The sequence below is a fragment of the Pinus tabuliformis genome, chromosome 9 (assembly GCF_031772625.1).
Source record: "Pinus tabuliformis cultivar Carrire ecotype Pingquan chromosome 9, CPIR1, whole genome shotgun sequence".
NCBI lineage: Eukaryota > Viridiplantae > Streptophyta > Pinopsida > Pinales > Pinaceae > Pinus > Pinus tabuliformis.
This window is the reverse complement of record NC_142307.1, coordinates 412,427,389-412,499,477: the sequence shown is the minus strand read 5'-3', so window position 1 is coordinate 412,499,477 and position 72,089 is coordinate 412,427,389. Positions and strand designations below refer to the sequence as shown.

General features: G+C 38.2%; 1 protein-coding gene across 5 annotated transcripts; it reads left to right on the top strand.

The window, feature by feature from the left end:
* The first annotated feature begins 35,158 nt into the window (after nt 1-35,158).
* LOC149148906 (cell differentiation protein rcd1-like) lies at nt 35,159-44,396 on the top strand. Of its 5 annotated transcripts, none has more exons than XM_089441342.1 (11): nt 35,159-35,487; nt 35,733-35,887; nt 40,877-40,960; nt 41,062-41,151; nt 41,564-41,606; nt 42,550-42,614; nt 42,778-42,873; nt 42,975-43,085; nt 43,202-43,290; nt 43,506-43,575; nt 43,764-44,395. In XM_089441342.1, exons 1-11 carry the CDS (start codon nt 35,343-35,345, stop codon nt 43,995-43,997), a joined length of 1,182 nt encoding a protein of 393 aa, XP_089297468.1. In that variant the 5' UTR covers nt 35,159-35,342; the 3' UTR covers nt 43,998-44,395. The 5 variants fall into 5 exon arrangements, with proteins under 5 accessions (XP_089297468.1, XP_089297470.1, XP_089297469.1 ...); XM_089441341.1 differs by having other exon boundaries at nt 35,164-35,487; nt 42,550-42,656; nt 43,764-44,391; XM_089441344.1 differs by lacking the exon at nt 42,975-43,085 and having other exon boundaries at nt 43,764-44,396.
* Nucleotides 44,397-72,089: the final 27,693 nt, after the last annotated feature.

Below are 72,089 nucleotides of genomic sequence, written 5' to 3'. Positions count from 1 at the left end.
CTATGGTGGATATTATAGGTGGGGTGGTAGTGAATGAGGTTGTATTTGCAGTTTCTGAAGGTACTGTAGAGTGTTCAGAGGTAGCAACAGTTAGGATAACTAATTCAACTGACTGTTGAAAATAGGCTTCATCTATGTGCCTTATCAAAGTTGAGGTTAATGCTTCAAGTTTGTCAAAAGTGTCTAGAACATGTTGGTCTAAATCAGGATGTATAGTATTCTTCTTTGATTCAACAAATTGAATAAAAGTAGGGTCTATTACAGTATCATAGACTGAATTTTCAGATTTGGTACGAAATAAAGAATGCTCAAATGATAAATCAAATTGAATATCCTCTAAGTTTGACAACTCTTTAGGAAGTGAATTTTCTTTGATTAACTGACTAATACTTCCTTGACTTTCTACTTTTCTATTTTTTCTTAAGATTTTGTTCGGATTATCAACAATTATAGCAGGGTTTGGATCTAGATGTGCCCTAGTATAGTATGTTCTTTTGGAAGCCAGAATTTTAAATTTTTTATTTTTTTAATGAAACTTTTTGACAACCCTAAAATGGCCTTAAGGTGAAAAGATGAGATTTAGGATTTCCTTTAAGGTTTATTAAACTGAGGATTGATTTCCCCAGTATGGTCGCCACTATGTTATCACTCCAAAATTTCCTCTAGGGTTGTTATGTTGTGTTTAAAGAAATAATAGAGGTAACCACAAACCTACTTTTGAGATCACGATCTAGCCTTCCTAATGCTCAGAGAGGGCTCTCTCTTAATAATTTAACTTTGTTGAATTAATTGATTTTAGGCTAGTTATGTAAGCTTGATTTGGTTTTGATTTGATTTGTTGTTGGAATTACTGACTTGGATGGATAGAAGACTGTCTATTTTCCATTGGGCTATGGAATCAATGTGTCAAGAAAACAGGATTGAATCAAGTTCTAAAGGAAGTATCCACAGGGAAAGGTAGCTGAGCAACAATAGATCTTTTAGGGTTGAGATGGTGAAATGAGTTTCAATCGGGATCAAGGAGCAGTTAAGGATTCCTTAAACTAGATAATGAAGGAAATGATAGAGGTCAATCGAAATTAGGAAGAAATGAAGAATTCCCTACTCCGGATATCAAAAGAAAACATCAAAATGAATAACAGCTCAAGACAGAGTGTAATTAAACATATTATGCAATAATATTCCTGTTATAGCATTTAAATTTGGAAAACACACAAGTTTATGGAATACTTATGAAAAAAACAATTTTAATAATTGAAAGATACTTAACTGAAGTTGCTCAACACAAGAATCTTGTAATGCAATGCTTTATTACTTTTCCAGTTTGTTGACTTGAAAATGGTACAATAAACCATAGTTTTAAAATTCGGCCGATTCGAAACGGAAACAGCCCAGTTGATCCATTTCATTGCCCAAAATTGTGACTCGGTGGAGGAAACGGTTCAGTAGGCCGAGTCATGGCTGACTCGGCCAACTCGGCCGTTTCTGTATTGACTCGGCCGAGTCATAACCAGTGGCCTGTTACCCCATCAAAACAGCGATTTGACATTTTTTAATGACATTTTGAAGTGTTTTTTGATTGGTTTGAACTCCAAAGTGTTTTATGAATTAGTTAAATGTTATTTGGGGTCCATTTTCCCCTCTCAAACCCTATTTAACAAACTCAAATGCTTTCTACTATTGACATTCTCCTTAATCTTCATTTTCATCCTTTTACTTAAATTTTTAACATTACCATGAAATGATCGGGATGTTTGTGAGTGGTTTCGGCCTCATTGGATTTCATATGGAGAAAGTAGAATTTTAGATTTCATTCAAAATCCAGCAGACTTATCAGTTTTTCAGGATTTCAGGATTGGAGGATTGCAATGTTTCCATTGAATTTTGTCATGTATTAGGCTATGGAACTCGTATTTAATCAAGAGCACCAATCCCTCTATGTACCTTGATGTTAGTGACATTGGTTGTCGAAATCCTCTGGGATTCGCTCCCAAACCAAGAGCTTCTGAAAATGTCACTCCCGCTCCCGTTTTCGCTCCTGCTCCCAAGTAACACAAAGAAGAGAAACCGTTTGGATCAAAAACGGTTAAATGATCTAGTTTATGTCCAATACAACCTCCGGCTCAGATAAACCCATTTGTTGAACAAAATACTTGATTCAGAACCCATTGTGTTGGAAGACATTGATCCAACATCAGATTGGGTAGTGGAGAGTCGTCCAGCAGAGTTTGATCCTGATGAGGATCTTGATTTAGATTTAGATATTAAGACATCAGTTGAACTTGAACATGCTATTCAGTTGAATACTGATCCCAATCCACCAGCCTCAGTCTCACAGCGAGCAAGGACTCCAGTTGTAGGTGCTTCCTTTGCTCAACCACGACAGAAGCGCAACTGCATATCTACTCTATCTCAGCTTGCATCTGCTGTAGTTGCACAGCCTGCTAGTGGTACCACTTCTACAGCTGCAGTTGGAGATGATGATGATGAGGAGGAGCCATGGGGCCCCCTATCTGACTCTGATGATGATTCAGAGATTGATCGACATGATCTTGGCTCCTCTGGCAGTAGCTACTAGCTAGTAGCTGTAGTACTAGTACTGGAGTCTGGTCACAGTTTACTTTTGTTGTAGAGGCCATTTCTAGCCTCCTTGGTTATGTGTTTTTTGTTTTGAGTCTTTGATCATGTATGACAGTTGACTATGTATTGCCATTGGGTACCATTTTGATATAATGGATTGGTTCATGAGCCTACTTTGATCATTTGTTGTCTTCCATCTATATTATAATGTTGTGTGTTTGGAAACATGAATGAAAATCTTTAAAATTATGTTTAAAATCTTTAAAATTATGTTTTTTTACAAAAATAAATAAATATTTAATGTATTTTTTACAACGACCGAGTCATTGAAATCGAGCCGGCCAAGTCATTACCATTTCGGAGTCGGAGTCGGAGTCGATCCTCAGCCGAGTCGGAGTCGGAGTTTTAAAACTATGCAATAAACCCTCAGGTTGTAAATGAGTTCCCCTATAGAAATGTTAAGAAATCCACCATTAATACTTCAAATTGTGAAGTATTTATATAAAAACTATTACAAAATATCTTAAAACTGATTTAGAAATTATTCAAGGAAAATGAAATATCTTCATCCAAGAATATAGAGACAACTATCTAACTAATGCAAGTTGTCCCTGTTTATTTGGCTTTGTTGTTTGCTTTCATTGATATTTTGTTTCTTTATCACTTTCATTGTTTTTCTTTATGTTGGTTGTCCCTTTAAGCTTCCTTTGACTTTTAAACTCTATCTTTCATTTGATACTCTTTAACTTAACTGATCTGTCACTCTTTACTATTTTACCTTGACTGCTCTGTTTTCACTGTTTTATCTTTCATTTTCACATTAAATCATTCAGCCTTTCCCAAGACTCTGCATCTGGTAATTTAATATTTACCATTCTTCTAAAAATTTCATCAGCCTCTGTGTATTTTTCAAATGTAGGTTTGTTGATAAAGAGATATTTTACCTCATGGTAGAGGTAAAAGAGATTCTCAAAAGTCTGATAGAGCACTTTTCCTATTGGAATTCCTTTCATGGCTGAATTGTTTGCTTGTCCCTTTGCCACTTCTCTGATTTTCTTATCATAGTCTTCATGCCTCATCAACCTGTCACTAATGACCAATGGATTAGGCAGACCTTTCTACCTCAAAACATCAAATTTGGCCATAAACCTGGTTATTGCAAGCTCCATGTGTTTGACACTTGTCTTCAATCTATATCATCAAATTCCTTTTGGTGATTACTCTCTTTAGTTCTAGAATTGTTTCAGTCCTGTCACATATCCCAATCTCTTCCAATTCCTATTTGTTCTTGGAATTAAGAAACTTAATGATTTCATTGGCCTCCTCTGGTTTGCTACCAAGTTCTTCCTTAACATTTTGAATAGCTTCAGTTGCTTCCTTGATTAAATCCTTCTGCTCAAAGATGACTTGGATGGATGGCCAAATATCATTAACAGAGTTAATGATATTGGCCCACAGTTGTTGCTTTGCTTGGGCAAGTGGTTCTTTCAATGTCAATTCTTTCTCTAACTTCTGTATTCTCCCATTCAATCTATTTGAATTTTGTGTTTCATTTTTATGCATGATTTGTGCCAACTTCTTTTCATCTTCTAGACTTTTTATTTGATCTTTAAGTCTATTTATTTCATTTGTTTGGATGGACATATCCTGCATAGCTTTGATTAATTTACCTGCTTCATCACTAGGATGAGCTGCTACTATAGATGATTCTGTAACTGATGTAGTTGTTGATGTAGAGGGAAGTGATGTAGCTTCTAGAACTATTGTGGTTGTTGAAGCTGCTAAAGTAGAAGGAACTGTTGTAGTAACTGTAGGAATAGTAGTGACAGTAACTGCTTCCATGCTGGCCTTTTTCTCCTGCACTAACTTATCCATCTCATTTTCCATTTCTGTTAATTGAGAAGTTAACTGAAGAATGAGGTCCATCATCTCATATTTTTGGTTTTGATTCTCTAGAACTTCCTTGGTCTGTGGATGTTCAGTAGGAGGCAATTTTAGCTTCTTCTTCAATGCAACAATGTCTGCATTCTTTTTCTTAATGAGTTCTTCTGCACCTTTGACATTCTTTGGATCATATCCCACTTCAATAACCAAATATTCAAGCGATTTAATTCTATTATCTTTAGCTTGTGAAGATGCCTTCTCTAGTTTTAACTGTGCTTTGATATTCTCTAAAGAATTTTGTAGTTTTTGTACACTCATAGCTTTGTCGGTCATAGTTGAGTATAACATTTCTCCAGCTTGGCTATGAAATTCTATTTGGTCTATAGGATGAAAATCTTTGGCAGGAATCTCATAATCTTTCTTTCTGTAATCTGATGATGAATTAGGATGTTGCACTGTGGGCTACAAAATGGTCATCTGCATTTTTCCTGTCTTATAATCAAATGTAGAAAGTAATATGTTCTGGACGCCAGGGGTCTACTTCAAGTACTGTGAATATATTTCAACTTTTATTTCTTCATTTTTGGCCTTAATATATTTGTATCTTTCTTTGATGTCTATCTCTCTATCGACTGGTTCACTTGAAGAAGAGACTTCAACACTATGCTGCATCATGATGATATGAGCACTAGAAGTTGAAGGCTGATGAGTTTCCTTTGAAACTGATGGAAGTGGATTTTCTTTAATTATAGTGTCTGTATCAATGATCTCAATTGTATCAACTACTTCTTCTTTCTCATTTACTAGATTCAGCTTTGTTCTTTTACTATACATTATTTCAAATTTGTTATATGTTGTGTATTTGTTTGAGCAAGAACCTTCTTCTCTTGTCCTTTTTTCATTTATGTCCTGTAGGGTTGGAGTATGTAGAATGTAACTAGTATCCACCTGCTCCTCAATATCCAGTAAGGTGTTTTCCAACCACTTTGACTGGTTGGAATATCTTTCAATCTCTGGCTTGGACTCATGCATAAAAGGGCTCAATTTAAACTTGAGTCTCGGTTTGTTTACAACACCCAAAGGATCATATTTCCATTTGAAATGATCACTAAACTTCATTTCTTGTAAACATATTTCTGCTTCTTCTCCAACCTCCCTATTATTGCAAATAAAAGGACCAAGCTAGTACTTGATTTTAAACTGTGTTTTCTTCCTAGCTGATAGAAAATTAACATCCTCTGAATTTATGATCTGCCTGATATATTCTAGTGCAAATATCCTCATGGGGAAATATTTGGGCATCTTATATGGAGTGAGTTGACATCCATACACCCTAATTTCAGTGTAGTTCTGGTGTAAATATCGGTCTCCTGTTCTATTGTGTTTTGCCAACTGTAAAAATTTCTTTATTTCATCATTGATCCTGGGTTGATTGCTACTGCTTAGCATGTTAACCACTGGGTGAATAAATGAATCAATGAAATCCTTGTAGCTGAAAACAGTGGAGTATTTTTTGATTAAGGGTGTCCAAAAGATAACAGATCTAGGATTGCCCTTAGTGTCCAATATTTGGATGTTAACTATAAACATTTATGATTGGAAATATAGAAACATATCGAACAATACTGAAGAGTATTTGAATACTCTTTCATCTGGAAATATGATCAATTGATCATGGATTCTGTTTGCTAAAAATTGGGCAAAACTAAAAACTGCAGCTAGAGGCTTGCCTGGGAAAAAAATAGAAAGGAAACCAAGTATAGGTTCATCTACATTCTCATTAGTAGTATATCCTAGAATACATGACAACATGGTTACAATTTATCTGGCTCTCTTAGATAAAATGGTGGCAGAATATGGAGGGTTGTCTATAGGAACTTGAGCTTTTTCTAGGAGGAAATTCTGAAGAATCTGGGATCTCTTGGGAAGGTCCAACTTTAGGTATAGATAAATTAGGTTTTCAATAGAAAATGAGGTTTCATTAGGCTTTGGCTGGATCTGCAACATTTCATTTATTGATCCTACAGTGATTGTGAACAAAATTTGCTGGTTAGGAGAGACTATGGCTCTTTGACTTGGGATATAGAAAAGTTGGCATAAGTGGATGATTTCAGGGAACTGGTATACCTGTGGGAACAAGTATTTGGGTAAATTTGACTCCCATGGTTGAATATCATCATTCTGATTGAGGAATTTATCTTTGCTCCAGCAGTGGAGTTTTAACAGATTTCTAGGGGAGGTCGTGTCTTTGATCTGGAAATAGCTATCGGCCAATGGGAGGTGGCCAATATCTAGGTGAGGAGTTTGTAGGGGTTTTTCATCCAGAATGCTTTGGGAAGCCATAGATTTGTTTATTTTATTCAATTTATCACTATTTGGCTTAAGAAGTAGGCTTAGGACCTCTGAACAGTGTGAAAAGCTTAACAGAGTCTGCAGAAAGGGTTTTGGATGCAACAGTGGCTTTCTTTAAGTTGGCAAGGTTTTTAATTGGTTCAATTGATTAACATATTAGAAATGTTGTGCAAATCTTTAAGTACAGGCCTTTAGCACTTCAGGAATACCTAGAAAATGAAGCTTTGGTATGCATAAGGGTTCTCTTGGGGCAGCGGAGGCTTTCTGAGGCTTCAATGGTCTTTATAGTGCTTCAATTCGGAGTCGGAAGTGTCTTCTGGTAGTAAAGTTTGAATTGTGGTTGTAAAATGGCTCAAAATATTTCAGGAGACCTTTTGGTGCTTTGGAATAGGTCAGCAGAGGTCCTTTTCTGAAATTACTAACAGAATAATAGTGAAAAGATTGAAAAGGGCAGCTTCTTTCATTTTTAACCAACAATGGTTAATCTTTGGGTATGGGGTTAAACTTTAAATGGCAGGGCGGTTTCATCTGACGTGAGGAGGCGGTAAGGTGGTTTATCGCACTACTTTTGAGTGGTAGGGTGGTATTATTTTGGAGGACGCAATATAACGTGGGGCTGCCATGTAGAAAAAAGGCGAGCAAGGAAAATCGCTAATCTCGCATGCTTTTGTGATGTTAAGAGTCGGACATCAGAGCGTGCGATATGGAATGCAGGCCGTTGGATCTGGAGGTGGGTGATCGGAGGGTTATCAGGTGGCGGAGTTGTGAGGGATGAGTTGGGGTGTGGGGTCAGGTTATAGAAAGGCGGAGGTTTTAATGATGGCGGGAGCTTAAATGAAGTGGGACCCGAGGACATTGTATGCAGAGGGGTATAATACATATTGCGAAGGTTTAATATAGTGGGGGTTAGGATTATATGGTGGGGAATAAATATATCAAAACTATAGGTTAAAATAATATAAAGGGGTCTTGGGGAAACATGAGAGCGAGTATTCGAAACACATTAGGGATGAATTAAATAATATCAGGGAGGATTTTCACATGGGGCCTGATTACCTTAAGGGAAAGGTTTTAATGATGGGAATGGGTTTTTAAGCTCGGGAAAGGGTTTTAGGAAAGGGAAAGGGTTAGAGTAAGGGGAAATCTGGAAGGGGAATGTGTTAGAACAAGGGAAAATGAATAGGGAAGGGGTTTTATTACAAGGGAAAATGAGTCTGGAAGGAAGTTAGTAATATAAAATGAGCCAATTGATGCTCTCCATGCTTTGTGAAAACCGCTTTTGCCTACCCATCATTTACCCTAACATTTTTTCTTCATTTATTGGGTGAATTTGAGCTTGCTGACCCTTTATTTCTTCTTCTTTTGTAAGAAAACTATCTAATTCTAACCTTATGACTTTCCAGTGGCTCAGATTAAACTATTGAGCTCATTATTCTTCTCTACCTAACTAGTGATCTACCAATATTAAACAGTTTGGCTAGATCTTTATTCTCTATCTATCAACATGAAATTTAAAGCATGGATGAATCAAGATTAAAATATTTGACCATCATGGATTGTGGCATTTTTGACAATCTACACACAATCTTATTTTGCAAAGTAATGTAAAAAGTAGTGGCATTTGAATTTGCATCACTTTCAGAATCTATTTTTATCTCTTTTTGGTGGGGTTCATATTTTATCTTCTTTTTTTCTCCTTTTATTTTAGTCCTTTGATTTTTCTTTTAGGACTTACCCTCTTTACATTTTTTTTAATATGGGAAAACATTTTGCAGAAAGCAAAAGTATGTCCAATATTACAAGACTAATCATAGTCAATTCAAAATTATGAATCCTATTATTATAGGACCCTAACAGTAGGTATTTGTGGTCATAAGCCAAGGTCTTCCTAAAATCAAAGGATATCCACCGGTTGGGGATTGAGTATGTAAAACCAAAAGATCGATAGGGTATTTCCATGAGTCTACTAAAATAGTTATATCTTCCATCTTCCCTACTAGTCTTACAGTAGACCGATTTTCCAATTCTAGGATGGTGGGAGTTGGTTTAAGGTTTATTAAACCCAAGGTAATCACAGTTGCAGAGGTTATAATGTTAATTGCTCCCCCAAATCTACTAGTACATTTGGGATATCAACCCCATTAATCTGTATTGTTAGAATTAGGTTCCCTGGATCCCCGTATTTAATAGGTATAGGCTTCCCCAGCATTATGTCTGATAATTTTCCCATAACGTGAATAGTGAGTGGATCCTTTGGTTTTCTACCAAGTTTCTTAGAGCAATATTCTTTAATTGTTTTGGCATAAATCAATACGTCCTTCATAGCCTAAAGTAATGGGATTTTTACAAATAAATTTTGTAGTTCCCCTAAAAAGTCAAATTCAGGACGAGGACTTTGTTTTCTCAATGATAATCTCTCAGGATAAGGTGGACTAGTCTGACATCCTCTAGTAACAATTGTTTGTGAAGGGGTTTGTTGTTTCATAGGAATTTGTATTGACTCATCCCTAGTTGTTCTAGTAGAATCTCTAGGTTCTGGTTTAGAGACTTAATCATAGGTATGTTCAATAATTATTGGTGAAGTCTAAGTATTCACCACTTGATCAGATCGAAGATTCAATTCGTTACATTCTGCGGTGGAAATACTATATGCAGGGAGGTTGAGTGTCTCAACCTGTTGAGCCCCTCTATTGTTTGGATTTGGATTGGATTGAACAGGTAGTTGTGGACGAAGAGGAGGATTACTAGTGGACGCATTAGAAGGCAGTTGTAGCTGTTGTTGTGGCATAGGTTGGGAGAATTGTCCTGAAGGAGGAGGAGGAGGTCCACGCCAATTCTGGGACCATGAAGGGTTTGGACCAGATTGAGGGTACCATGGTTGCCAGGGCATTGGATATTGATAAGACTGTGGCCATGAGGGTGAAAAAGGTATAGAATGAGGCCCAAAATTCAGATTATTAAAATACTAAGAAGGGTCTTGAGGCATACCTTGATTCATGTTCTGTGGTTGTGGTTTCCATGGTTTCTTTGATCCCATAAAATACAACTGATCTATTTCTTCATTTGTTCCCTGAAAAACTGCCTTCAACCCAGGAAGAGATGGACAGGTGCTAGTGGAATGACTTTGTTCACATATCGCACAAGTCTCGATGGAATTCAATGGGCACTCTCATCAGATGCTTCTTCCTGCATTGAGGACAAAAAATGGACATAGCCTTCTTTGCTTCTATCTACTTCTGTTTCGCCTGTAACACGTCTAGTTGTGATGATAGTGTGCTCAGGATATCAGTTCTCAAATTATGTAGCAAGTTCCCAATCTCTGCTTTTGTAACTCCACCACTGGATGTCTTGAGAGTTTGGATCCCCTGCTTATGCCTCGCAACCCCTCGTGAACACTTGATGCATAATTTGTAGATGGCATCAAATTCCTCTTATGATATGTCTCCTTTCCCTACTATATTCAATACTTCCAAAGATTCCTCCCTCATTGCCCAAAGAAAGATTATTTTCAAAATATTATTATCCAGATCACGATGGCCTGATCTCTACAAACTATATTGAAAACGCTCCACAAAGTCCTCCATGTTCTCATCCTCTTTCTGCATAATCTTAAAGATTTCTTCCTTCACATCTCGGGATTTGCAGTAGTCTTGATATTTCTTGAGGAAAATTGTCTTCATATCGTCCCATGTAGTAATATATTTTCCCCTAAACCCATAAACCATCTTAAATACGTGCCCTTCAAAGTAGTGGGGAATATCTTCAATTTCTGAGCATCAGAAATATAATCATACCCCCGACAAACAACGTCGAATTCAAAAATGAATGTGTCTGGATCCTTAGAAGAAAGACCATGGAAATTAGGTAATGTTGTCAAAGGAATAGGCTTCATAGGTGCATCACCTCTGATATCTCCAATTGAAATTTCAATCGAAGAATTTGCAGGAGCCATGAATATCTACCAATATTCACTTGGAATCTCAACAGGTTCTACCTCTGGTTGTTCTATAATATGTGGTTGAGGTTTTTTAACAACACTTCCTTGATCAAATGGTGCAGATAATTCTCTCAAATATTCTTCCTCTGAACTTGCAGTGTGCAGTTCCTCAGATCCTCTACTTGCTACTTCTTCTTCCCTGAATTTCACTTCTGTTATTGGGGAGGGTTCTGGTTGTGAAATTGATTGCCCTCCATATCTCATATGAGATCTCACCCTAACAATAGCTTTTGACGATGCTTCTAACTCAACTCTTGAAACAATCTCTTGGATGTAGGTATTTCTTCCTAGATCTCTCCCTCTTCTTTTCGGGGGTGTTCCTCTACCCCTTTTATTTGTATCTCTGTTCATGCAATCAAGAAATGAAAGGAAATCATTCAAGAAGATCGAAATCTTGGGACCTGGAGAAGGGTACGAAATTCCCTCCATAGGACGAGAGAGTGACCCCTAAAAAGAAAGCAAAGGAAGAAAATAAATCAATCACAAAATTAAGCTTAGGACCTGAAACAGGGTGACATAAAAACTTCCCTTCCTAGGATGAGAGAGTGGTTCCTATGAAAAAGAAAAAAATACAATCAAAGCAACAAAAATGATCTAATGCTTAAGACCTGGCTGAAAAATTCACTCCCGAGGATGAGAGATTAGTCTTATGGTCAATATTGGTCGTACTTTCGTGCCTTTGATAGCCTCCCCAACAATGGTGCCAAAATGTTGGTGTTCAGATATGAATCATGAAATTAACCCAATTCCACATTAATTGTCAACCCAGGTCTCTATGAGTTATTTCAAAGCTATCACGCAAAGTATATGCATGCCACAGTTTCCCTACCCAATACTGAACAATCAATTATAAACTTAGCAATGTGCAACAACAAATGATAATTGTAACAACAAATAAGAGTAACAAAAAGTAATGATTGTAACAACAATAAGAGTACCGACAAAGAAGACTCACAACAACACATTGATAATCATTCACAAAAATAAATAAATTAACTTAAATAAACCTATGCACACATCTATCCAACAACACTTGGTCAGGAGAGTGGGCTCAACTCCCTGATCAGGGCTGTGGCAAGATCAAGAAGTCACGAAATGCTCAGAAGATCAGAATTTCATTAATCAAAAGGATATTACAATGTATGTTGTTACAGACTCAAGTTAACGTAATTCTCTGTGATCTTAACTGTCGACTTTCACAACCCCGTAACTCTACTTATACAATTTGTTAACACTAACAGCTCCTAGAATTATGGTAGTTTTCTACCTACAACTACATAATGGTTTCTTAAGCAAAATAGAAAATAAATATAACAGTGCATTAATTGAAAGGTTGATCCACCGTTGTAGCTAATGTCTCAAGATAGCATTGTTAGCTTGATGGTCACCGTTTGTTGAACCATGGTCTTGATCAGACTCCCTCCAAATCTGCAAGAATAATCAAATTAGAAAACCACTTTGTTATAGACATTTTTGTGCCTCGCAGCATGGAGCATGAAATGTCGATAATTACAGGGATCCAAAGTCCCTAAACATGTTGTTCTTACCCCTAGAGGAACAAGGTCAGCAAACCACAGCACTTCCTATCAGTTCTCCACCTGAAAACACTCAAAAACAGGCTATTTTTGGATCATGTCAGCTGCTCCACTGAGCATCTGCGCTGAATGTCAACTGCTCCTCCTTGTACCTACGCTGAAAGTCAAAACTAATGAAGGCTACCTGCGCTGGGCGAGATTGGCCAAGTGGCACAGTCATTCTGCAAGGTGTCAACTACCCAGGAAGCTTCCAAACTGACACTTGGTTTAAGGGATTCGCCCTATGATGAGTAAGAAGGTCTTGATCTCCAAGTGGAAGCAAGATTCTCCAAGTGGACTCAAGAACTGAAGATTAACTAAAGTGGGAGAGGACACTAGTCAGCTTTATGCCAGCCTCAAGCTGACTCATCCTTTCTCCAAATCTCCTATATATAGAGCTCTTCTATGAGGTCTAAGGAGGCTGGAATTTTGTGCAAAGTAAGGAAGTGCTGTTGGTTTACAGTTAGAGCTATTGGGTGATTGCTTTTATAGAGGGGAAGAGGAGATTTCTTGCTGCTGGGGAGGTGCTGCTGGATTGGAGCCATTTATGGTTGTAACCTTCTCAGAACCTTTTTCTTCTATCAATAAAGCTTTGATGTTCTCCTATATACTTGTATTGCAATGATGTATTGTTTTCATCTGTATATTTGATTCATCCTAATCCATGCATCAGTTATGAGTACATGTTTCTTGTAGTTTCCCTCTCTTGTTTTTGCAGGATCTTTGTGTAGCTGGGCCGGCAAAGGGAGCAAGGAGCTGGGAACAAGAGGCAAAGATAGAAGACAGGATCGACAAAAGCGAAAGACATCGGTTGGTCAATCTTTTCTTCCTTCTCTGTACTTTCATAAAGGAAAAATATCAAAGCTTTACTTTCAGTTGTTGCTAAGGAACTATCACCCTTAGAGTAGGGATAGGGTCATTCTGAGTCGGATACTTTTCCCCACAACACACTTACGTAATAGTCCCCTATGACTATGTTTCATTGATTAATGATTCATAACGACATGACAAGAGGTATACCTGTGTGGTTTACAATGTAAATTGACCAACAATGGTGTAAAATGGATACAGGGAATAGGGTACAAAGGTGGGTAAAAACATGCAAATTCAGCCACCAACACTATGGAGGGCTCTGTTGTAGCTGTATGGAACATAGGGGAGACTTTCATCCCATGTGTATGGATTCTTGGAGTTGTAAATGTACAACATATGCACAATCATCATGTTGATGACCTTTGTCTAGTCATTAGGTTGGGGGTGGAAGGGAGTGGATTTGGTTAGCTTGGTGTCCAACAGTGACTATAGACTAGATTAGAAAGTGCTTAGGAACCTACTATCCCGACTTGGTATGATAGTCTATGGTATCCCAAAATTTACCCAGGCCTGTTTAAAGAAGAGGTTGGTAGTGGTCTCTATTGTTATATTCTTCATGTAGGTTGTTAGAATGGCCATCTTAGAAAATTGATCAACAACCATGAAGACACATTCATTTCCCTATTTGGTTGAAGGAAGACTAGACATGTAGTCCATTGATATGGATTCCCAAGGCCCATCAACAGTAGGAAGAGGGGTGTACAAGCCTTGCTTCTTAATGGCTAATTTGGCAATGACGTAGGCAATGCAAGACCTGCTATACTTATTGACATCCTATCAAATTTTTGGCCAATATAAATATTTTTGTAGTATGACCACAGTATTTTCCACACCAAAGTGTCCTGCTATCCAATTGTAGTGAGCTTCCTAAATCAACTTTGCACGCTTGCTTGAAGGAACACAAAGGTGGCCCAGATGGCATAACAGTCCATCGTGAAGATGAAAGTCATTGATGGTTGTGCTTAAGCTGAACATTTGGTAGGTGGTAGCCAATTCATGATCACTCTCATAGTATTGGGGCCGTCAGAGGTCTCATGTCCATAGGAGTAGAGCATCATGGTTAGTGCTACAACTAGAGGTCGGCTGAGGCAGTCAACAATATGATTAGTGCTCCTTGTATTATATTTGATATTGAGCTGAAATTGCTACAAGAATGTGGACCACTTTCGATGGTGGTCGTTTTGAAGTTTTCCATATGTCTGCATTAAATGCAAAGGATTGTGATTAGTGTGGATTATTGTCTTCTTCCTGAGAATGTAATGCTTTCATTAGTGGCAGGCTTTTATAATGGAATACATTTCTTTGTTATAGGTGGAGTATTTATGGATGACATCTCATAGTGTCTCACTATGGTAGGCCACTCGATGACTATGATGAGTGAGAGTTACACTCACAACATAGTCTGAAGCATATGTATCAATCTCAAAAGGTTGTTCATGATTAGGTAAGGAGAGCACTAGTGCTTAGCACATGCAATGTTTTAGGTCATTAAAAGCTTTTTTTGTGAGTTTCCCCACACATATTTTTCTTTTCCACCACCCTTGATCACTTATCTAAGGGCTTATACAATATGGGATATTCCCAACACAAACCTACGATAGAAGTTGGTAAGGAATAAGAAACTTTGAAGCTTAGTTAATGTAGTTGGGAATGGCAGTCACGAATGACTTGAATCTTGGCTAGATCCACATACACACCATGCTCATCAATAATGTAGGCTAGGGATTGGACCATATTCATGCCGAAAGAGGATTTTTCCAAGTTAACATATATCGTGTGTTATCGTAGAGTGTGAATGGCATGTTAAATATGCTACAAGTGTTCTACCCAAGTATTGTTGAAGATAAGGGTATTATCTTGGCATACCACCAAAAAATAATTGATGAAAGGCCGCAAGATATCATCCATCAACCTCATGAAAGTTGTTGGGGCATTTGTCAAACCAAAGGGCATGACTAGCCATTCAAAAAAACCTTCTTTAGACCCGGAAGTAGCCTTCCATAAATCAATTTGTTCTATTGGAACCTGGTGCTAGCCAACTTCTGATCAATTGAAGTAATTGGACCCCTTGAGTTGGTCAAGTAGGTAATCAATTTGGGGAATTGGGTACCGATTCTTGATTGTGATTTTTCGGGGCCTTGTAATTAATGAAGAATCATCAGGTCTCATCTTTCTTCTGCACGAGTGTAATTGGGCTTCCGTAGGGTGAGGAGCTCAGTCGGATGTGCCATTTTTGGAGAATCTCTTATATTTGGTGCTTGGTTTCCTCATTTTCCATAAGAGAGTGGCGATAGAATGACCCATTGGGTAGAGGTGTGTGAGGGTCAAATCAATTGAATCCCTGACCTGACAGTGCAGAGGTACCCCAGTAAGTGAGGATAAGACGTCTTTGTATTCTTCCACGACCTTTTCCACTTGCTTTCATTGTGTGGAGAGTCCCTGTATGGAGGCCATGGATGTGGTCATTACCTTCTACTCATTTTGAGAGTGAATTACAAAGAAGACAATTTTTTTTATGGGAGATGACCTTCTTGCATTTCTTAGTAGAGATAAAATAAATAGCGGTAGGAAGACCTACCTCTAGTATCCTACATAGTTGTCTACTTAACATTACAAGGTCTAGACTCATATACAACATGAAACTTCCACAAGTATGGTTTTCCTAAAAGAAAATCACAAACTTCAAGGGGGGAAATATCACACAATACCTCATCCTTTAAGGGCTTGATGTTGTAGGATAGAAGACACTATTGGCTGATGAGGGAGCCACCTAATCGTGTGTGGTGTTGTCAACAGGTCAAATTGCTTGAAAACCTCTTCTAAGATGAGATTATTTTGACTATCGCTATTGACAATGAAGTGTAGTGGATCACCCTTTACCCACATCTACAAGTGAAAAATTTTCTCACCTTCCTCCAAATATTTGGGTTCATTTGGCTAGACCTTGGTGGTAGCAACAGTGGCATTGGATTTTGTGCCAATGATTTGCTTCCTCTTATCTAGATCTGATTCGGATTTGGAACCTACATTTGACTCTGAGGCTTTTAGCTTGGCCACCAACAACTGCTTTGAGCAATATTCATTGGTGTTATGCCAAGGGAACTTATGGAACTTGCACCACTTTCCCATGTCTTTCATTATCTTTCCATTACCCTTCTTTGTTTTTGGCTTAGATGGGTTGTCCTAGGGTGGTCCATCCTAGCTCTATCCTTTGTTCTATGGGTTGGGGCTACCTTTTCCCTACTTCTTCTATGAGGAATTCATAGATCCAAACTCTCACTTCTTTTGTTTAAAATTTTGCTTGATTTTGATAGCATAACGATACATCACACCCAATGAGGAGACGTCCAGAAACTCCATCTCTGTCTAGATGTATTTGTGAAAATAATCGTGGTACTTGAATCCCAAATGTCACTCATAGTCTTTGATACACAACTTGGTGCAAAAGATATGGAAGATATTTGTGAACTCTAGCAATGTTTGGTCCCTCTCCTATCGTAGTGTGGTCCATCTCATGTACTGCTTATTGTAGCTTCCAAGAGGGTAATATTGTTACTTAATAACATCCTTGAAAGCTCCTCAAGGGGGTACAACCACAAACATTATGGATTACTTTGTGGTATTTTTTTCACAATAAATCTCTCACAAATTGTTGACATGGGGGCAACCTTAAGGAGCACAAAGGTAATATTTTCTTCGTTGAAAAAATTGTAGACAAAAAAATACTCTTCTAGAAAATTTAACCATTTATCTAGAGCATCCACATCTATCCGGCCTTGAAATTTAGGAATATCAAAACTAACTTGTACCTTGAAGGGGAAAATTCCTCCAAATTGTCCACTTCACGAAAATGTGTTAACTGTTGGTAGTTGTCGAAGAATCTGGGAAAAATTATCCATCATCTCATTCCTTTGTTGTGTGAAGGATTTCCTTGAGCAATAATTTAATAAGATCTCCTTCTCCCTCATCTTTCTTTTCTTTCACAATGGGAGGTCATTGAGGTCAGCGAGGATAGTCTTAGAAAGGCTCAAATAGTTCAAGTCACTTTCAAAGTAGCTTGATAGGCAACTTCCACTATTCTTGGAGACAAGATACCAATATCATCCTAAATTTAATACCTCAACCCATTGATATACCTAAAAAAATTTCAACATCTTATTCTATATGAACAACTCTAATGTATAATATATAAAATTCCTTAATATACTCCTTCATTGACATAGATTTTTGTCTAAAATTCTGTAATTTCTTAAAAGGATCCAACTGGTAGTATTTAGACATGAACTTACTTTTAAAATTAGCAACCATTCTGTCCCAACTCTTGATCTTGGACTTGCCTTTTTTTGTCTACTTGCACTTGATCCCACCATAGGGCCACATGCCCTTTCAAACTTGTCACTGCATAGTTCACTCTCTTTTCTTCATCCTTATCTTCATAATCAAAATGTTTTGCCATAACATTAATCCAATCCATCAACTTCTCAACATTTAAATTATCCTCATACATGGGTAACTCCTTTTTTGGTCTAACACTTACTTTGGAAATCATTCTCAACATTCACTCATCTATTGTTTCCTCACCTCGTCCTTCTTCATAAGAAGTTTCTTCTTTTTCACTAACATCTATCATGTCAACTCCTCTCTGCTCTAAGCATTCTCAATAGCCTCTAACCTCATTTAGATGTGCCTAATCTCATCTAGCAACACTACATTTTGCTATAGGCCTCCCTCAACCTATTCTTGCTCCTCTCTGTTTGTGTGCCATTACTTCTTAAAATAACATGCTTGCTTTGATACCAAACTGATGATGAATTTGGATTATTTTTCACTCTTCGTGATAATTCTCAAGTTCAACTATCAGATCTCTCTTGGTCGCAACATTGTCAATCCAACACTTAAACTGCAGTGTTGTGTTGTCGAGTGCATAATTCCCACTCCACGTTATCGAGCAATTAACTTTATAAAATCACGATAAAAACCAAGTTTTAAAACCATTAGCACCTAAGCATTATACTGGCTCTAGTGCACATGACCACACTATAGAACCTAGCACTTACCAAGATATCAAAGAATTAGAATTTTTAATACAAAGCACTTTTATATCATCCTAGTATGATGGAATTCCAACAGATGAATAGCCCTGGGTCACTTAACATCACCTGAGGGTCAGTCCCATGGGTTATTGAGTGATCAATGATACTAGGGGATTGATTTCATAAAGCTTTGATATGATTCGGTCTAGTAGACAGGAAACGCTCAACGGTAATATATCTATCTTGACTTCCATTGATTAACAATTGTGACCTCAAAATATATGCTATTGGGCAAAATTGAAATACAAAAAAAATATTGACGAAACATTAAGGCCCGGGGTGGAATCACAATACTGAGAGGTTGGGGTCCAATAGAATGACCAATAGTTGACGACAATATTTCCATTACCAATCTCTGTTAGTTGAAAAAAGCGCCACCAGAACTTAGGAAAATCATGGGTTTTATGTTTTATGGGTTTTCCCGATATGTGAAAGAAATCCACACTTGAACCTTTTTCCAAAGGAACTTTGCCACCGAAGGGATAGGCTCAAGGGTTGGAACCTCACCTTAGAACCATGATTGGTTAATATAGTCACCAAGTGTGGAAGGATGAAATTTGATTTCTCGGTACAATAACATAGAATTCATACACACATAGGAATCATTTCATCAACCCACAAAATAATACAAAGAACTTTGATAATTTATTCAATATTGAAATAGAGAATGGATAATTACAGATAGGAAAATGAAATTTCACTACCACTCTCTTGATTGTCTTGGATCTCTTCACACACTTTCTCACACTATCTAATTGGATTACATTGAAAAATTCATACAAAAACACTCTCAAACCAAAATACCAACAAACTCAACCTCTTCCTAATTAATTTAACAATTTCCTTAATTTAACCAAGTTTGTTCTAGTACTTGGAAACTAAATGACACTCTTCAAAGCCTCCTAACCATAGATATACCTTCTAGATATATTACAACTGAAAAAATACTAAATATCACAATTTAAATGAATATTGAGGAAACCAACTTCCTTTAGTAAATCTTTTGACCTATAAATGTCAATCACAAGTTTGATTAGTAAGATGCTCCTGCATCTGGTAGGGATGCATTCCTTTATGGTCAAGGATAGTTGTATTATTTGACATTGTTCCAACATCAATCAAAGCCAATGTATGTGATTTATCCATTAAACCATGTATCATCTAGTGAATAAGTTTTCTAACTCACAGTAAACAGATTCTGCATTGTAATACAATTCCTATAGGAAACTAAAAAAACAACATAACTATGAACCTACCAAAATATCTTTGTAAGAAATGAGAGAATCTATAATGGCATGTTTTAGAAAATAATGAACATAATTCAATAAATGAATGTTAAAACCTTACACTACTTTTATTAATTCTAAACATGAAAAAATATGCTAAAGGAAAATACCCCCGCATTGCTAGTTGCTAGACTCAAGATTCAATGAAGAATATGCACCTTTGTCCTCTCTTATAGAGTTTAGAAGGGCATATTAGGGTTTACAAAAATAGATTTGCTTGTGAATCAAACTTAGAAATAGAATTTGTCTTATCCTAGGTCAAACTAAAAAATAGAACAAAACTGAATTTTATCTTTACCTTTGACTCCTAGTCTATCTCTAACTGGTGGTACATGCCTTATCTAAAGTCTAGATTGTAGGCATGTGCATGCACACACCCTCTCCATCTACAACTCAAGAGTGTTGCATCTCCTCCTTGAGAACTATGATTTTCTCTCACTAGCTTCTACAAGACATAATATAATGAACGTGTGCCTAGATCTACTATGATAGAAGATCATCTAAGGTACTTTCACTAACATCCAATTGTCTAAATGTGTTGTTATGGTTTTATAAATGCAACATTTGAATTATTTAATCACTAACATCGAGAGGAAAATAGGGGGATTCTTTAATCCAAACGACATGACTCTGCAAGCAAGTCATTTGAACTCCATTACAAATAGGATTTTTGATCTTCCTTTACAATAACTTACTGGGTTGTACCTTGAAATCCTATCAATGAATGAGTAGCATTCATAACATGCTACTTTATTAATAATTTAATCTACAATGGAATCGAGAATGTGTTAGTAAGTTTTAATTTATTTAATCCCTTGAAATCAGTGTAGATCCTTATTTTCTTTGGTAATACAACCATGGAGTTAACCCACTTTGGCTCATTTGTAGGATAGATGATACCCATCGTCATCATGTTTTTGATTTCCTTGTACTTATTGTTGACACCTAATCATCAGGTTTGGGTGAATAAATAAAATCAATGTAAATAAATACTAAGAGACATGAAAAGTCATTGGGAGATGAAGTGAACAGTCTCCCTCATGTATATAATGAAGACCAACCTGAAGGAATAATACATACGAATCAATTTTGGTTGAGGAGTTACTGCCTGGTCTAAGATGGTATCAGAGCCAGCTCCCAAAATAGTTGTAACTCCCTTTTGCCTATTGTTCTCTATCCACACTCTCTGTCCCCTCCACAGTCGCTGCCACTCTGTAGTCACAACCATCTGTTGAAGAACCATGCGTGAATCAGGTTCCTTGGCTGGGCTCTGTGCGTATCAAAAATTTTTGAACTGTACGTTGTACGCTGGTGTCAAAAGTTTTTGAACTGCACGCTGTATGCTAGTTCGTTGAAAGGGGGATTCAAAACCCATCAAGGCAAGACAAACCTACGGTCCAAAGGGCCACCGCCGCATCAGTCTGCTGGTTTTTGAGGATTCTACAGTTGGCTACTTGGAGGCAGACCGTTTACACAAGGATTTCTCGAAAGAAGGAAGAGGTCGAGCTGATTGGGAACAACGAGGAACGCTGCTCCAGTTATTGTGTTGGTATATACCTCTGCTTTATGCATTGAACTGTTTTGAACGCTGGTGGCCTATGTTAAATGGCATATATTAAATGGTATGCATTGAATATTGAAATCTGATGAAGCGCTGTCTTTTTATATTCCGATTTGAACGTTGTTCATGACATATATTAGATGGTATGAGCATTGATTTCCTTTTTAAATATGTGCTAGCATATGCATTGAGGCCTAAAGTTTGAATGCAATATGATTCACGCTACCTGTAATATGATTTACACTTCTTGTGTGTAATATGATGTGGAATCTTCTTTATGGAGTGGAGTACGCACAGTTGTACACAAAATTTCAATTCTTTCTGTTTTGGTACTAAGTGAAACTCTGAACACAGGTTTTCAAATATTTTGTGTCATTGAGGAAAAGTGAAATTCTGCGCTATATCATGCGCTACACAGGAACCATTAAAAAAACAAAACAAAACAAAACAAAAAACAAAAAAAAACAAAAAACAAAAAAAAACAAAAACAAAAACAAAAACAAAAAATAAAATAAATTGATGAGGAAGAGATTTGAAATTTTTTTGAGAGCGCATACCTGATCTGAATATTTCTTTGGGAAACGTTTTATATTTTATTTAAAGACAAAGATAGTACAAAGCCCTATATGGAGAGATTGCCCATTTGAATTGTAATTTTTTAAAAATTACCACCAGAAGTAAATTTTACTGTATATTGGCAGAAGTATTTTTCTATCAACAAAAGTATTTTTTTACAGTATGCATTCAATCATATCTATTGTGGGAATAGTTCTCACTGGCAAAGAGAACTATCCTGAGTGGTCCCGGATGATAAAACACACGCTCATTTTCAATGAGTTGTGGAAAGGAGTGTGTGTTGTAAATGGAGACAAAGAGCCAAAACAACCTACCTCAGACAAAGAGCTCGTCATTTGGGAAAACAAGAACAACAAAGCTTATGCATTTGTTAAACACACATGGGCAGCAAGAACAATATGAAAGATAATCAGGGGAGTACAATTTTTATTAACAAGAGATATACATTTATAGTACATTGTTGTGACCGTTGGGTTCCACATCCCAAGGTCTTTTGGACTACTTTGTCTATCCGGCTTCCACACTAACCCATTGAGGATTAGGTGTCCAACATTCCCCCCCTTAATCCGAAGGGTTATGTATGAGTCCAAGAAGAGAGCTGTAATACAAACTGTGCAAAAATGTGTGGCAGCACTAGGCTGAATGTGCTCTCTGAAATGTTGGTATAAAGGGCGGTGGTTTAAGGATGACCACCAACACTAGAACGCTTAGTGCAGTTCCCGGAACTCTTCCAAAATTGGCAAGAAGCTGAAGTCTTCTGCTAGAGGAAGTGCTCCTATTGTTTTGAAGAGGGAAACCTTCAACCAATAAAGGGAGGTCTCACCCTGCATAAAAGGGAGAACTTCAACTTGAAAAGGGAAGTCTCAACCTATGATGGTTTAAGGATTACCAACAACACTGGAATGCTTAATGCAATTCCTGGAACTCTTCCAAAACTGGCAAGAAGATGGAGTCTTCTGTTAGAGGAAGTGTTCTCAATTTTGTTCCTGGAATTCTTCCGAAACTAGTAAGAAGCTGAAGTCTTCTGCTAGAGGAAGTGTCCCAGATTGCCAACTGAAGGCATGTTCACGGGCATCTTTGTTTCTGGCTACAACTCTGAAACTGGTGTGGCAGGTTGTGGCTCAGGCTCGCTTGATGTGGCTTTGAAGCTTGTAGATGACCATCATTTCCCCCCTTGTCAGATACAAGGTGAGATGATGGAGAAAACTCAACTGCAAGACTGTTCAATACTCTAGAACAAGTTCTGACATGTGTTTGGAATATCTTCTTGGCTGTTGATGCCCATTACCAAGAAGCGATCCATCCAAGATGAATCTTTGTTCTTGCAGGACGTTTGTTTCTAAAGCATCTGTGTGAAGAATGACTGGTTTTATGACAGTGCTTACATGGATGAAGATCAAAACAGTGATATTTCAAATGGCCAACTCGGTTACAGTGTTGGCATTTCACAATCTGTTGTTGTTGTTGTTGCGGTGGAAGAGGAGTAGAATCTGGAACAGCTAGAGGTGAACTGTCATGAGGAGCAGGTGAACTGTCATGAATAAATCCAGCACTCTGAAACTGAATGGGCTTTGAGTAGTCTGGAATATGAAAGGACAAGTCCTTGTCATATCCAAGACCAGTTCTGTGCTTGTTGTGGACAAGTTGTTCCCAAGGTCTGATGATGGGTTTGGGAAGTGCAGACTGAGTTTCTGCATCTGCATGTACAATTGCTGCTTTATTTGAATGAACTGTAACATTATTGACTTGCTGCTGATGGGTGGTTGTCTCAATGTTCTGAACAAAAACAGGTTCAAAATGATGTCTATTTTGATGTTGCTCTTCTTGCTGTAGCTGTGATTCAAGCTGCAAAAAATCAATCTTTTCCTGTGCATTTTGTAGACATGTCTGAATTTCTGAGAGAAATCCTTTGCTGATTTGTAATGTGTCATCAACAGTAGATTGTATAAGAGTTTTCATGAACTCTAATACTTCACTGATTCTGGCCATTTTCCTTCAAAACTGCATATGTTGACCCTTACTTTCGTCTTTAAGAGTCTTGGAGCAGTTGTTTTGCTTTTCACCAATCTGTTTATGCTCGGGGCTCTTGAGCAATGCCTTCCACATGAAGCTTCAATTCAATGCACATATGTTTGTTCCATTACATGGAAATTTCACTATTTTACAAATAACTCTTCTGCCCACAAATACTCTTGTTATGAACTTTTGTAATTAAAATATGTCTCTGTCGTTAACACCCGGGGACGACCTTTGAGACTGTTGCAACAATTAATTTGTGAAATGAAGCCCTTATGACTACTTTTCTTCGGATATAAATAAAACATAAAGAAGAGAGTCCAAAGGTGCAATAAGTTTATGGTTCTGGGAATATAATAAATTCAAACTATTCCGAGTAGCTCCTTCCAGTGTATGTTTTTGACAAAAATCAGTTGGCTTTATATTCTCAGCTTCATGAAATATGTACTTTTTTCCAAAGCCAGGCCCTTAAAATTATTGGAAAAATTACTAATATTAGAAACAATGCCCCAAGTTGAGGATTTGAAATGCCGATCTTTCTGGAAGATGAACCAGAAAGATGAATACTGTGGCAAATTTTCCAAGAAACCTACAACCAAATACCCCAAGTTTTGACAAAGCCATAAACAGGTAAAAGAAACCAAAAAAACGAGTCATGCACTAACATAATTCTACCAAAGGAGGCTCAGCACGACGGTCACAATTTGGTTGAGTGTCCAATAATCCCAGGCAAAGAAGAGTTTCTCTGAAAAGTTGGTCAGTGCAGCCCTCACACCCATAACCCAAGTTCATTCACAAGGTTCCTGGAATCCACCTGTGAGAGGGATCACATGCTAATCATTAGAACCATCTGCAGACCATGGATTGATCGAATTAGCAAGTCGAAGTGAACTTCGGTAATTCAGTATCCTCACTTGATGACCAAGCCATCGCCTTAAACCGTGTCAAACTTGTGCTTTACGGATACTGTCGAACAGGCTACAAAGGAGTATGCCGATCGATATAAAAGGTTTGTGATACCACCACAATATTACATCAAACATGAGGGAAATCATCGTTCGAAGATGGAGAACGTGATTGCCCAAATTTGGTCATTGATTGGTCTTTATAATGTCTGCAATAGCTCCACTCAACGACAACAAACAACAATATCCTTACTGGCATATGTCGACCCCACAGCCACACAATTTCTGGAAGAGTCTATTCGCAGAACTTTAACACAAAATAGATTCTATAGTTCTTTGCATGAATGGGTGGATGGGCTTCACTACTAAGAACCCGTCTCCATGTGTTGCCTGTAGAAAACGCAAGTCTCAGGAGTTTCCGGGCAGGCTTTTCAGCGTCATCCCCGGATTTAGTGTCCTTGTATCGTGTTGAACATCCCTAGTGCTTACTGACGTTCCGCCCTTGAATCAATAGACAGCGTTCAACGCTGCGCCATTAACTGAACACTAATTCAAAAACAGCGCTGGTAACCAAATAAACTGAAATCACAACGACCACATAAACGAGGTATCTTGTGCTCGCAAACTTCTTCACTGTTCTACAGATGGTAGGATCGGCTTTTACATAAGGTGCGAGGAGAATTATAGCACAAGAAAATGATTACAGTCAAGCCAGCGTTAAAAAATCTCGGCTCAAAAACGCTTGCATTCAGGCCAGCGTTAAAAATTTGTTTGATTTCGACACCACGAGAAATACACCAAGACAAGACACACAGGGGAGATGCGTGCGCAAGTAGCTAACCGTCAGAAAGTGTAATGCTTGTCTTTTTTCATGAGATTTTAATTTTTTTCGGTCTTCAACCTGAATCTATCACAACGGCAATCATCATCTCTGCAACTTTGTCATTATTTTGAACCCTGTACATCCGGATTTGGTTCAAATTTGCTTTCAAGCACGATTTCCCATTGCAATCAAGCGTAATACGGATTCAATTGTAATAAAAAACAATACAAATTGCAGTAAGAAATGTTTTTCTAACTTCCGCTCTGGACAGAGGCGTTCTTCAGCAGCTTTACTTCATTCAAGTGATCGAATCCCTCAGATTGTATGACAGCTTCAGTCGCCCAGGACCAGGTGTCTTTGTTTTATTCCCTCCTGCTGCACTAAGCTTAATACCATGTCAGAACGTGCAAGAGCACGAAGGGCAGACTGTGCTTCAGGACATGCAATGAATTTGAGACAGACAAATCCAACAGCGTTAAAAACGCAGACTTTACAGGATGCAGCATTAAAAATGCAGTTGGGTCAGTCAAAACATTCGAGAGATATTTCAGAGGCGTTGAGGCAAGTAGGACAGCATTCAGGGGACAGTGCTCAGATCAGGACAACACTTAGGAATAGGAATGCATATGACAGACCAGCGTTCAATGTCAGGCCAGCTCAAACGTTTCAAAGTCAGGGCAGCGTTCAATGTCAGGCCAACGCTCAACTATTTACAGTATGGCAGCACAAACGTTTCAAAGCAAGTCAGGATGACAGCGCAACAGAAGAGCAGGGCACAGGTTAAAAGGGATACGGCAGATAGAGGTCAGGTAACGCAGAACTGACATATATATATATAGACCACAAAACAAGTGGCTCAAATTGGAGCAGGACCAGCAATTGCCCGCTCTGATACCATGTTAAACACACATGGGCAGCAAGAACAATATGAAAGATAATCAGGAGAGTACAATTTTTATTAACAAGAGATATACATTTATAGTACATTTTGTGACCGTTGGGTTCCACATCCCAAGGTCTCTTGGACTACTTTGTCTATCCGGCTTCCACACTAACCCATTGAGGATTAGGTGTCCAACAGCATTAATCGCAGGATCTGTAAATGAAGAGGTGAGTCGCCATATTTCACCATTTTCAATTGCCTTTGAAGCCTTGCAAAAGCTAAAAGAACTCTATGACTCACATTCTGCACTTGAAGTTGTTCAACTCATGATTAAACTCTTCACTCTTGAACTGCAAAATAATGATCCTCTTGCTCTTGCATCTGAAGTAAAGTCTATAATGCATGATATCAAATCTACTAAAGTTGAATTAGATATTCCTCTTATCACTTTTCTCAAGGCACTTTATCCTACTTACTCCAATTATATTGAGTCATTGCAAGCAAATGGAAATCTCAAAGATATCACCTTTGACTCTCTTGTGAAAAAGTTTGTTGAAAGAGAGAAAGCTTTTGGAAAGAAAACAACCCCTGAATCTTCTGAAGAGGCTATGTGCCTTGCTCATAAAGAAAAACATCCTACTCAAGAGTCTTCAAGAGGAAGAGGTGGTCGAAGAGGAAGAGGAAGATATTTCAGGGGGGGCGCAGACACTCTCAAGGAGAAAAGGCATATTTGCACTGCATACGCTGCAAAAGAAATGGATCACATGATGCCTCTACATGCAAGTTACCATGGGACAAAATTGAGCAGCAAAGAAACCAAAAGAAAGGTAAAACTGATGATACAGACAAAGGTAAAGCACCTGAATCCGCTCACTATGTTGTGGCACAATGTAATATTGGAGTAAATGAAGATTTATTTAATGCTTCACTTGCTTCTTGGAAAAATGATTGGTTGCTTGATTCAGGAGCAACCTGCAACATGACTCATAGAAAAGATTTTTTTGAAGAATTTACTGACAATGTTGATGGAGCAGTATACTTTGCAGACCAATCAAAAATCAATCCATCAGGGCTTGGCACAATCAGGTTTAAACTGCCTGGTCTTCCAGACTTTCTTCTGCATCATGTTCTATATCTCCCACAGCTCAAGAGAAACTTGTTGTCTTTGGTCCACATCCGCCAGCAAGGTCACTCCATTCATATGTTTGATGGAAAGCTTGAGGTAAGAAAAGCATCTGACCACTCACTTGTCATGAGGGGAATAGAAGAAGAAAGGCTTCTCAAGCTGCAAGGAACCTCTACTCATGCACAACATTTCTCATACAATTCTCATCATGAAGAAGGTACACTTCCATCAAGTTTATTATGGCATGCTAGATTTGGACATTTGAACTATGACAGCCTCCGTTTGTTGAAGAAAAATGGTGTTGTTGGTTTGCCTACAATTCCTAGGAAACTTAAGCAATGTGATGCTTGCATTCTAGGAAAGCATAGAAAACAGTCTTTTCATGATTCACATTCAAGAGAACATAGAAAACTTGAACTCATTCATTCAGATTTATGTGGTCCAATGCCTGTTCCTTCTGCAAATGGAAATAAATATATGATGACATTTATTGATGACTACACCAGAATGTGTTGGGTTTATTTATTGAAGAACAAATCTGATGCTTTTCAAACATTCAAGAACTTTCATAAATGGATTGAAAATGATGCACAATCTCATATTGGGTCTATTTGCACTGATAATGGAAAAGAATACACACCAAATGAATTTGAAAACTATCTTCGCCAACATGGGATCAAACATCAAACAATTGTGCCTTATAATCCCCAACATAATGGTGTAGCTGAAAGAATGAATAGGACAATTTTAAATAATGTACGATCCATGCTCTTCTTAAAAAATGTAAAGATAATGTTTTGGGTTGATGCTGTTCTATGTGCTGCATATATAAAGAATAGATGTCCATCTAATGCTATTAGAAACAAGACTCCATATGAAATGTGGTATGGACATGTTCCTTCGGTAAAGCATCTCAGGGTCTTTGGTTCCACCTATTATGCCTTGATACCAAAGGTACATAGAAACAAACTTGGTGCAAGAAGTCGTAAGTGTATCTTCCTAGGGTATTCAAACACCTCCAAAGCATACCGTCTCTATGATGAAGTAAATAAAAAGTTTGTTGTATCTAGAGATGTAATTTTTCTTGAATCATCCAAAACTGACAATGTTGTTGAGCGGCAACTTGATCGCTTGGATAGATTCACAAAAGCAAAATAATTTCAAGAATTTGATAATTAGATTCCACATCTTGAAGGGGGGATTCCTATACTAGATCAACATGTGGAATCTTCTTCTAAAGAACACTCTCCCCCGCATGAAACTCCAACAATAGATGATGATTTAAGTGATGTGATTGATAGAATTAGGAGACTCAATCTTGATTCAGTCCCAACTCAATCAACGAAGCAGCCTGGACCATCTGACAACGGTCCCCCAAAGTGGCTGACAAAGGCACTTGAAAGTGTTCATCTTGATGAGGTTGGAAAGACAGGAACTAGAAATTCAAACCGGCAAAATGGAGGTGATGTAGATGACTCTAATTCACCTGTTGATATGGATGTTTCTTATGATTGTGAATTGAACATGTCTATAGATTTTGAACCAACTTCCTTCAAACAAGTTGCTTCTCATGATGAATGGAAAGAAGCGATGCAAAAGGAGTATGATGCCCTCATAAAGAACGGCACTTGGAAGCTGGTTGATCCTCCATTAGGAACCAAACCAATTGGTTACAAGTGGGTCTACAAGAACAAGTATAAAGCTGATGGCTCACTTGACAAGCACAAAGCTAGGCTTGTGGCAAAAGGTTTTGCATAGAAGGAAGGGGTCGATTATGAGGAGACTTTTGCCCCCACAACAAAATGGGCTACCATTCGGACACTCTTTGCCCTAGCAGCTCAGAACGGTTGGAAAGTCCATCAAATGGATGTAAAAACTGCTTTCTTGAATGGAGATCTAAAAGAGAATATTTTTATGTCCCAGCCTGAAGGATTTGTTGTGAAAGGACATGAACATAAAGTATGCAAACTTGTGAAGTCCTTGTATGGCCTCAAACAAGCACCGCGAGCCTGGTATGAAAAACTAACTGAGCATCTCCTAAAACTCAATTTCAAACATTATGATCTTGATGATGCAACTTTATTTGTCAAGAAAGTTGGCAAAACAATTGTATATCTTGTGGTATATGTAGATGATCTTTTGATGACAGGGAACAATGAAAGCTACGTTTCATCCATAAAGAAGGAATTGGGGAAAAGTTTTGAAATGACTGATTTGGGCTATGTTCATTACTATCTTGGTATTGAAGTAACCCAACATCCGAAGTCCATATTTCTTTCTCAAAAGAAATACATTGGAGAGCTGTTGAACAGGTTTGGCATGATAGAATGCAATCCTCTTACTACCCCAATGGAACAAAACTTAAAGCTCACATCTATTAAAGGAAAATAATTTGAGGATGCAACAAAGTATAGACAGCTTGTAGGAAGTCTCAACTATCTAACTACTACCAGACCAGACATTTCGTTTGTTGTTGGAATCCTCTCCAGGTTTATGCAAAAGCCTTGTGAGGGACATTGGTCTGCTGCAAAAGGAGTTCTAAGGTACTTGAAGTGAACTCAAGACTTTGGAATCAAGTATACACAGGTGGATGACTTCAGTTTGATTGGATACTCTGATTCAGACTTCGATGGAGACAAAGAAACTGGGGTATCTACTTCAGGATATGCTGTGAGTCTTGGATCAGGAGTTGCCTCTTGGAGATCATGCAAACAATCAGTGCCAGCAGATTCCACAACAGAAGCAGAATACTTGGCAGCAACTGAAGCAACAAAAGAAATTGTGTGGCTCAGGAAAATTCTTGAAGATTTGCAGGTAAAACAAGTACAATCAACTCCACTCATGATTGAAAATACCTCTGCAATAAAGTTGGCCAAAAACCCAAAGTTCCATGATCGAACGAAGCACATCAATACCAAATATCATCTGATTCAACATCATGTTGAGGCAAAAACAATCCATCTCCGTCATTGTTCCACCAATGAGAAAATTGCTGACATCTTCACCAAAGCACTTGGAAGAGAAAAGCTTGAACGATTCAGAATGATGCTTAGACTCACCATCATCCCTTCAAATTAAGGGGGGGAATGTTGACACCTAATCATCAGGATTGGGTGAATATATAAAATCAATGTAAATAAATAATAAGAGACATGAATAGTCATCGGGAGATGAAGTGAACAGTCTCCCTCATGTATATAATGAAGACTAACCTGAAGGAATAATACATACGAATCAATTTTGGTTGAGGAGTTACTGCCTGGTCTGACACTTATGAACTAATTTGTAGGGTCTTTTCTTCTTTGGTTTAACATTTCAAATGATGTCAATTTTCATCTCCCCCGTCCCTTTGACCAAACCAATTAAATATTTATAATCTTGGGCAAAAACATTTTGGTACTCCTTCAGAAGGTCGACTCTTTTTGTTGTCTACTTCTCCAACCAGTAATCTCCAATTTTGGTCATCTTCAATAAACCATCATTTGAGATGTTGACTTCTTGATTTTCAACTCTATATCCATCCATTTTAGCACCTTCAATTCATCTAATTTTCATTTTCCTTCTTTGATTTCATTATTAACTAGAAGGTAATCAATCTTATCCCCTTGATTTTCTAGTGCATTTTTTTTACACTTTTACCATAAATTTTACTATTTTTATAACTTTCGAATGATCGCTTCTCCACTTGAAGCTCTTTCTTAGAAATGTTTTCCAGTTCAATTCTTCTTTCTTTTCAACTATTTTGTTCTTTTTATTGGCATGATATTTTATTACAAGTTGACATCTCTATGTTGACCTTTGAATTGTCTTTATTTTTGGTATTGCTTGTGATTGATTTCTTAATGAACTCTTGAATTTCTTTGACTGCATCTCTTCGTCCATTTCCACTAATAGAAAGGAAAAGTATTTCTAAAGTCTTCTCTTAAATTCTTATATATTCCCTCCAACTTCTTCAATTTTATACCACTTGTATAGTAGGTTTTCCGAAGTGTTAGGAAACATATGTGACTAAATTCTTTCATCCCTATATTCAATCCACCTCCATTCCTTCTTGCACTCCTTAGTGTGTTCCTCTAGGATGAATCTCAACTTTAACTTTATTATGTTTTCTATAATTGTTAGTTTCTTACCTCTAAATCTTTTAATAAAGTACATTGTGGTCCAAATCTACGATCAAGGGGCATCGATACCCCACTAATGCATAACTTGTCTCGTAAATGATTGTATTGATCTTTGTATATGACCTTGATCTCCAACACCTTTTGATACGTAGTTGACATGCACAATAGGGGATCCTCATTCTTTAAATCTCAATGGAGGGAATGCAATTAATTTTATAGTTGTCGACATTATATTAGGGTACTATCTAATTCTTTTTTCAAAAAGAGTCAATACCACCCTAATGGAAAATCAAGTTTTGATATTGTCCCTTAGTATAACTTCAATTGTCCAATAATCTCTCACTCTTGATTTGTAAATCTCCATCTTCCAATTGTATAGTTCTATTTTGAATTTTGACTGACTAACAAACATGGGTGATTTCAAGTGCAATTTTCCTTTGGTATTTGGTTCAATATTGTCTCATTTCCCTATATTACTTGGCAAGGTTCCCTTATGTCATCATCCTCATCACGTGGATTTCACCAAGACTTGCTTTCCTTAGGGTCGAGTGGTAAGATTATCCTCTTGCGATTCCCTTTCAACATGATTCTATCATTTTCCAAGGAGATTGTCACTTCATTTTTCAACTCCATGGTTGAGAAACTAAATCCATGCATGTTGTAATACCCTCAACTAAGTTAATAACTTCAAATTTGAACAAAATTAATATTCCATAGTGGTGATCTCCATTCCCTACAACAAGCCAATAGGTTCAACCAATATTTAATCTACTAATTTTAGAAAATTTCTTGACCTAATGGGGTTAGGTTTGCCCATTTTAACCTATTTTTCCTTTCATAGAATATTCACTTGGGATCTAAAGTATACTACAACTTGAGGGGGGAAAATGCTTCAATATCTAGGACAACTTACATATCATAATTATCGAGAATCATTTTGTCTTGATTCAATTGACACTATTTCTTGAATGCTTTTTGTTCTTTCTTAGAGCTTCTGAGTATGTTCAATAACTCAAGTAGTATAGCCATCAATTCTTCTTCCTTTAGGTGGTTAGGAAATTCATCAAATACAAAATTTGTTCCTTCTTGTTGCTCTTTTTGTTAATATTCTTGCAAGTCTTCTTCTTTGATTGTTTTTTCAAATATGTCTAGTGCTTCATTAAGTGTTTGATTTTCTCTCTGTGAATCTAAATACCAATATTTGTCCTTCCTCCCAATTTTAATCTGAGGGATTCTTTGCAGTAAAGCATATTCTCCCTTCTTCACCCCTAGCCTGGTAATTACATTTAAGTTTTTGAATTAGCACTTCATGCTTTGGCACACTCTATAGGAGGTTGAGATCTCTTATTTTCATTAACTTTTCAAGCATAATCATACAATATTCTAAGGAAAGATCTCCCGCACCCCAGTTAGTACAAAATTTGAGATCAATACTTTCTTTCAAAAGGAAATATTGACTTTAGTGATATTCTTTGTATCATAAAAAGCAATACTTTCTTGCAATCCCTCCTCGGCCGCGATCGTCTCGATATCCATATCAACCTCAACTTCCATAACCACCTCTTATGTGATAACCTCCATCTCCTCTTCCTTGACATTTGCCTCCCTATGCAGCTTGATTTACATCTACAATGTGTGCATGGTATGTAGCATGGTGGTTAGGTTTAGTCCTACCATTAAGTTGGAAATCCAACGTGTTGTGGGTAGTTCCTCACATATCTCACACCACTTTGACATTCTTTAGATTGTGAGGACAATCTCTTGTTGAATGGTTCATCGAGTCATCACAAATACCACAAAAATACTTTGTATTCAATTCTCTGACATCTTGTTGTCTATCATTTAACTCTCTATATTTGCAATTGTCCTTTGTGTGACCTTCATTCATGTACATTATGCACCATAAGTCCAATCTTCTCATGGCCAAGTCATGAATTGATCTTTGCATCATTTCTAGTTTCTCTTCCAATCTTCTAGTTGACAATTAGGTTATACCATCATAACGAGACTCTATTTGTTGTGCTTTTCAAAGGGCCTCTTCCTAATATTTGCTCTTATGCATCTTTAATTGTGTCCTAATTCTTTGGAGCATACCAACAATGGACCATTACAAAAGCAACTCATTATCGAATGTATTAGGGATTTGGACTAGTAAAGCCTTAAACCTTTTATCATAATCGTTGATGGATTTTCCTAGTATTTGCTTGATGTCTTTTAGTTTATGTGCTATCAAATGCTTAACATTTTGGGTTTTGAAGAATGTCAATAAATTGCTCTTAATTTCTAGCTTGGTCTCATTCTCATTGTTGGTAAAGTGCGTAAACCATGTCAAGGATCTTCTTGTAGGTGCTCTTGCAAACTACAATATTTATCCTCATTTGTTACAACCACGACATCCTAGGTCATTTCTAGTAAACATTGTCTCATAGTGTCCTCATCACCCTCATATAAAGGGCATTAAACCACCCCTTTCTTGTTTGAACCTTTTTTTTACAACTTCTCTTTGTACTCAACCACATTATTTCTTCCAAGGCATCTCTTTATCACAACCCTTAGGCGGTGGCATTTGAACTTCTTAGGTAAGTAATTCCAGCAGGAAGTGCCGGGTGGGGGGGGTGCTCCCATTTTCATTTTCAGTAAGTCATTTTCACCTTCTTTTAGTATAATGTTTATTGAGTGGCCTTCTCTTTGCAACATTTGGATCCAAATTCTATTCATGTCTTTTCCTTCATCATTTAGTTGACTCCAAATTAATGCCAGATTAGGTTCAACAAGTAATTGGTGTTGGACGATTTCATTAATATTGACACTTAGTCAAGTCGAATATGGTGTTCCAAGTACCATGATTCTTGACTTGTTGACCTCCATGTTTTTAGTACTTTTGGATAGATGTAGGGCTTTGAAGACTGCCCTCATCAACTGCAAATTCATGTCTAGATTAGGAATTGTTGACACTATTTCCTCTTCCACATCCGATCGATTTTCATCTCTTGGCTCGGATAGGGTGAGCACTCCATTGACTCATTCCTCCATTGGTTATTCTTCTTTTTGATCAATGAGCCCTTGCTTCATCACACATCTTAGATCTTTTTCTTTGCCTCTTATCTCATTCAATATTTTGTAGATCGACTATGGGTTTATATTGCTACATTCTTCTTGTAGTTATTTTCTGTTTCTTCCTCTTGCTACATATTCTCTTTATCTCCATGTTAATGCTTATTTCTTTCCTATATTTAACCTACTTATATTTCCTTTCGTTTATTTCTTCTTCTTTAGTGGGATTTTGCTAAAGTTTTTCTTCTTCTTTGAGGCGACTCACAAGTAATTCCACACTGGACAAGAAAAACACTAGACAATCTTTATCTCCATGTTAATGCTTATTTCTTTCCTATATTTGGCCTACTTATGTTTCCTTTTGTTTATTTATGTTTCCTTTCGTTTATTTTCTTTCCTATGTTTGGCCTACTTATGTTTCCTTTCGTTTATTTCTTCTTCTTTAGTGGGATTTTGCTAAAGTTTTGCCTCTTCTTTGAGGTAACTCATAAGTAATTCCACACTAAACAGGAAGAACACGGGATTTTGCTAAAGTTTTTCTTCTTCTTTGAGGCAACTCATAAGTAATTCCACACTAGACAGGAAGAACACTAGACAATTTTGCAGGGTCGGACTCAGCGTTCAGTGTAACGTCACGGATGAGACCTTGGAATGTCACAATGTCGGAATCGTCCCACCCCAACCAGGTAGCCTATCACAACGTAGTCATGGAAGCGGAAGACCACCCCAATTCCATGGAAGATCGAACTCTCGCGCTGCTTCAAGACTCTAAAGTAGATCAAGGTTCCCTCCCACATCCATTAAGATTTCTTGAGAATCATCCCTATCGTCATACAATTCTCTCTGAGCCATGCTATCTGTTTAATTCTGTTATGGTGATTTCTGTTATTGATTCATACACAGACCCATTTAGAGTTTAACAGCATAAAATTATCTCAGAATAGATTAGATATTTCTAATATTTTCTGGTTTTCTGTAACGAGAATAAGGAAGTGTTTGAATTTTGTTAAACTATGAACTGGATGCAGCGATTGGAGAGCAAAAAGCGAGGAAGAGAGGAGGACGTAAGCATAAGGCGCAGTGGATGAAAAAACCGATGGCCTTATCAGAGGTCATTCTTGAGCTATACGAAGAGAACTTACGAGAAAATGCGCTCAGATGCCTGAGCAATTACCTCAATGACGTATGTTCATTATCCATATTGATTCCGTACAAATTCCTCGTGTTTCTTGATTCAAGAAATCGTTGTAGTAGCAGAAGACTTACAGACAGACATAAGGTTCGGTGGCAAATTCCCTGCGAGCCCATCAATGGATTCCGGAGCATAGGAGAAAATAAATCCACATTCCCAGAGATACAAACAGTCTGGGAGACCACCAAAAGCAAAGAGCACTAAGCAACAGCCCAATTAAACCCAGATCATACAAATTCATCATTCTGAATGCTCTGAAGAAGTGGAAGACGCTGGATTAGGCAACCCTCCCTCAATATCTTTTGACTTTTTAGCTTTAACGCTATAGTGGCAGCCAAATTTGGCAAATCTTGTCAATTATCTCTGACGTATTTCAGAGCCATTTTGGTAATTGGCACTATGTTATGTACTTCTTGGCTCCAGCTAATACCGTTCTTGATTACCCTGTTCTTGCATTAGTATAGAAAAATAACACTTCTGAATGCTCTGAAGAAGTGCAAGACGCTAGATTGGGCAACCCCCCCCCCCCACAATCTCTTTTAATTTTTTAGATTTGAGGCTATAGTGGCAGCCAAATTTGGCAAACCTTGTCAATTATCTCTGACGTGTTTCAGAGCCATTTTTATAATTGGCAGTGGGTTATGTACTTCTTGGCTCCAGCTGATACCGTTCTTGATTACCCTGTTCTTGCATTAGTGTAGAAAAAGAACACTTCTGGATGCTCTGAAGAAGTGGAAGACGCTGGATTAGGCAACCCTCCCTCAATCTCCTTTAATTTTTTAGATTTGAGGCTATAGTGGCAGCCAGATTTGGCAAACGTTGTCAATTATCTCTGATGTGTCTCAAAGCCATTTTGATAAGTGGCAGTGGGTTATGTACTTCTTGGTTCCAGTTGATACCGTTCTTGATTACCCTCTTCTTGCATTAGTATAGACAAAGATCACTTCCGAATGTTCTGAAGAAGTGGAAGACGCCGGATTAGGCAACCCTCCCTCTTCTTTAATTTTTTAGATTTGAGGCTATAGTGGCAGCCACATTTGGCAAACCTTGTCAATTATCTCTGATGTGTTTCAGAGCCATTTTGATAATTGCGAGTGGGTTATGTACTTCTTGGTTCCAGCTGATACCGTTCTTGATTACCCCGTTCTTGCATTAGTATAGAAAAGGAGCACTGCTCTTCATTCGGGTGATTTGTGGGTTCGGTTTCTTTTGACTATTATCTTTGTGATGACTTTTTAATTGCGAGCTTCCTAAAATTAAAATCATACTGGCTAAGTTCCAGAATTGGATGCGTTGACAGATTATTAATTCCGTAGGTGTGGACTTTCGAGGCAAGCTATCATCACTCGATGATGGATTTGCAAAACCCATGTGTATAAATTGTCCTTTGAGATTGTGTCAGCCCCTACCCGGCTTCCAAATTATCTCCATGTACCTGATGTTGTCGGTCTTGGCCCGAGATATGCTTGCCTTCTTGGTTACCTGATTTCAAGAATGCCGTTCCAGCCTAATTAGTAGAAGCATTAGAACTTTCATCTTTTAGCAACATACTAAAAGCATTCCATTGGCAAGAAATATCTAGAATGCGGAACCTACATTGACAGATAACGTACTGACGTTAATAAAAGTAAGAACCGAGTTTTTACTTTAAGGCTGAACTCTTCTCATTCACATTCACTGTGATATCTGAATTTTTATAAAAGCCCTTACCATATTATCATTGTCCGTCTGGGTGCATGTTATTTTCATGTTCACAAAGCACGTTCCTTGCATCACAATTTCCCATCCCAGGAATCCACAGTGATAAAGACCATAACAACCATTGCATATGAACATAACCAAAAAAAAATTCAGCATATGGCCATGCCAATGATGGTAATCACGAGTGTAGCGTCAGAACTGTCATCTTTTAGCAACATACCGAAAACATGGCGTTGGCAAGAAATATCTAGATTGCTGAACTTACATTGACAGGTAACACATGGTACTGACCTTGATAAAAGTAAGAACCCAGTTTTTACTCAAAGGTTGATTTCTTCTCATTCATATTCACAGTGATATCTGAATTTTCATAGAAGCCCTTACCATATTATCATTTTCTGACTAAAAGCGTGTCATTTTCATGTTCACAAAGCACTTTTCTTGCACCACAATTTCCCATCCCAGGAATCCAGAGTGATAAAGACCATAACAACCATCACACATGAACATAACCAAACAAATTTGCAGCATATGGCCATGCCAATGATGGTAATCGCACAGCATGGTATCGATTGTTTGCTCCTAACTCCTGACTCCTGAGCAAGCCTTGTACCTAGATATTTTGAAGCGATATTTTCCAAAAGAGATATTAGTTTTAGGTTCCATTTTATGGAATCTATACTCCAAAGAACATTTGCTTAAAAACCTCATATGATCCCTTCCATTTTCCACCTTCTGTTTTGCTTCACCAATGCTTACAATTCCATATTCTTATTTTAGTTAGAGGCGTATTGTTCTTCCATTTGCAGTCTTTGCACAAGTCTTCACTGAAATTACTGACCATCTGCAGCTTAACTATAGTTTTTCATTAGCTCTTTGTTTAGGTTCGTTTTTAATTTTTTCAATTTGGTATTTCAGTATTCTTCAGACTACAAACTCTGTAATGCCCTTCATATGTTCTCTAATAGCAGGAAGGCAAATGCTTCCTTACTATAGCTGTCCTGTTATTAGAGAATCAACAGATGGACCTGTAGTAAGTAGAAGATCGAAGTCTCCAATTATCTAGGTTTGGGGTATTTAAATAGGATTAATTCTTCCAAGATTTGAAAGATAAATTAACATCAGATCCTCTATTATAAGAGATAAATGAGCTACACTTGTGTTTCCATGCAAGTTTCTGATTAACACGATCTTCCCTGGTATTTTTCCTTGTTAGTGGTTACCAACTTACCAAGGCTCATGTCCAGAAATGTTTGTAATCAACCACTTCACAGATAAGGCTGACCCAATATCATGACAATCTTCATTCCGAATCCTCACTCTTCTCTCTCATACAAAAAATGTCCAACTTATACCATTTTTTTCCTGTCACCTTTGCCTTCTAACCACAAATAATTCTTTAACAACTTTACCTGCAATCCTAAATCATTCTTTCATAGGCTGTAGCAAGATGACTAATACATATGATTGCAAAGAAGACCTTAGGGCAGACTTATAAAATCAATCCAATTCCATCCTATAAACATCATACATATTGTTACACAGGGACACGCTACTGAGTTCCCCGCACCCCAAGACTGCGGCATGCCCTACAAAACATTTCCTGATATCCCCCAATTTGTGAAGCCCAAAGCAAAACGTTTGCCAAGAATGAGGGATGTTTCACATATGGGGGCGCCCAGGTGTCCGCACACGAAAAACGTAAGGCCTCAACCTACTATTATAATGAACTTAACAAATAATCAGCGGCACCTACCATGACATACAAGGCTTAAGCGATAGGGCATCCTTAATAGAACTAAACAGGTAATTTCAATCTTAAACATGTCTAGCGGGCCATGCAAAAGCCTGGAGTATTCAAAAAATTGGAATTGCTTGGTGAAAATAGTGTCAAACCCTTAAAAATGTGTCAAGATCTTGACGGAATCCCAATCAAAGAAGACCCTTTTGCAGGCACCTAGCCTTTCACAAATAAAAAATCACCAATCACATCACTTATTCCCATCCTATTCCACCTACATCATGTGATCTAGACTTGGCTTAGTCTTAAACCAATAACGAACACAGTCCCTCAAAGGTTTGACCCAATAACATCCTAAATCCTCCAACTATGGCCCTTTATCAGTATTTCTATCGGAAGTGTTTTAGTCTTATTTAAACTAACCTTGGCTCTTGAAGCATTAAACACTGCGTAATGTTTGGGTTGCATCAACATGCCATTCCCAAGCTGTGGAAACAGTACTGTATCATCTGAAAAATGATTACTTCCTAACTGCTGTTTTCCAAAGAAATTGGAACCTCCACTACTGAGCTTTGTTACCTAACCTGATAACACAACTAATAGCTTTCATAATTATCACATGTAGGGCCTGAGCAATAGGGAACTCTTTTCTAATGAAGATAACAAGATATATTTTTTTGGATACGTGTACTTAAGGTCATACAATTTTACAGAGTTAAAATTATTTGCATAAAATAGGATCAAACTATCAAAGAAGGCATCAAAATCTTGACCAAATATCCCTCCATTTTGTCATGCCTTCACAAATTCAAACGTTTGCATCAAATCTTTTTTATTAAACCTTGCTCGCTTTTCTTTCCAGAAACATATCAGATCTGCCAAGTCATATCTCCCTTTTACAAGATCATTTTGCTTCTTATTTACTGGAGTATCCAATGAAATAAATTGTCAGCTACAAACATAGGTAATATTTTGTGCGAGACAGTGAATAAATTCATCAGCATTCAATTAGTGAATAATCCTTCATTTCCCACTTTGAAATTATTTGTTATTCCTAACTTAATCTTAAAGCGAAGATTACCTCTCTCTACAACTTCTACAACTTCCTTCAAGGCTGTAAATATATTGCATTCTACTTCATGTCAATTCTTAAACTTACAGTATCCCCTGTAAGCAAGCAGAATAATCTAACAGTTAGATGGTCAACCTACAAATCAAAGCTAAGTTATGAGAATTGTAATCTTAACCTTCAGTTCTCCAACTGATATGTGAACGATCTGGCAAAGTGATTAAATGAGCCTAAAATGAGCTAGTTTCATCCCTGCATCTCTAGAAATCGTCACTCTTCCTAATTTACACTGAATCTTTTACCACCTTGTAGAAGTTATTCCATCACAAAAGTTGCTCATATCTCAAAGAATCCTTTCACCATTTCATGGAAAGCCTTTGTCCTAATTGGCCACTTCATATATGTGATTATTATAAACAAAAAATTTCATTTGATATCATACTTTAATTGAGTCTTTAATTTTTTGCAGAGGAGAGAGCTAGAACCTGAGAAGTACAGCAAAGCAGGATTCTTTGTTTTTCATGCCTGTGGTATCATGGCAATTTTGTTACAGGTACCAGTCATTCAAAACCTCTGTAGGAAAGTACAAATATTATATTCTTCTCAACTTCAATAACTTCTAATGGCAAAAAATTCTTTTAATGGTTTTTGCAGGAAGTACTGAGTGCATATCAGAAAATGGAGACAGGCAATCTGAACATCAGAAGTTCCAAAAGGCTTGCAAATGTCTTGACTTTGTTTCAGGTGATCTTTTCGTTCCCTTTACTACACTTCAAATTCTCCATATATGTGAATAGTAGAGAAATACATATTTAGTTTCATATACGAAGTTATTTGGCTGTTTTTCAATTGTTTGGTCACCCAGCATTGGCCATGTATAAGATGTCCTGTCCATGTTTTAGCTTTTATATGTTTTTCGTCCTAGATTCTTTCACCAATTCTTGTATTTCCAGTGCTATTTGTCAATTTATGTACGGCATATTCTTCCTGTAATGATATCCTTTTCTTTTGACAGCATTTGGTCTTTTTCTTTCTATGGCCTGGCATTAATATAAAAAACTTGCCGTTTATTTTGCACTACTTTATTGTACCGTTTAGTGAAGTTGTCTTCAGCTTTAAAATGGCTGACCATTTATGAGTTGTTGGCTGTTCTCAGAGTATTGCTGCCAACAAAGAAACAAGAGGCAAGCTCGTGGATGGTGAGATTCATGGATTTCCATATTCTGAGGTTTAAGTATTGTCAGTGTTTGATATAATTTTGCAGTGAAACAATTTAAGTACAAAATGAAGTCTTGATATTACCTTAATATCTGTTGCATCCTTAATGAAGTCTTGATATTACCTTTTCGTATGTGGAATGAGGTTCCTTCAAACAAGTCAAAATAAAGATCTACTGGATCAGTATTATCCTTCTTCTAACCTTAGTATTCTGATGTGATGATAATATCGCCGAAAAATCGGCGATATTCGTAAATATCGCGCGATTTTCATCAAGACGAAATTTCGGCTGGCAAAAATCGCGATATTTTCTAATTTCGGAAATCTCGCGAGAAATACGAAATATCGCCGATATTTTTATAAAAATCGCGCGACGATGGTATATATCGCCGGCACAGTTTATAAATAGGTTTTTGTTTAGGGTTTAGGCGTCATTTTATTTTCGAGAGCTGGAGAGTCCGAGTGCGAACAGTGCGGAGGGTTTGAGGTTGATCTTTGGCTGCGAAGGAGGGTTTACAATCTGAAACATTATTTTCATACTTAACGCACAATTTATTGGGGCAACCATTTTTAATTCTATTCAACATAGATTAAAAACAAACCACCTCTCATCTCGCTGGCCTATCCCCATAGCAAACCATTATACATTTTCAGTTGACAAAAATGATTCGTGAGAGATGTTTCCATGAATTTTAAGTCTCTAATTCTCCCCGGCCCACAGTAGTAACGGAGTGTCCATTAACAATATAAATATGCACTGGAAGAAGAAAATAAGGAAAAGCACATCCTCTTCTTGAAAGCATATGCATTCTTTAGCTGTGGGTCGTGTCCAGTTTAAAGTATTTTGCAGTGGTAGTTTTCAGCAATGTCAATTTTGCCCCTGTTTTTAGGTGAAGCTAATCATGTTTCCTTTGTTGGTACCAGCGCATATTCCAAACTACTTGATCCCTTTTATATTGTTTGAGAACATCGAGGATTACATCGAGAATGTGAGAGCTATCTGCCTCTCTGTCTTTGGAATCATCGTTCAGGTTCAATTCTTAGAGCTTATGTTCTTACTACTTAGTAATGTATTTATCAAGTTAATGTTTTGAACTATTAATAATATCAATAATTTGTGACCAACCACAAACAAACATTGTCATGTTGAAGGCTAGAGAGGCGGAAATTATTCAATGGGCTCTCAAAAGCAACATCGTGGATGTTTGTCTGCATGCAATTGAAATTGGGAATGAACTTTCCAAAGTGGTACTTGATATCTAAAACTATTTAGCTTTTTCCTTCCGATTTCAGCTTTTCCCTAAATTTGTGTGTTTCGTTGATTGGATAATATTAAAGTTGTTTGGCAGATCGCGATGCACATCATAGAGTCAATTTTACAAGACAATTGTGGAATTTCTTATGTTTGTGAATCAACCAGATCTGTGCTTGGTAATCTTTTGGAAATTTGCAAGCAATTGGTAAGTTACTTCACGGAGCAGTATCTTTATCAATGGAAGTCAAATTAGGTTCCCTTCTTTCCATTTTAATTTTCCCATGAATTTTACCTCTATGGATATATTGTTTTCATTTGCAGGTTTTGGTTTCAGTTGGTGAACAAGACCTTTCTCCTCGTCTTCTATTTCATATTATCAGATTTTACATTCTGCTTTGTAATAATTCCCGGTAATTTGTTTATGCAATTTGTGTACATATTCCTTATGTTACTTGCTATTTGCAATTTGGACATGAAAACACTGGACAGCCTAAGCATTTATTTATGCAATTTGTAATTTTGTACACATATTCCCCTTAAGTTAAGCGCTATTTGCACTTTTCACATGAAAAAAGCTGGATAGCTTAAGCATTGAGAACCACTTTTGTTGGTTTATGTATGTCAGGGCTTTGGACTTGATAAAGGACAATCTGCCACCACCTCTCCTTGATAACACATTTCATGAGATCACAGAGGTAATTCAAAGTACTATCCATCTGCTCCATCGTCTATAAATATATCATCACAGAGTCACAGGAGGACCAGGTCTATTGCAGGATGTATGTATTCACATAATGGGGACCATAAAATAAGAAAATCAGCTTCTTTGGGGGGGCCATTAATGTCATGTAATTATTGCTGGCTGTTTTATTTGTGGTTGCAGGAGTTTCCTGTTATTAACCAGTTACTTAATCAACTTTTATTGAACGTGGGTAAGGTGGAGGAAGTTGATATCAAGGACAGAACTGCAACTGTATACAGACATGCTTACTGTCAGTCCAAATCCATGTCACTTTGTCCTTCAACTCCCCTGAAACCAATAAATATGAACAGAGAATACTGGTCTTCAGCTGTTTCTCACAGCCCCATCTCAACCTTCAGAGGGAAGGAGAATTAACCTTTTTTGATGCCTCTACACTTTTGCTCCATGCAACATGCGATTTTCTGTTGACATGAGCTTATGTAAAGATCCGTTTGTCTTGTTTAAGACACCATGCATAAAGCCATCTGCTGATTTTAATCTACCAGTGTGTGGCCAAAGAATTTTCTGAAAATGACAATTAAAAGTTCAAAGGCCCTAACAATAAAGATAAGACTATTCAAATATTTCTGTTCTGCTATTTTTTGTCTCCATGCAACATGCAAATTGCTGTTGACATTATATAAGGAATTCATTTGTAATTTGTTTAAGACCTTGGATAAACTCATCTACTGATTGTAATCTACTAATGCTTTTGTACTGCAAAAGAACTTTGTAAAAATGATGTTCAAAGGCCCTTCCAAAAAGGAATGATTCAATTGATTGTTCTTGGTACAATTTCGAAAATTGCAATAAGTAAATAGCTGTTGAATTACAGAAATTGATCTTGAATTGTTAAAGAGATTGTTAATGGTAAACACCAAATTAGCATAAAGGTATCATATATTATGGTTTAGACTTACTGTACTAGGCATTGCAAAAGAATTCTTTCTGCTAATACTCTAAAATGGTTATATGGTGCTAATGATAACTTAAGGGCCATAAGTGGTACCGCACACAAGAAAAATAGATATTTGCAATGTATTCGTTCTCAAATACCAATATCTCTTACAACAATGATGATATTTAGTTGTGTAGCAGTGCCATAAATAGACTAGAGAGGATGGGTAATGATATTCGCAGTGATCATTCTTTACATGTAATATATTATTATTTATTTATTACATAGAATATGTAATCACTAATAATATTTTTTGCTCGGTAAGAAAACTTTCTATGTGCTCAGAGAAAATTTATCAAACTAACTGAATAGAATATAAGAAATCATACATGGAACCAGCGTTAAAAACTAACAGGCTCAACATAATTGTCCATTGGGCTGTGGTCTAGTTGGTGAGACGGGGGTGTTGCCATGTTAATTACCCAAGTTCAAAGCCAGGTGGGCATAGAGCCTTGGATTATAAGTGTGTGAAGTTTGATGGGTGTTATATGTAGCATTAATTCAAAAAAGAAAGAGGCTTAAATTTTTTGTTTATTCTACTACTTATTATTCTCCCATCTGTGCAATGGCATCTTTTGATTTACGTCCACTTGTTTTTCTTGTAGAGATTATCATCGGAATGGGGTTCATGGGATTTAACCTCAATTTGGGTTTTGAAGGTGGGTGCTTTCCTTGTGTGCAGACAATTATTGACTGGCTTTTGGCCAGAAAAGTTCTCAGTATGCTCCAGGGCCCCATCAGCAGGGGATAGATGAAAGTCTAGCTGTAAAGTTGGCATTCAGAGCCTCAACAATCCCCTGCATTGTCCTGCAAGATTTGGTCTTGGACCTCACTTGAAGTCCATTTAGTGGGATGTTTGCCTAGGATTTGTTCTTGTGCTAGTTCTTCTGGATCTTGATATTTAGGAGCCATTGTTGCTATCATCTTTGCAGCTTCAACCCACTTGAGATCACATGGATTAATGTCATCTAGTTCAAACCCACTACACTTGTCCTTGCGATAGCTTTTTTGCTTTTAGGCCTTGTCCTTCCAGAAGCTTTCTTCTTCACGGTTTGCTAACATGTATGGGATTCAGGTTGTGAAGATGGAGGAGCTTGGTTTAAGGGACTCTATTGCAGGATTTTTTGGGCTTCTCTCTGTCATTGATGAGGCATGCCAAGTGACCAGTTTTGAAGCAGATCGTGCAGTTGAAAGGGATATTTACTATTCTAATGGTTTCTTCCAAGTGTAATCTGACAGCTAAAAAATTATTGAGGGTGGCAGCAGTTTGCTGAGTTATAGGTCAATGCCTCAGCTGTTATTTTGGAAACATCAGTAAAGTTCCTGGGGTGTGCATTAGTTGTGTGAAGACTGTGTCATGCCAGAATTCCATAGGGAGCTTATGTGGCTTCACCTTTACAGTGATTGAGGCTCAAGTTTCTTTGAAGGATCAAAGCCCACCAACCAAAGTTTCATAAAAAAGATCTGCCCTTCTCATCATCAAAGGGCCTCCTTCAAACGCTGGCGATTTGTCAACAGGGTTGGAGAAAAGACCAAGAAGTAGCCTCTTGACAACAGTCTGATGGCTCTATCATTTGCAGCTTCCAATTTTACCTGGCTCGACTGGCTATTGTGTCTGTTGAGGACCGAATGCCCATGAATCAACAAGTCAGATCTGAGTGCAGTAGGATTTCAAATTTCAATTAGGCTTGCAAGAGGTTGAGGCTTAACGATGATCACGGGTTGCTGTGACTTCAAAAACTGTGTTTTGCTTGGCGGTCAAGGAAAATTTCCTCCCTCCCTTTTCCTTAGCAAGGGTGGCCAACTGTTCTACTAATGTCTTTGAAGTTTGAATCCATTCAAAAATTCTAAAGGCTCAGGACTGCAAACCCTATCACAACCAAAAATAGACGTGTCACAGACAAAGCACAGAAAATAAAGGAGAAGAACGAGAGTTAGAGACATCGAAAACCTGAAAGTGTCAAAACTCATATCACTCTCCTCTATCAATCTACATGATATATGTAATAATATGATTATTTATTGGTCATGACTCATAGAAAAGGGTCTTGAAATGTGTTAACCTTAAATCAGTACAAAATTGGCTTTTGAACAAACTGGGTCGTTGATGAGGCATAATGTACTCCAAACTTTTGCTTAGATGATCGAGTTTTCTCCTCAGTCCAGCATGATGAAGTCTCTCGCTACAAAGTAGAGGCTTGATGTCTTGGAGTCTGCAATGATGACCACCAGCCTTGAAAGTGATGATCTCATCCATTGGGCACCAAACATGACAATCGAAACCACCAATAGGCACAACGAATAATGGAAGAGCACACTTCATGGTATTTCCAAAGCACGACGTAAATGCTTCATTTCCCAATGCCAGCTCTGTGAACGAATATTTTGAGATCTCAGGGTTCCCGGTTTCTTCAAATTAATGAGTGTCTGTCTGCTAATAGAATCGATCAACATAGTGACTGAATTCTTAAGGCATCGTCATTAGGCTCGCTTGTTAAAGTATAGTTTGAAAGTTGGGTGGTTGTATTTTATAAATTTGACTCTGTGATGGAGTTGAGGTTGAGTCAACAGTTATGGTTAACAGTTGTGATTTTGGGTGTTGGGCAGTGGGCACCCAGTGTTGGGTGATCCATGGTAATAAGCTCATGGTATTACATGTAGTTGAAGCTATTAAAAGGCTAGAGGATTCTCCATTATAGTGAGCCGAGGATTCTCCATTATAGCGAGCCATGGTTGAGCGGTGAAAGCTCAGGTTGTTCTCCATTATAGTGAGCCATGGTTGAGCGGTGAAAGCTCAGGTTGTTGGCAGGCTTGGCTGTGTTAGCAAAAGACAATAATAGATCTATTGTTGGTTGGTTTTTTCCCAATTAAGGTTTTCCAAGTAAATCATGGTGTATTGGTTTGAATATTTGTTTCTTGTTTGTTATATTTATTTTTCTTGAACCTTAACAAGTGGTAGCAGAGCTCTGGTTGGCAAGTGCCTTGGCTGGCCGTTCGAATTGTTCCCATGGACGAAATAGTGGCGCTGGTTGAAGCAATAGTTCGTTGACAAACCAGCGGTGTCCGTTGAGTAATGGTTCGTTGAGGAGCAAGAACAAAATGAAGTATGAAGGCTTTGCCAAGGCCTGGGCATAGAGAATATTTTTTGAAAGTTTAAATTAGATTTTGAGTCCGTGGTGAGGCACGCACGCTAGACTAAAACGCCCCCTGCTAGAGATATCGACGAAGGACCAGGAAAAGTTAGCAAAGACCTGCACCTCAGAATTTAGTGTTGAATAGCAAAGGGTAAGTAAGTCTGACACGAGAATAGAAAAAGAGTTTTGCAGTAAAATTGGGTTGTTGCTAGTTCGAGTTATGGGCGAGGAAAAGCCGTTCCTCGTGATGCCTCTGAGTCGAGTCGTTTGGGGAGTGCTGCCTCATAATGAACAGTGTGGAATCTCCCTTTGGTAGTCTCAGATCTCATAATTTAAACAAATGGCACTAATGAAGGTTCTTCCCATATAAAAATGTTTGTTAAAGGAGCGAGCAGTTCTGTTTTGGAATACAAATCACTGGATATGAAAATGGTATGTCACGTTGCCTACTTCCAGGCTGCATTTGAATCCAATCCATGAGCGGTGGTTTGCTGTTGGGATGAGAATCGCGTCGAAGGTCAAGAGGAGTTGGTGGCTAGAATTGTTCGAGGTGCAGCGGAAGTTGTCGCCAAACGACAGCAGAACGAGGAGTTGTGATAAGGTGACCTGTATCGTTTGTGAGTACTGCAAGAAGCAGAAGTCAGAACGATGGAAAAGCACGGTTCTCCTGCCTCCTGCCGCCATCGTGAAGCCACACCAGCGATTTTGGGTGACGAAAAAACGAAAGGACCAGGACATTAGCATTCTGGAACCGCTGTTCAAAGCCCTGGTCGAGAGAGAGCCGATTGGAAAAGAACCCTGCCCGTCGAGACAGGAAGTCGCATTGTGCCAGAGGAGCTCGTTCCTCCGCCCCGGGAAAACCCAACGGATGAGATCTGGTCGGTGCAGACGGAATCCTGCCGGAAATCACCGCGTGGAAGAAGTACCCTCGGGTCCACGATGGCGAGGAGAGGAGCGTGGACATAGCGATCTGGTCTGCACCATGTTATAGCCCGCCCCGCGCTCTCCTTCTATTTGATTTCCTCAGAACCAAAGAAACAAAGGGTGAGAGAGGGTGGCACGCAGAAGTTTTGAATAGGACCTGCTCAGTCTCTGTCATTGTGGAGTTATAATATTTTTTTTCATATTTTTTTAATAAAATTTAGTTACAAGAGAAAGGTTAAACATTGGGATAGCAGTCTTATAGGATGAAATGCAGCGGTTCAACTTGAGTGGAGTGCAAGTTACATGATATTGATATGACTTAAGGCTAGGACAGTAACAAACCAAAAAATATTTTATTTTATTTTTTTATATATAGAGCTTGGAGGTGAGTGGTGGTGGCTGGCTCACTTAGCTGGTTTGGTTAGATTTGGCCCCAAAAAAAACCAAAGTGAAGTTTAAAGGAAGATTGTTAAATAAATTTGACCATGTGATGGAGTTGAGAGTTGAGAGTTGAGGTTGAGTCATCAGTTGTGGTTTTGGGCACTCCATATTGGTGACCCATGGTATGACATGTAGTTGAAGCCATTAAAAGGCTAGAGGTTTGGTTAGATTTGGCCAAGGAAAACCCAAAGTCAAGTTTAAAGGGGGATTGTTAAATAAATTTGACCCTGTGATGGGGTTGAGGTTGAGTCAACAGTTATGGTTAACAATTGTGGTTTTGGGCACCAATATGTAGTGAGCCATGGTTGAGTGGTGAAAGCTCAGGTTGTTGGTAGTTTTCGCTGTGTTGGTTGGTTTTTCCCCAATTGGAACAGGTAAATCATGGTGTACATGGTTTGAATGTTTGTTTCTTGTTTGTTATATTTATTTCTCTTGAACCCTAACATGTTGGTTGATTTTTCCCCAATTGAGAGATTTTCCAGGTAAATCATGGTGTACACAGTGTAAATGTTTGTTTCTTGTTTGTTATATTTATTTCTCTTGAACCCTAACATGTACAGGTAAATTTTTCCCCAATTGAGAGATGTACAGGTAAATCATGGTGTACATGGTTTGAATGTTTGTTTCTTGTTTGTTATATTTATTTCTCTTGAACCCTAACATGTACAGGTAAATCATGGTGTACATGGTTTGAATGTCTGTTTCTTGTTTGTTATATTTATTTCTCTTGAACCCTAACATGTACAGGTAAATCATGGTGTACATGGTTTGAATGTTTGTTTCTTGTTTGTGATATTTATTTTTCTTGAACCCTAAGATATATTTTCTTCCTTTCAGTACTCTTATTTCCTTGCTTAAAAGATCTAAGATTAAGAGAAATCATGCTAGTCTATAATTTATTTAAGAGATCAAGATTAAAAGATCATGTTAATCTATAATTTATTTAAATTAGTTTTATGATCGAGGATTAAGAGAAATCATACTAATCAATCATATTAATCTATAATTTATTTAAATCAATTTTATATTAATATAAATATTGTATCTCAATTTTTCATTTCAATCTAGGCACATACCTTACCCACCTTACACACCGATCTCATTTACACACAGATCTCATCCACCCTGGGCTGTGAGAGCACCTTGCTACGCTTACTGCAACAATCAATGTAGCCAATCTACAAACGCCAAAGTCACGAGCTATAAGAGCAGCTTGCTTCTCTTGAATAAAATATTCAATATAACCTGCTTATAAACACCAAAGTCACCCAGTACTTACCTAGTCCTAACAGCGTAAAAGAACCTTATGCAAGACAAATCCCCAAGGGGCAAAACATGTCTTTAGGGTGATTTGAAGTTTGGTGGGTCTGAAACACCCCTCTTTACCATCTAACCAAGCCTACATTGGCATGTCTTTGCCATTTGTATCATTATTACAGATATAATTATCTTTACTATTTGGCTTAATTGTCTTCTTTCCACAATAACATAATTTCTTGGATTTGTACACCATACAAAAAAATTCCAACACACCAACGCAAGATCAAATCCAGTCAATATAAAAGCCTATGGATGCCAAGCTAAAGCCAAATAAATGAGCATGGCGGAGATCTTGAATAATTTTCAGCTCACAATCCTAAACTAGATTCCTGGATTTCTCAGTTAGTCTGTGTATTTTAAGAAAAAAGCAATTGAAACAGCATAGCTTAGATACCTTTCAATAAACTACAAGCAAAACGACTGGGAAAGAAAAAAAAAATATCTGCAAAGACACAAACAAGGCAAGCAGGAGCAAAAGGAGAAGATGAGAGATGCAATAGAAACGCTAAAGCAACTATCCAAGGGTTTAGTTTCCGTAATTACCCAATAGACCTTGTCAAAGAGTCACACTTCTTCCCTGGAACTTTTAAAACTTGGCTTTAGTCAAAAAGAATTTTATGTATCCTATGAAATAAATCCAATATCTACCAAACGCACACGATTGTTATTGTATTTTCAAAACAGACACTCGATTACCCTGGGCCTATCACAGGCCCTTCACCTGAGCATTTCATTAAGGACACAGCCTCTGTGAAGAACAAGAAATTCTCCTCTTCAATCTAATGCATATGCGAAAGTCAGTGAAAAACAGATTTCAAACATTCAATCAAATGTGATTTAACATGCCAGACTTCAACTGGAAATGTTAAATATTGACTGTCTAAAACTTTGACCATATTATTTTGAAATTTTCTATGTCGTACAAACCTTGGTAGCCTCTCACTTTGACCTCTACCATGATTTTTTTAACAACTTTAAAAACACCAGGCTTATGTTAGCAAATTTAACGTGGCTGTATGAATATTTCAACAGATTTTGCATGTTTTGTAGAGAAAAACTTAACTCACTCTATCATTCGTAGTGCCTCACCGCTACTTTAGCATTGTATATTTCAGTTTTGCATCCCAGAGTGTTTGAAATTAGTTGTGCATTTCATTAATCTCCCACTGTAGTGCACTCTCATCGTCTCACGCTGTACTGTAGTAAAAGGTGGGCATCTTTCACAGCAACTACCCCATCTCTTCTTGATGCAGACAATTCCTTCATGGATTCCGTCTCTTCAACTCCAAAAGAGTCTTCCGCAGTTTTTGTATTCCCACAAAGTTTAAACCGCTCTCTTGTCTCCACATGCCTTCACTTCTTTGTTCCATATCTCTTTGCAGCCACGCACACATCGCTTCACAATAGTCATCGACTCACTAGGAGGCAATACTCTAATAAAATCCCTTTGCTAACAAAGCACATCCAAACGCTGCATTGTGGGGTGTATAATGCTTGCTCTCTAATACCATGATATAGTCGACAACACGATACAATTGGTCAATACAAGACATTATGACATGCTACAATCCATTGCTTAGATGGGCATTCGGGATGGAATAAATATCAACCACCCTTGGGGATAGGGAGGTATGATATGAAGATCAAGACATTATGACATACAATCCATTGGTTAGTTGTCATTGTCTTTAGATGGGCACTCGGGATAGAATAAATATCATCAACCCTTGAGGATAGCGATGTACGATATGAAGATGTGCTTGATATGGATGCGGAGTCATTTCTTTGATGTGAATGTCTTAAAATGGGCATGAGAGAGGCTTGATATGGATGCGGAGTCATTTCTTTGATGTGAATGTCTTAAAATGGGCATGAGAGAGGAGGATAAGTATCATTCTCCTTAAAACAATGAGGTAGGTGAGGAAGATGTGCTTTATGTGGATGTGGATTCATGCTTTTAGATGGGCATTAGGGAGAGGATAAATATCTTTCAGGTGGGTTAGGAAGATGTGCTTGATGTGGATGTGGATTCATGCTTTTAGATGGGCATAAGGGAGAGGATAAATATATTTCATTTTGGAGGAAAGTGAAGTGTATTACGAGAATATGGTTGACATGGATGTATATTTTTTTAGGGATGCAGTGGGAGCATACGTGGTTGTTGCATATTGTGAGTATTTTGGTTATGGAAGAGTGGTAGGTGTTAAATATTTGATATGGGATTGTTTTTAGGTTTGTGTTCACATTGAGATATAAAAATTGAATTTGGATAGGTTTTTGTAGTTATAGTATAATTCAACTGAATTTGAAAGGGAAAATAATATGTTATTTACAAGGGGAAGTTTAGATAAGGATTTAGGTTGTGTTCACATTGGGATACAAGTACTGAATGATCCAAAAATGGATCTTGGATAAACCTCTAAGTCTAAAAGACTTCATGCAAGAGGTGAAAGGTGCCAAATGGCACAAATCTTTTGTAAATCAGAGGAAAATGAAAATCGCAAGATGCCCTAAGAAATAATCTCATTGCAGAGATCTCCTCATTCTGAATCCAACGCGACTTAAATGGGCGAAAACGGATTTCAGATGAAGAAGCTATCATGAAAAGAAGCTCCCCTTGTTCCTTTGAAAATGAGGCAAATTCTTTGAATAATGGGTCTAAAAACCCTCTAAGTCTTCCAAATCTCCCTAAAGGGCAAGACCACTGAAAAAGGAGAAGTTATGGAGAAGGTGGATACACTATCGGGCCTTAAAAACTTGAAGAAAACCTTAAAAACAAGGCAATCAGAGGCTTTAACAATGGTTGCACAGGGGCTGTCGGATCTGGCCGATCAACGGTCCAAATCCGATCGGCAATCGCAATCGGCGATAGCAGTCAGGGACAGTCGGAGGCATATAGTGCGATGGGCTGATGCAACTTGCGATTGCGATCGCTGATATCAACGGATCACTGTCGGCGATCCCAAAAGGAAAGGCCCCGGGGCAGTGTGACTTGCGATTGCGATCGCCGATATCGGCGGATCGCTGTCGACGATCCCAAAATGGAAGAACCCCAGGCCTAGTGACATGCGATATGTGATGGCCGGACCCGATGGGGGTGATAAGCCCGATTTGATATAATTTCAAATCCGAGAAGCGAGATTTTGCCATGTTTTTAATGTATTTTTAATACAAAGGGGAAAACCTTGGAACAGGCCATTTGCGATATGCGATGCGACTTGCAAGTGGATCCGATAAGAGAAGAAGGTGGATTTCAAGACTTTTGAAGTCCAATATATTGTGTTTTATGCGGATTTCCCATGTTTTCACAGCGTTCTTTGTGTAAACAGAGAACGACTGTTACTAAGGACTCAAGCGTCGATTGCCCTCACCCATTGCAGAAACAAGTGGTCGCTTCCCCTGAGTGCATTATACAATGATTATTGAACGCCAAAGGAGGGATTCGAGCAGACATGGTCGGAAGTTGCAGAGCCTGAAAGGGAGAACCAATAGGTAGCACGTTTTGGCTTTTAAGCCATGAATGCCAAAGAAAGAGGGCTACTGGGTTGTTGAACGGTGGCCAAGTTCTTGTTTGCTGTTGAGTTATTCTTGGTGGCCAAGTTATTGTTTGTTGCTGAATGCTGAAAGTAATAGCAGCATAGAAGCGAAAAGCAGCTGAGGGAGCCTTTGGGGTCACTTGAAGTTCAAGTGAAAAGCCATAGAGCGTGAAGGTTGTAGAAGGCAGAAAGAAGCCAAAGAAGGAGAGCCAAAGAGCCAAGAGTCGAGCCAAGAGCCAGAACCAGAGCCAAAGATCCAGAGTCAGAGCCAAGAGCCAGAACCAAGAGCCAAAGAACCAGAGCCAAGAGCCAAGAGCCAAAATCTAGAGCTTCAAGAGTCAGAAGGGATAAAATGGTATATGAACTCACTGTTTTTGTACAGAACAACAGGAGTTGAGTCAAAGACTTGTAAAAGACTTACACCATAATCCCAGAGAGCCTAGTTGAATTAACTAGAGCTCACAGAGATGTAGCCAAAGAGTTGTGGGTGAACTCCAAATTAATTTGTTGTCTTATGTGTTTGTTGTTACTGCTACTTTATTTATTGTTATATGCATTTATATATCAGTTTAAGCACATTCACATATCAATACAATCAACAGATTTTAAAGCAAATAATCAGCTGAAACAATTACAAACATACACCTATATTTTCAAGCATTTCTTAATTCTGCATTGGTTAATCATTAAGACTTTGGAAAATTCAAGCTTTGGAAGTGGGAGAGGTTCTTGTAAGCTAGACAAGAAGCCTAAGAACCCCATTTTCAGATCAGGTGGAATGAGAGCTTAAGATTGGTTAACCACACCTTTAATAAGGTTATAACAAAATGCTTGATTGACAGAGCAAAGACTGCTTGTCTGAAAGGTGTTTGAACAGCAAGAGGCTAATTGTATGCTTGTTTGCAGATTGACTATTTGCTGAGTTTGCAGAAGGAAGAAGAGCTGAAGGAATTCTTCTATCCCAAGGACCTCAAGGCAATCCAAAGCACAAGAGGTTTCTTAAATAATCTCTTTATTTATCTTGTTGAAGTTTTTTTGTTCATTGGCATAATGACAACTTCTACAAGTGGGTCCTCAAATTTTGCATTCTTCACAAGATTCCTTGATGAAGACATGAGGAAAGAATTGTCCACCATGATGGATATGGTGAGAGAAATGTATGAGGATGGAAGGAAGAGAAGTATGCTTAGAAAGCAACGGAATTCCATGAAGGAAGAGAAGCAGTTGCTTGCTGACAAATTGCAGGAAATGGAGAGGCAACTTCATATTGCAAATATGAACCTAAAAAGGATGCATGAGTTGGAAACACAACTCTTTGTTACCCAAGAAGCCTTAGTCAAGTACTAACTTGAAGAAGAGGTAAGCCATCCCAGTTTGTCTTCAAATTCCTCTGAGAATGCTTATATTGGTTCTTTTGAAAAACATACTAAAGGCATAGGTTTCAAGCTAATGTCCAAGATGGGCTATGAAGGAAAGGGCTTGGGAAAGCATGCACAAGGTATTGTTGAACCAATAATGGTTGAGGAAAGACCTAAATATTTGGGTCTTTGCTATGGATAGTCTTATGGAGAGAATTCCAAAGCTACCATGAAAGACATTGAAACAGTCCCAAGAAGAAGTTTCATTTCATGTCCTCTACCTCAGAAGTGTGAAGGTTGCATCCAAAAGGAATGTAATAGCTTGAAACATCAATTGCAAGATGCAGGTGTTCAGAAGCACACACTTGAACCAGAGAGTTGGGGAGACTCTAACAGCCTTGAAGAGTTTGATGGTGTTCCAAAGGGAGCCACTTCTTCATTTGCTTCACCTCCTCATGAAGGTAATAAAGGTGAAAGAGGCAGGTATAACTCTAGTTCTAAACACATTCCTTTTGATTTTGCAAAGCATGATGAATTTCCACATATGTAAGGGAAAAGAGTCACATGTTCCTTTTGTGGTTTGGATAACCATGATGTTTCTAGATGTTGGAAGAAAATGGCCGCATATAGGAAGCAGAAGAAGGAAAAGAAGCAAAAAACCAAAGGTCCATTGGACAAGGCAAATCATGCTATCAAGGGGATGCACATGCAGTGCACTTATTGCCATAAGCAAGGACATCTTGCTGCAAAGTGTTGGACACTGAATCCAATAATGCTTCCACCAAAGCTGAAGAAAGTGGAAAGAGAAGATGGCAGAAATGGAAGTGAAGATTCCATGAATTATGTGTCTCAAAATGATTCACATGTTGACACTAATGTGCAGGCAAGGGTAGTACTTTTGAAAGGGATTGGTAAGGATCGGTTAGAGTTCTTATCCGATTAAGATTGCATGTCTATTGATGCATTTATATTATATTTCATTTCAGCTTCGAAAGTACAGTGTGCTTAAGTAAAAGTTGAGGGATGAAATGCATGCATTGCATGTGATGCCATGTTGACTTGAAAGAAGTTAACTTGGTCTCCAAATGGAGATAATGATGAAAGTTTCATCTTTTGGAAAAAGAGTCCTAATGGTATTTTTTTACATGCTTGACTTGAAGAGTCATTTGCTTTAAAGGCATGTTTTGTGGGCTTGTTGTCTAGTCCATCCTTTGTATGCAGATGTAAGACGTGGAGGTGTTCACAAGATGTGAAAATCTGTTTTTTTGTTGAAGCAGGGGTTTAGTCCATCCAGTTGTTGTTTGTATGCTAGTTGTTGTTGGCAGCTTGTCAAACAGGTACAAATGAAAGTTTTGTGGAGCAGATGTACTTCACATTTGTTGAGCCACCTTGGATCAATGATCAAGGAAAAGAAGCTCAAACTACCTTCTATGACCATTTTAGTAGAAGTTCTGCAGGAAGGCAAGGAGGAAGACAATTCTTCTCAAGAAGACTAGCCCATCCAAAGGAGGGAAGTGGTCAGAAACTTTGGTTCAGAGGCACTATGCAAAGGCAAGTGTAGGGAGGCTGAAAGAAGAGGGTGAGTCACTCTCATTTACTGTTCAGATCAGTATATCAGTGTTTTGGAGACCAAAAGTTCTTTTAGTGGGAAGGCGTGATCCAAAAATGGATCCTGGATAAACCTCTAAGTCTAAAAGACTTCATGCAAGAGGTGAAATGTGTCAAATGGCACAAATCCTTTGTAAATCATAGGAAAATGAAAATCGCAGGCTTCCCTCAGAAATAATCTCATTGCAGAGATATCCTCATTTTGAATCCAACATGACTTGAATGGGCGAAAATGGATTTCAGATGAAGAAGTTATCAGGAAAAGAAGCTCCCATTGTTCCTTTGAAAATGAGGCAAATTCTTTGAATAATGGGTCTAAAAACTCTCTAAGTCTTCCAAATCTCCCTAAAGGGCAAGACCATCAAAAAATGAGAAGTTATGGAGAAGGCGGATACACTATCGGGCCTTAAAAACTTGAAGAAAACCTTAAAAACAAGGCAATTGGAGGCTTTAACAATGGTTGCACAGCGGCTGTCGGATCTGACTGATCAATGGTCTAGATCCGATCAACAATCGCAATCGATGGCAACAGTCGGAGGCATATAGTGCGATGGGCCGATGCGACTTGCGACCACGATCGCCAATATCAGCATATCATTGTTGGCGATCCCAAAAGGAAAGGCCTTGAGGCGGTGTGACTTGCGATCAAAGAAAAAAACATTTACGTCATCAAATATGAGGAAGAATTGCTTTAGGGTGCACACTACACTTCTATTGCGATTATTTTCATAGTTTTTGTTACTACTCTTAATATGTATCTTGAAGGTATGTTAATATTCACCTTAAATTTCTTTATTTTTTCTTATAGATTAAGCTTCATGGGCACATGGGGGTTTCATTTGTTATAAAGTATTTGTAGCTAATCATTTTGGAGAATATATTAGCACTAATAACTTTACATGCAAGCTAAAGGAGATTGAAACTCGCTATGAGATGAAACAATATGCTTAATATGAAGCAACGCTTTTTAGCCTCTTTTAGAGATGAAAATACTTTGTCTTTTGTGAAACTCATAAAAAACATGATGTTTATGTATTCTAGAGGCCCTTTGTATAAGACACTCAAGATTGAGATTATTTTTGTTTCTTTAAGATTTTGCATTTTATTACCACATCCATATAAATTTGTTTATTGATTATTGACAAATGCAAGACAACTTTCTATATTTTTTCCCAAGAGACAACTTTCTATATTGTTCAAAGGATCACTTCTTTAAGTTCAAGTTGGAGTGGGGTTTGGAACAAAAAATTTTGCAAAACTGAAGGCTCTTTATATCTTATTAAAAATTTCAAAGGAGAAAAGCATTTTGAAATTACATATATTTGGGTACTCTTCCTTTGTTATAAATTGGATGAATGATGGGATGCAACTTCACTGTGTCTTACTAGATGGTCTGGCAGGGCAACTTAAGGAGGTTGTATCTATGTTCAAGTGTATAACTTTCGCTCATATTCAGAGAAAATAACATGTTAGCAGATGCACTCTCAAAGGAAGCTAAATAGTTGACAATGGAATTTAATTGCAAGAATCTATGTATGGATCCTTCACTCAATGATCCTTTGTTTTTTAATGTAATATGTAGTCTTAGGGATGTTAGAAGATCGGAAAGGCAGAAAGATTTTCTTATACTTGATAATTACTTGTGATGTTCTTGACTTCTTATTAAGTTTTCTTTATATTTTCTTTCTTTAATTTATCAAGTAATTAACAAAGCGAAAGCACATAAAACAATGGACACCAGATATATGCATTATGCCAGGGAAAAAACCCCTTGAGGGGAAAACCTAGTCAAAATTCTCTTCCTTTCAATAGTATTCTTTGAGACTCTTCACCCTAGACAAAGAACAAACCTTCCCTCCACACCAAGTCAGCCTCCCAGATCTTCAACCACTCTTCCAGCAACTTTGACTATGTAGCAACTTCCGACATCAACAAAACTTGGAAGACTTCGATCTCCCAAACTAGGGCATGAAATAATGAGAGAGAGGCACCAAAATTTCGTTTTTCTTCTTCTCCTTAAACTCCACCCAAATCACACTTCCCTCCCCTTCTTCTACTTCGCACTTCTTCCAGCTTCAAGAAATATTGAACTTTCTTGTGAGAGTGTGCTCCAAACGAATTCGACTTGCTTCTATTTATAGGCTTCAAGGGAGGTCGAATTGATGTCCTTAGGCCAACTTGATGTGGAGGATACATAAATTACATTTGACTCAATACTTAACCTATTTACATTATTCAATAGCCCAAGAAGGGTCTCTTTAAAAGTAAAATGACTCTATTGACTTAGAATAAATCCTAGAAGTCCTCAATCGGGACTTTGACCTAAAAGATGATGATCCAAGCATGAAACCCATGCTTTAATAAGTCATAATAATAATAACAATAATAATAATTTTCTTTATTCTTTTGACAAGTACATTATAAGATGACTGAAATACATTAAATGAAGATTGAATCTAGTTACATTTTCCAATAAAAGATAATATTATATGATCTTTAATTCTTTTCCAACCTGAAATTTTCAATTAATATGGTATATATATATGATCAATTTTATAAAATATGAAAGTGTTTGAACATTAAAATAAAAATCCATTATGTTTTTTAAATGATCTGTTTTACAAATATATTCAAAACGAAAAGATGAAAAGTTATGTCTCATCTCTTTAAGTACTTATACCGTGAACACATAAAGAATGTAATTTTCATTCTTTCTTATTTTTTTTGAGAGAATTAAATAACAAAAAATATTGATATTTCATGAAATCAAAATCCTTCCAATAGAACATATATTTATCACAAATATAATTTTACCTATTATATTTACACAAGAAATATAGAATTAATAGGCATGTAATAAATATGTCAACAAAATGGATTTTATGAAACATGTCAATATTATGCATCAATGTACCTATTGTCACTATAAAATTTGCCATGGCGGAGAAAAAAAAATTGTCATTCGAAGAAAACAAAACATAATATATAACTAGTCTTATGTAAATATTGCTTAGTGTTATCACCATATATATGTGTGGTTTTGCGCCTTCATGAACTAGATTATATCGATGTGATGATTCTTTATTCTTTTCATGATGACACTTTATTCTTGACCCATTATATTCAATATTATGTTTAAACTTTTATAGTCAATATTATGTTTAAATATTTATATTCAATGTGATTACAAAAATAATGACATGACATAAATTTTGAAAAGAGATTTAAAGAATTTAACAGAGAGAATTTAAAAAATGTAATTATTTAAAAGTTTTATTTTCTAAAATTAATTAGTATAATAATTGAATAATATTATGTTATTGTGTTGAGAGTTACTCTACAATTTAATATAGAGTAGATGTGTATGTGTAATGTGCGTAATGTAAATATGTAAATAGTTATAAATGTTGGCTTAATTAAATAATAATAATAAAAATCAAAATGATCCGAGATGGATGAGTGCAAACAATTAATAACAAAAAGTTAATAACAAAAAGTTAAAGTAATAAAAATAATAAAATTCACTCTGTTATATTTTAATTTTGTTATTAGCTTGTGAAAAGATTTTGTTACAATACCATGGCTTAGTGCAAACATCTAAATGTTGGTTCAATTAATAACAAAAAGTTCAAGTAATAAAAATAATAAAATTCATTTTATTATATTTTGATTTTGTTATTAGCTTGTGAATAGGTTTTGTTACAATACCATGAGCCAATACCATGGCTTATCAATACGGAAAACCCAAAAACCATAACTTATTTCACAACCAAAATATTTTATAACAATATGACAAGATTCTTAACCATAGATATTTACCCCCACTTTACAGTGGATATTATTAACTTGTAAAAATTTGGATTTGTTATAATACCATGACTTATCAATACCACATGCCCAAACAACATAACTTATTTCACAACCAAAATATTTTATAACAATATGACAAGATTCCTAACCATAGATATTCACCCCCACTTTACAGTGGATATTATTAACTTGTAAAAATTTGGCTTTGTTACAATACCATGACTTATCAATACCACATGCCCAAACAACATAAGTTATTTCACAATCAAAATGTTTTATAACAATATGAAAATATTCTTAACCATGGATATTCATCCCCACTTTACCATGGATATTATTCACTTGTAAATAAGCTTTGTTACAATACCATGGGCTAATACGATGGCTTATCAACACCACATGCCCAAAATACATAACTTATTACACAATCAAAATATTTTATAACAATATGATTCTTAATCATGGATATTCACCCCCACTTTGTCATTGATATATCAACTTGTGAATAGGCTTTGTTACAATAGCATGGGCTAATACCATGGCTTATCAATACCACATCCCCAAAAATCATAACATATTTCACAATCAAAATATTTTATAACAATATGACAAGATTCTTAACCATCGATCTTCACCCCCACTTTACCATGGATATTATTAACTTGTAAAATAGGCTTTGTTACAATACCATGGGCCAATACCATGGCTTATCAATACCACATGCCCAAAAATCATAACTTATTTCACAATAAATATATTTTATTTTAATTTAATTTTATAACAAATAATATTAGTAAGAACCAATATTGATGACAAGAAAAGTGAAGGGAAGAGAGAGGGGGGAAGGGAGGGAGATAGTGACATGCTGGAGGGTAGAGAGAGAGAGAAAGAGAGAGAGAGAGAGCGTGTGATGGGGGGAGATGAAGAGAGGGAGGTGGGAGAGAGAGGAAGGGAGAGAGAGAAGAAGAGGTTTGGGGGGGGGCAGAGAGAGGGAGGAAGAACAAAGACATAGGGAGATAGAGGTGGAGGAAGAGAGTGAGTGACAAGGGAGAGATGGAGAGAGAGGGAGGGACATAGATGGAGGGGAGAAAGGGGGGGGGGAGACAGAAGGAGTTGGGAGAGAAAGGACTCAAGAGTGAGAAGCAGAGAGAGATGGAGTTGGAGGGGGAGAGAGAGGGAAGGAAGAAGAAAGAAATAGAGGGAGAAAGGTTGATCCGGATTTAAACAGGAACGCAACAAATTATAGAGATAACCATAAATACAGAGATGAGATAACCATAAATACTGAGATGCAGCGGAAATAATACTTCATTTCATTACTGTAAAATACTGAAATGTGCTTACAAACAGAAATAGAAATAAATCAGCTAGGGCGATGGTAGCTTATCTCTGAGAAGAGATGTGGCGGCTACATGCCTCTGAACTGTTCCGAACTGTGTTACAATGAGGCTCGAAGGCCTATTTATTGTTGAGAAACAATGGAAAACCTTTCACATTCCGAAACCTAACCCTAGAAGATGAAACGCCAAATTGTGGGCCCCATTTGGGTAAATTGGTACATCAATTTCCCGGGGTCGTAACTTTGGCATATGATTTCCGTTTGACGCGTACAATAGCTCGTTAGAAAGATCTATCTGAGCATTACCACTTTGGGAGGAAATAGTTGCTCCAAATTTCCCAAAAAACGCCGTTTAGGGCCTCAAAATGGCTCCGGAAGTTCAGGACCCGAAAAACTGCTAAAAATAGTAAACTGTGCTACAATTTAGGAAACTGAAAAGACTGAAAGAGACAGTTGTGGGGGTCCAAATGGGATAGGTGGGTGGCCACCAACATCCACCTGGATCATTCCTCCCCCCTTAGGAAGCAATGGTCCCCATTGCGTTGAGTTCCTCCATCTGCTGAACTTGTCCTGCAATCTCTGACGTGTCCAGTAATGGTGGGAAGCATGGTCGACGATGGTCCATATTGAACACTTGGTGCAGGAAAAAGAACGGAGGAATGATGTGCTCCAAAGAATTGTTCCCCACAGCCTTGGTACTGTTGTAAGGACCATGTCGGAGTGGTCTGAGCTTCTGATGGGTTCTAGTAAGGCGTTCTCTCTGCAGATGCAACCAGACTTTGTTGCCCACCTGAAACTTGTGTGGTATCTTTGTGGGTGAGGAGAAGTTGTTCCTGTGTTCTGTCATGACCGTATCCCTTTGCTGCTGCTGCTGCATGGAGGAACCCTTTGCAGGGGTCATGGATGTAGCAACGATCTTCCCCTTACTTTGGGAGTGAACCAGATAGATAAATTTCCTGGTCTGGGAGATGAGCTTGCTGCCTTTCTTAGCAGTGATCAAAGATGTGGCAGTAGGTGGGGCTACCTCTGGTATCCTGTATAATGAATTATTCAAAGAAATAATGACAGCACGAGGCCTTGAATCATACACAGCATGTCTCCTCCACAAGTATGGTTGGCCTGGTAATACATCACAAACATCCAGAGGTGTAACATCACATAATACCTCGTCTGTGAAGGGCTTGATGCCGTAGGGAAGGTGGCACTGCTGGCGAACTTTGAGATCTCGTCCTTCATGAAGCCATCCGATACTGTATGGCTGGGGGTGTGGTGTAGTCGGTAGGCCCAACCGCTTCACGACCTCTGCTGAAATAAGGTTCTTTTGGCTGCCACTGTCGACAATGAATTGCAGCGGCGAACCCTTCACCCACATCTGTGAGTGGAAAAGACGCTCCCCTTCCTCTGGATTTTCAGGCTCATTTTTCTGGATCTTGGCGGTGGCAACAGTGGCGCTGGGATCCGCATCAATGATTTGCTTCCCTTTTCCATTCCCCTTGTCGGGTTCTGGCTCAGGGTCGGAACATGCATCTGATTTAGAAGCCATCAACTTGGCCACCAGCAACTGCTTGGTCCGACACTCACTTGTGTTATGAGTGGGACTCTTGTGGAACTCACACCACTTCCCTGTGTCCTTCTTCGACTTCATGGTGTTGTTCTTTTCTTGCGGCTTCGACGGGTTGTCTTGGGTCACCCCGCCTTGGCTTTGTCCTTTGGGCTTCGGATTTGCAAATCCAAAGTCTCGCTTCTTCTGTTTGAACTTTTGCTCGATTTTGATAGCGTATCGGTATGCTGTGCCGAGTGAGGAGATGTTCAAGAACACCATCTCTTCCTGGATGTATTTGTGCAGGCAGCCACAGTATTTGAGTACCAAATGCAGCTCAGAATCTTTGATACCCAACTGTGTGCGAAGGGTATGAAAAATGTTTGTGAACTCCGGCACATCTTGGTCTCGTCCCTGCCGCAGTATGGTCCATTTGATGTATTTGTCCTCATAGCTTCCGACAGGGTAGTACTGCTCCTTGATGGCATCCCGGAAGTCATTCCAAGTGGGTGCGGCTGAAAATAGTGAGCCTGTACTTTCATCCTTCTGCTCACAGTAGGTTTCCCACTAGTCCTTGACGTGGGGGGTTGCTTTGAGAAGAGTGAAAACAATCTTTTCCCGACTTGAAAATTCGTGAACAGAAAAATACCCCTCTAGCAGATTTAACCATTTATCTACGGCATCTGCGTCTATTTGACCCTCAAAGATGGGGATTTAAAAATTAACTTGTACCTTAAACGGTGTGGCGTTTCCAGAGTAGTTGTTGGAAGCCGATGCGTCGCCTCTGGGTAGCCGTTGAAGGATCTGCGCAAAGCTATCCATCATCGCGTTCCTTTGCCGCTCGAGCGCTTCTTCGAGTAAGATTTTGATAGGATCTCCTACCCCCTCGTCTTTCTTCTCATCCGCCATGGGAGGGCATCGGGATTTGCGAGGCTGGTCTTGCAAAGGTTTGACCAGTTCGAGCCCTAACTCCTTATCCCGACCTCGTTGGGGACATGCAAAGAAAAACAGAGAAAAAGCAGACCGCTCTGATACCACTGATCCGGATTTAAACAGGAACGCAACAAATTACAGAGATAACCATAAATACAGAGATGAGATAACCATAAACACTGAGATGTAGCGGAAATAATACTTCATTTCGTTACTGTAAAATACTGAAATGTGCTTACAAACAGAAATAGAAATAAATCAGCTAGGGCGATGGTAGCTTATCTCTGAGAAGAGATGTGGCGGCTACATGCCTCTGAACTGTTCCGAACTGTGTTACAATGAGCCCCGAAGGCCTATTTATTGTTGAGAAACAATGGAAAACCTTTCACATTCCGAAACCTAACCCTAAAAGATGAAACGCCAAATTGTGGGCCCCGTTTGGGTAAATTGGTACATCAATTTCCCGGGGTCGTAACTTTGGCATATGATCTCCGTTTGACGCGTACAATATCTCGTTAGAAAGATCTATCCGAGCACTACCAGATTTCCCAAAAAACGTTGTTTAGGGCCTCAAAATGGCTCTGGAAGTTCAGGACCCGAAAAACTGCTAAAAATAGTAAACTGTGCTACAATTTAGGAAACTGAAAAGACTGAAAGAGACAGTTGTGGGGGTCCAAATGGGATAGGTGGCTGGCCACCAACATCCACCTGGATCAAAGGTAGAGAGAGAGAGGGAGTGACAAGGGAGTGATGGAGAGAGAGTGAGTAAGAGAGGAGAGTGGGATGGAAGAGAGAGAAGCAGAGAAGAAGAGGGAGGGAAAGAGAGATATATATATGGAGAGAGTGTGTGTGTATGTTTGGGGGGTGAGATAGAGAGAGGGAAGAAGAAAGAGACATAGATATAGATATAGATATTATATAGTATTATATAACCAACCTAGGTCCATTTTAACTTGGATCTATCAAGCGTCGAGAGGCATCAAATCTCTCGAGGTGCAAATTTTTCCTCAATTTTTACACTCAAAAAAGAGGTTTGTGTAGAAAATCCTGTAGATTCACAATCTCATGCAATGTACTAAAACACAGGACAAGAATCTACTTCTACTTTCAACCAGCGGAATGCAATAGATTGATGAAAACAATATAAACAAGAAGAAGATAATCAATGGCACATAACACAAGATGTATATGGAGAAAGCCACTGATCAAAACCCCACTATATGTATTGCATATATCAGAAATATGAGTGAAGATACAAAGCTTGTTCTCACTAGAACAATTCTGCACAAGTATGCTCAACTCTGTCAGCTCAAAAGCTAGCTCTTGGCCAACACTTAGCCAATTCTGCAACTCTCCAAGCCTCTAATCTCTTGCATAATTCCTAGGATGAATAGCTTGTATTTAAAGGGGATTCATGCTTCCAAAACTGCTCAATCCAAACATAGGATCAATCTCTGATGCATGCATGATATTTACAACTCAATAAATCACACAACTAATAGTACATTGTCCCTGCACTCCAGTCTCAATTGGGTCTTTCTTAGAATTGACATGCATGCGTTTCTGATGAGGGAATCTTCAGTTAACTAGAGTGACACTTGTGGATGCACTAGTGCACCAATTAACTGTTAACTCTCTATTAGTTCCAAAAACAATTTGGAACTAATTTAACTGAATATAACTCAGTAAATTGAGTGATCTAATTACAACTCACAATTAAACTCATCCTGGACCCCTAAAACTTAGGGAGAACATATACATGACTTCAAAAAGACTTCCAAATTGAAATTCCTAAGCTAATTAAGTTAATTAAACTTTAACTATTTACAAGTTGCTATGCGAATAGAATTCGATTTTAATTCACAATTTAAATTCAAGGACAAATTTAAACTGGAATTTCTTGTTTTCCTTTCTCAACACTCTCTCTCAACAAGAAAGGGATTATCAGCTACCCCGATCCTGTCTCTATGAAACTCGAATTTACATCTTGAAAATTCCTTATTTAAAATGTTAGCATCTTGCTCCTCCATGGGAATGTACTCTAACAACATAATCCACTTCAATACACAATCTCTGAGATGATGATATCAGATATCAATATGCTTGGACCGATCATGAAAAATTGGATTTTCAAAGAGTTTGATACAACTTCGATTATCGCAGTAAATCGCAGTTGGATCCATCTGTTGACCAAACAAACCAACCAAGATCTTCCTCATCCAGATGGCCTCACATGCTGCCTGACTCGCAACCATGTACTCTACCTCTACCAAATTGAGTGCAACTGATCTTTGTTTCCAGTTGTACCAAGAAATTTTTGCTCACCCATTACCGAAGATCCCTCATGATGTGCTCTTCTTATCGAATGGACTCCCTACCTAATTTGCATCAGTGAAGCCTTGAATATTCACTCCCTTTGTCCGTTTGTACCATAATCCATACTGAGAAGTTCCCCTAAAGTATCTCAACACATGATTTTTTGCCCTCCAATATAGCTTAGTAAGCCTAACCATTGCTTGACTAAGATGGTTAACTGCATAGCACATATCCAGCCGCGTGTTCACCAAGTACATGAGAGAACCCACAAGCTTCCTGTAAATAGTAGCTTCCACTACTTCCCCTAAAGTAGCATCCTCCTTCCTCCAGTTACCTATTAGATGAGTCTCCATGGGTTCGCTGCTCTCCATGTGGAATCTCCTAAGTATCTCATTGGCATACTTGACCTGAGACACAAACACTCCCCATCTCCCTGCCATACGTCCATTCTAAGAAAGTAATGCATGAGCCCCATGTCCTTCATCTCAAACTCTCTTGCAAGGTCCTCCTTGAAAGACTTGATCAACTGATCATCACATGTCAGTATGAGATCATCAACATAAAGTACAATGATCAATAGTTTACCTTCCACCACTATGTGGTACAGGTTCTCATCCATTTTACTCTTTGTGAAACCCAACTCAATGAAGTAGTTATCTATCCTGGTGTACTAAGCATGGGGTGCTTGCTTCAACCCATACAGTGTTCTCTTACGCTGGCACACATGCGACTCATAGTCAAAACCTTTAGGCTGCTCTATGTACACCTATTCCTCAATCATGCCACTAAGGAAGGTTGTTTTCACATCCATATGATGTATCTTCCAACCCATTTATGCTGATAGTTCCAATATACATCTGATTGACGAGTACCTTGCAATAGGAGCAAAGTTCTCATCATATTCAATCCCCTCTACTTGTGAAAAGACATGGGCCACAAATCTAGCCTTATGCTTCTCCACACTACCATCTGCAGCTTGATTTACCTTGTAAGGTCAACGAGAGCTCACCACTGACTTGTCCTCCAGTCTTAGGACCACATCCCAAACATTATTACAAACTATGGAGTCATACTCCTCCAACATGGCATTAACCCAAATCGGCTGCTACACTACTTCCATAAAGGAAGATGGCTCTGTTAGGGTCCAACCCTAACCCCTTTATTTATGTAATAAAACCAATAGGGTCGAGTCATGGTCATAGTTAGTTAAGGAGTCAATAAAGCCCGTACTAATAATTGTAAGTGGTTGACCTACATCTAAGAAAGGGACCACAATTAGTTGCAACGGGCCATAATTAATAAAAAAAGTGGTTAACCCTTGTTATGCAAAGGACCACTAGTCGTTAGGTTGTTGAAGGTCATTTAGCTATAAATAGTTGTAGTTAGAAGGGAAAGATCATTGAGTGTTATTTTGTAATCGAACTCTGCTCTGCTGGAGGTTGCCCCCTTGAAGAGGCAAGTGAACATTGCTTTATCTCTGAATAATAAAATACTTTCTATTTTTCTCATTTTATTCTGTGTTCTGGGTTGTATTTCTTCGCATATTTGGTATTTTGTAATTTCTCACAGGTCAAGAGTATAACAGATGGTATTAGAGCACCTTCCATGGCCGGTGGTACCTCCATTTTTCGCAGAATTTTTTTTAGGCTAGAGACGTGTTCTAACATCTTTAAACCATGGGATCTATCGTTGAGCGCATAAACCTGCGGATTTGGGGAGGCATGCATGCAGGAAATACAAGATGTGGTCACGCTTATTGGACTCCCTTGTAACCCCTGTGGGTACCCTTCGAGTAGTAGCACATTAGATAGAACCACGCATGGACTGCCTTCCACGTACCCTCTAGGTATATTGGAAGCCCCCTAGGCCCACTTGAAACCTCACCTTAGATAAGTCGTCGGTCATCTTGCTGCTACAATACACTGAGAAAAGCATTCGGGGAGATTACTCGCGTGTACGATAGGGTAGTCAGGTAGTATGACTAAGGGTATGGTCGATCCTCCTTAGTTAGTGCCTTGAAATATTGGGTCAAGTACTATTATTAGACCATTATGTATATTTCGATCTATAGCACCTGACACTCTTTTGTGACCATAGTTCCCTCGACTCTCTGAAGATCGCCCATTATCTTATTTGCAAGATCAGATCCACCAGTTGGGGTTCTACCGCCGCAGTACAATTCATATCTAGCAGTTGGGGTTCTGTCACTGCCGCCACAATCAGATCCACTAGTTGGGGTTCTACCACCACAGTATCATTCAGATCTAGCAGTTCAGGTTATGTCACCACCGCACCAATCAGATCCACTAGTTGGGGTTCTGCCATTGTAGTCCAACTCACATTCAATCGTTGGGGTTTTGCAGCAAGATATAACCCTCTACGTAGTAAGGCTTGTTACTACTATAGTCTGGGTTCGATTTTTGCAGGACATTGGGCAGGATCAATTTTTCTGGAAATTGGCCACTGCAGTATTTATTAGTGGGGAGTATGTTGGGAGTGGGATCCCCCAAGGGCAGTTTTGGGGCTAAAAGCCCATGTTTGAGTCAAATTTTGTAATAAAATGGTAAATAATCCACATTTTGTGGTCGCGGAGCGTGAAGGTGTCATGTGTCATAAAGGGTAGTCCGCCCTTAGTTTTGTAAAGTAAAGTTGGTTGTAAGAGATCTACCCATGGTTCGCGGACCATGGAATTGTATAAAAGGAGCTAAGTTCTAAGTAGTTTTAGAGAGAGACAATGATGAATGATGTAAGAGAGTCGTAACTCTGAAGAAAAGGGTCTAAGTCTTGGGTTGTAGCATATGCAAAGGCTCTGCAGCTAAGTGCGCAGAGGCCTAGGGTAGAAATCCGCAGCTGAGTGCACGGACCCCTGCAACTGCGTGCGCAGGGTGGAAAAAAGTTGTAAACACTTGGAAGATATTAATAAAGAGAGATATTCTGCAATTCCTATGTCTTTGTTCTGTTGATGCATCTTGCTTATGTGATGCGCAAATGAAGGCAATTACATTGAATAACTGAATGCATTTATGAATATCTATTTACTGGGTGTTAACTATAATTATTTGATAAGATAAGAAAGTCACTCAGATTAATTGGGGAATCTGCGTGAAGGATGATCATATCCTTTCGCGAACGCATTGAAGGATGGAATAGAGGGCTCGTCTTATAAGCCCTAGAGCGAAGCCACCTGCGCAAAGGCAGGGATAGAGGGAATCAAACAACATCAAAACCATCTCAAGGTGCAGAAACTTGGTTCCAGCATCCCCTCATATTGCTTCGGGTGAGACTTCGGTCCGCGCTCCGCGGGCCGATGCCGAAAGGGCCAATAATGTAGGGATTTGTTTGGCTAATTAACGTTGAACCTGGGTCAAGCCCCCTCAAGCCAAAAAATGGTTTCGTTTCCGGGACTGGAATCTTCATAAGAGATGTGTGATGTCGTATTACTGAAATCCAACTAAGAAGGAGATCAGAGACTAGTTGGATAGAAAGATCCACGAATTCGCGGCACAGGAGAACAAAAACTCACGACTGAAAAAGGAATAATGGTTGGACAGATACCTATATACAGAGATCCACGAAATCTTTTTCTTCTCCTTCCCAATTGAGCTATACGAGTGGATCACAAAGCTAGCAGATAGCCAAGGGAGGTGGAAACTTGACAGTCCTATTGTTTGGACCCCAAATCTAATATAGAAATTGGAAGCATCTAAGGACAAGATTGCCCATGCCGTCGACCATTGGCTCGATCACATCATAGGATGATTTGTGACAGAATTCGCGGTCGATACCTTAGTCAGCTACAACGAGGTGGAATGATGTTTTTTCAAAGGACTGTGAGGTAAGTACATGAAATATTTGAATACCTGGATTAAAATGCTATTGTTTGAAAAATGAGTTATGTAGCTACCTTGATGTTCGGAACTACGCGAAGCGGAAAAACATATAGGAATGAAGAGAAAAAGGATCTGGAGTATAGTCCATTGATTTCACCTTTGCGAGGTGACGAGGAAGGGGTAGCGAAGGTTTCTCTGTGAAGTGTTATTCAGTTAATAAGACAAGGATTCCCGCGATTACCACCTCCGCCCACACCACCTCCCACTTCACCACCATCACCTCCAACTTCACCCGTACCACCTCCACCTCCACCACAATTCATTATGGAAAACTCAGTAAAGCTGCCTTTATTCAAAGGCTTGGGAAATGAGGATTCAGGCCAATTCTAGTTCGTTGTGAAAGTTGTATGGGAAGCTCAAGGGGTTACAGATGATCATATAAAGAAGGCGACATTGGTTAGTGCTCTACAAGATTGCGCACTAACTTGGTATATCAAGTAATCTAATGACAACCCGAATGCTGGAGTGGCAGACATCTAGACAACATTGAATAAAGAGTTTGTAGGCCTAAATCTGAGGCACAGTGGATTGTGGGATTCAAGGAGATCGCGATGCAATCTGGCGAGACGCCTTAGGAACTAGATCAGAGGTTGAAGTGTACAATCTGAAAAGCAAACATGAATTTAACAGATGGACAACATCGTGAATGGTTTGTGGCTTCGCTACTACGACACTTAAGGGTTGCGTTGTCGCAGCAGAAGATAACAACTTAGGCAGAGGCCTTGGAGATTTCCATGAGATTACATGAAACTTAGATGCAAGATCCAAACCTGGGGGTTCAGCAGATCCATGTGTAGTTGAAGAATTTGTGCCTTGAGATGCAAAGTCTAAAGCAGGACAAAACGGTTCGACCCGAGGTGCGCGAGGAGGTATGGTGCTTGAAATGTAAGAGTCAGGGACATGACAAGGACCATTGCCCGGTGTTTGCGAACTATATTGCAGGAGGAGGATCGATGCCTTTGAGGCCAGAAGCTCAAGTAGGACCAAGCACGAGGCCTGCATTATGGTGCAATATTGGTTAGGTAGCAGGAAAACATGCCACAGATAACTGTAATTTGCTACAGAAGTATGTACAGACACCACAACCATTGTTTTGCAACTTTTGTAGGTCGGTAGGGCATGATGAGCATAATTACAGGAGTTATGATTAATGATGGATAGAACTCCCACTTATAGGGTTCAAACAGAAATGCAACCTCCTAACTAAAGCCCAGGGATGGGCAGACACGATTTCAGGGGCGCGGATGGGGCCGAGGCAGAGAAGGACTTGGCAGAGGTCAAGGACAGTTCATCTGCTACAATTGTGGAGGACCAGGACACTATGCCTGCGATTGCACTAACCCAACACATCCATCATGCA

Coding starts and splice junctions, on each gene's coding strand:
- LOC149148906 (XM_089441341.1), top strand. CDS start 35,343: ATGAGACCTTGGAATGTCACAATGTCGGAATCGTCCCACCCCAACCAG. Junction 40,961..41,061: donor TCATGGCAATTTTGTTACAG/GTACCAGTCATT, acceptor TGGTTTTTGCAG/GAAGTACTGAGTGCATATCA. Junction 43,291..43,505: donor CTGCTTTGTAATAATTCCCG/GTAATTTGTTTA, acceptor TATGTATGTCAG/GGCTTTGGACTTGATAAAGG.